Raw genomic sequence first — 72,089 nt, forward strand, 5'->3', positions numbered from 1 at the left:
AAAATCCCATTTTAAAAAAACTAATACTTGGAAAGTCAGGAAGTAAGAGTACATTATTTACTTTTCTGTCTTTTTGAGTGTACTTTACAAATAATCCTACCACTCAGAGCATAAATCCATCCCCTCAAGTAGAGGACCATATTTTTAACAAGAATGGTTGACTGTGACTCCTCTGAAAAGCTGGAAGGGCTGTGTTATCTCCTAACAGGTGGTATGTGGGTACCATCATGAATTAATGATACGGTATGTGGGTACTATGATGAATTAATGTGGGTACATCATGAATCAATAGAGTTTTTGATTCTTGGAAAAGCAAGGAGAAAGGTTAGCAGAACTGCTACCCTGGACTACTGGAGGACAGACTTTGGCCTGTTTATGAGACTGATTGGTGGAGTCCTTTGGGAGTTAGTCCTGAAGGGCAAAGGAGTCCAGGAAGTCTGGATACTCTTCAAGAAAGAAATCCTAAAGGCACAAAAGCAGGCTGTCCCCATGTACCATGCCCACGGCAAAGAAAACTGGCATGGCTAAAGAGAGCTTTGTCTAGAGCTCAGGAAGAAAAAGAAGGTTTATGACCTTTGGAACAAGGGGCAGGTCACTCAGGAAGACTACAGAGTTGTTGTGTGAGGCTGTGCAGGGAGAAACTTTGAAGGGCCAAAGCCCAGCTAGATCTCTAACTGGCTACTGTGGTTAAAGATAATATAAAATGATATTATAAATACACAAATGAGAAGATGATATCTAGGGAGAATCTCCATCCTTTATTGGATGTGAGGGAAAACACAGTGACAAGAGATGAAGAAAAGGCTGAGGTACTTATTGCCTTCTTTGCCTCAGTCTTTAACAGCAAGACCAGTTGTTCTCCAGGTACAACTAGACCCCTAAGCTGGTAGATCAGGGGAGCAGAATTATGCCCTCATAATCAATGAGGAAATAGTTAGTGATCAGCTAAACCACTTAGATGTAAGCAAGTCTATGGGGCCAGATGGGATCCTCATGAGTGTTACTGAGGGATTTGGCAGAAGTCCTCACTAAAAACAACCCCATGCAACACTACACGTTGGGGGAAGAGTGGCTGAAAAGCTGCCTGGCAGAAAGTTACCTGAGAGTATTTGTTGATAGTCAGCTGAATATGAGCCAGCAGTGTACTCAGATGGCCAAGAAGACCAACAGCACCCTGGCTTGTATCAGACCTAGTGTGACCAGCATGACCAGGGAAGTGATTGTCCTTCTGTACTCCTCTCTAGCAAGGCTGCACCTCGAGTACTGTGTTTCAGTGTTATCATGAGGTGGCGATCAGGCTCTTCTCCCAGTGCACCAAGTGATAAGGGGAAATGGCCTTAAGTTGCACCAGGAGAGGTTTAGGTTTGATATTAGGAGAAGATTATTCACTGAAAGAATTGTGAAGCATTGGAACAGGTTGCCCAGGGAAGTGGTTGAGTCTCTCTGGAAATCTTCAAAAAACATGTAGATGTAGTGACATAGTTTAATGGTGAATGTCAGTGTTAGGTTGAAGATTGAACCTGATGATCTTTCCAACCTAAATGATTCTGTGCTATGGTAATTGACTCCCAGGCATTCATTCATTACAGAGGCAACAGCAAAACAACCTTGTAACCATCTTTCTCCACATGCCCCAGCTATTGACACAGCAAAAGAATCCAACTCCACTAGGAAAAAAATAAGCTAATACAAACCTTGTTTTGCAAAGAAGTGAAGATTAAAGTCAGAGATGAAACTATACTTCTATATAAAAACAACAGCAACAAAAAAGTTGAACAAAACCAAAAATGCAAAATGCAGACCTCAACATGTGGATATACTCTTGTGTTTGCAAGTGGCCATCACTCATTTGGAAGAGGAAGGTGAACTATTTGGAGCTTAAAATTCTCATGGTACTTTTACACTGAATTCAATATTATTTTTTACTGGCAAAAATAAAGGGTAATTATTTAGAACAGACTTTTAAAAGAATAAACATCATTATAATAAATGACTACCCACATGCAACACAAAATTGATACCCTTAGTGCTTTCTAAACACTAATGTTCATCAGTGCCTGAGATAGGAAGGTGAGGAGGTAATGCCCCTAGACATCAGTGTCATGGTCCTAACACTAGTCGTGCATTCATTATGTTGATGAACCATTAGTGCGTAATGCTTTACAGGCATCACAAATCAGACTGGAAACCTGAGATGTACAAGGAAGAGAGCACAATGCACCTTAGAAAACCTTTTCCTGAGATCTACAAGGTGCCCAGCACTGATTTCCCCACCACTTTGCCCTCCAAATACCTTATGATCCCATAAGTAATGAAAAGCACATCCATTGGCCAGGGAGATTGTTGAAGAAAAGTCAAACCCATGGAAAATAGTGCTGTTCCTATAGAAAATGTGAACATTTTTAGGTCCACAGCTTGGACCTTAGAAGTAAGAAAGAAAAGACTGAAAGTAACTTTTCACTTTTGGTCTTGCCACAGTAGGGCATATCTGGCTAAACCATTAGGCAGCACATTAGTACAATGTTCAGCAAAGATTACCATCAGGGGTACCTCATTTTTGCATTCAATTGCTAAATAGCTCCTTCCACTCAGCCATATGGACATCCTACCATGTTTATGTAATTTAGGCACAAATACACAGTCTTAGTGTGAGTCACCACAGTCTCTCCAATGTGTTACAAAATTCTTTGACTTTAGTCTCCAGCTATAAAACAAAGCTAATACTTTGCTTTCAATCAGCATCTTTGATTTCCAAGCTCACTAAGATGTGCCCTCTAGCTTTCAGCATGGCCCCTCCAACATGGGGACCTCAGATGTCACTGAGCTGTCTGCCAATCCCAGAAACAGTCTGAAGACATTGCAGTTTCATAGGAAAGTCAAGTAAGCTTCAGTTGTCCCTTAAGAATCCTCTGGTACGAGGTATCTCCTGAAATGTTATGCTCCTCCCCAAGAGAATACAGACCATGATGGGCTGTGTAGGAGGCAGTGGAACAACATCAGCTTATATAGGCCAAGGCCTGATTCTTTGTAACAGGGTTTCCATTGTTTTTCTCTTTCTTCTTTGTAGTTTCCTAGAGCAGTAAGCTCAACACCAGTATAAAATAGTCACTGATCAGAGCCCCTCAGCTCTGATGCTTGTGGCAAGCTGCCAATAACCTCTGAAGAGTTTATTGCATTCAGACAGAAATTCTGCCCTGCAGCTCTGAGTGCCTTTCTGCATCGAACTCCAGGGGGCACAAAAATTGCTGCTGACCTTCCTGAGCTGGACTGGGACTAAGAGCAGTTTAGCTGCTTTGGGGGTAGCACAAAAGCCCAAGCTAATTATATTGGAAAACGTAGCACACACGGCCAGTGACACTGTGATACAGCAAAAATTAGGGACTATGGTGTATCCAGGGTTCTTCAGACAACCATCCTGAGTGTCTCTCCACTGCATCCAGAACCCGTACAGACAGCTTTTTCCCCCAGCTAGGCAGTCTGGCTGTCAGAGTTGACTGCATTCATACTCTGAAGATAAAGATAATCCTTTTGCTAAACTTCATACACTTTTAAATAAATTAGTAGGAGTACTTTCATCTCTGGTAATGATTTGTAGTTGAGATTAATGGCCTGATTTTTAAAAGTACTTGCCAGTAACAATGAGCTCTCTTTATTTACAACAATGTGTGAGCTTCCTGAATAGATGGAGAGTCTGGCTGGAGTACACACACCTCTTAACAGTAACAAGCATCCTCGGCTTCCTCTCCCATAAATATTCTTCACTCTGTATGGCCACATGATCACGCACTGACTTGCAGATCAGTGTTACTGTCTTATTGATACTTTTTTAACATGTCATTACATTTTAGAAAAATGCCATTTTCTTCTTCTCAATTGCTTGGGCACTATATGAGTGTATAATCAATCATTTTTACTGTTACTGTTTAGGTGCTTTCTTCAAGTTTCTTGTTGTAGAAACAAATGTTTCATAGAGAAGTGTGATGTTTTATACCTAAATGCTATCCGTTTTTTTAAAGACTGGGAAGCTCAGTCTCACTCTGCTATTGGATCCAGAAGAGATAAACCTCAGCCAGTAAACTCAGAATAGATTATAAACTTCTCCCTCCAAAAAAGGGTAGTAGCAATACTCAGGAGGGTTATTTCAACATGATTATAAAGATGAAGACTATATTTCATTACTTTTAATACCCTTTTTCAGATCCATTTTCAATTTTCCTGAAAAAACAAAAGCAGTATGGTGCTACAAAATCGACATTTTTATATATCAGCTTGCTACATACCACTACTCCCAGATTGCTGCAGTAATTACCTTTATGACATTACAAGTGCCAATTTAGGATGAAAGCAAAGTGTAGCTAGGAGAAAGAGGATTTGAAAAATAAAGATTTAGGGTCCAACTCTGATACTTTTTCTATTCCTTGACCGAGAATATTTCCTTTATACAAATTTATATATCCCATGCTTATATATATGTGAAATTGTTAAATATCTATTGCAGTCAAGTTCTGGGTCATCATATGGTTAAGAAAGCATTACTGAAGAACCATAAGAAGGACCCATAACCCTGTGAATCAAATCAGTAAAAAAAACAAAAACAAAAAACAAATAAACAAACAAACAAAAAACAAACACCACCACCAACAAAAAAAACAAACAACAAAAACAAACAAACAAACAAAAACACCAAAACACCTGGGGTATTTCTCCTGTAACTTCATTTATAAGTAAATTAATTGTATAACATTACTGCTTTACTTGGACATTTTCAGGGAGTTTGCACTGCACATTTTATTGAAAGTAGGTAATTGAAGCATGCCTCCTGTTAGACAGTGTATAGGGTAGGATGAATATTTTGGCGGCCCTGGAGAAACCAAATGGGAACTTCAGGAGTCACAAATTGTCAAATAAATATGTTGCCAGAAAATTCAAGCAGAAGTGAACAATTAACAAGTTATCAGACCAGTGTTGCAAGTATTTCGTTATGTGGCATCCCACCAATGTAAAGACAGCGGTTGCATTTCCTGAGGACAACTGTTTCAAAGTGATGGCAGCACTGCAGGGTCATGGAAACACCGTGGAGCCCTGAAGGACTAGCAACGTAATTTTAGATGTAATCATTAAATTTAGAAAGCTAGGGACATTAAGTCAATTTTCTGGCAAATTCTCTGCCTTCAAGACAACAAAGACAACAAGTCACACATTAAATTTATCACATTACATTTCCTTGAGGCAGTACCTGCTTGAGGGAAACAAGTGGGCAAGGAAAACCTTACAGCAGAATCTCAGAGTTGATGAAGTAGGCTTCATTCCTGGGGGTGGAAAAAATTAAATAAACATGGACAAGTGTTTTAGACCAACAGTCCAAGAGCCTTGTATTCTGTTTCAGGGCATCCATAAAGCAGCACTACTAGAGGAAGGACTGACATAGAAGTGGATGACTAGACACACAAATAAGCTATACTTTTAGTCTGTCTTTCTTATTCAACCAGGCTAGAAACACAACTCAGTTGTACACAAACCTCTGAGTTTCTTTTTGTGTCAATATTTATCTAATGGGTACAATGTCTGTGCAACCAGGATGATGACTTGTTACTCATTTATTTACCTTAGTGTTCATTGAATCAGCTCCCATTACATAAAACATAGGAAGTTTTTTGATTAAAAATCCCAAATCTTAGGAGACAACACCAATAAAAATAGACTTTTTAGACTCTTCCTATATGATGTTTTCACGTAGAAGGCAAAAACTTCCACAAAATCACTCAGCACAGCTTTCATTCATCTCTTTCACAGCATTTTACAGTTCTGTGGGCTATGTGAAGCATTTTCATGGTATCTGCCATCTCCTGTACAGAAGGTCATTTGGGGATGCTCTGTAAATAGTGTGTTGTAATTGTGAAAGGAAGATGTCATAAAACTGTGAAAGTAGATCCTTTCTTTTAAATCCATGTAAATACAAATCTCAGCTTATTTTTAGTAGACAAAGTGTACTTGTAAAATTCAGGCCTAAAAACATACTGCAACAAGTGAAGGAAACATAAGCTTAAGGTCAAAATTTGGCCCTCCTGTTAGAAAAAGAGTGAAAAGACCAAAAAGACCATAAAACGTAGTCTGAGATGGAAGAGGAGAGACACTCCAAAGACATCTGGCAGCACTGGTGAGTCTGGGGATGTGGGGACAACAGGCAGGGGCCATCAGGACCTGATGCTTTCTTGGTTGATGCATGTCCAGTGCACTGTTGTGAGCATGTGCTCCCAGTAATGAGTGATAAATTGAATAAAGAGAGATACAAGTAATAGCCAAACACAAAGCCTTTAGGCACTCCACCTGGTAGGCAAAGCAGAGACTGATGAGCTTCATTAAATGACCAATTTTAGCATACTCCAAAGGTGAAAAGCACACTATGCCTAGGGGCTGCAGACAGATGGGCAAGCAGGGGTGCGAAGGTGAGGAGCTGAATTAAAACAATCCTGAGATTAAGAGTAACACAAGAAATGCCCTGATGGACATCTAGTTGTTTCCATTACCAGCTGTATTCTTTGCAAGAAGGCAGGACCAGGCAGAATGTCATTTCATTCCTGGTTACTTTCTGCATCAGAACAAAACCCTGACACTCTTCAGTGCTTTCACTAAATATCCATCTTTTTATTGAAAAAGGAAAGTTTTTGTATTATTCTCCTTCTCTCTGTGCGCCTCTGTCTCTCTCCTTTCAAATAAAAATTGCTAGCATAATGCTGGTCTCAGAATTCTTGCCAGAAAAAGAAGTTGAAGTCATTGTGTCTTCATGAAAAGCTTTAGCTAAGTGGTGTGTTCCAGCAAAATACGTTTCTCTGAAAAATGTTGTAATTGACTCAATTTTTCTTCATCTCTCCAAAATACAGTGGATAGCGTTGACTGACTCTGCTCCCAGAAGGCAGCAGCGAGGGAGGAACTACCATGACAAGGAGTCTCAGTCAACTGGAAAGGGCCATAGCAAAGTTCAGGACCTTCTCTGAGACAAGAAGGGGTGAGAAGAGAGGCGAGAGCCTCTGTGGAAATCTCAGTGAAGACCCAGCTCTAGACATGTTAGAGAAAAGTTTATATTTGTCAGCAAAATTTTGCCTTTAAATACTGTGGTAAAAGCTAAAAATAAAGGCAAGGCAAAGACAGTAGAACTCTCTCCATTTCATGCAAACATGTCATGCTGTATTTTTACATACTCATAACTAACTTACCTAAGACACAATTCAGCCGTGTAAAGAATTTTCAGGAAAGTCATAAGAGACTTAGTTTGAATGATAGTTTGCACTCCTTTTTCAATGGCCAAAACAAGAATGCATTTTTAAAAGGTTTTAAAAGGGTCCCAATTCTGTAATCACTTTAGTTATTAAAATCATAGGCTTTGACTCTAATGAACTCAGAAATTATCCTTAAGTGAATGATTAAAATTAAAAGATGTGTTAATAGTGTTTTCAGACTGTATTATTACTTTCAGTGAGAAGAATAAGAATCCACAAGATTGGATGGCTGCAAATCTGGCATTGAAGTGAGTTTTGTCTCTTACAATTTCTTACTATAATGCTCTTTTGAGAAGATATTTTATGAGGGGCATTTCCAGACCTGCTTGTCTTTCTGCTGTTGCTTTGGCTGCAGGACCTGCCACTAATATTTCGTCTTCAAGTTTTCCACATATTCTGCTACTATTTCTGTCTTATGGTAAAGAAGATCCAATGGGAAAGAAAAAAAAAAAAGCAAAACACTCTACTTACAAGAGCTCAGGTACTCTTCCAGCTTCTAATTTTAGAAGCAAACCCTAAAAAAAATAGCTTTGCATTACTGGTGCTAGGGAATCCAGGACAAGCCAATGTTTTTGTGCTCTCAGGAATGGGGTGGAGGCAATGAGATAAAAAAAAACAAAACAAAAAAAAAAAAAGAGAGAGAGAGAAAGAGAGAGATTGGCATTTCAACAGACACATCTTGACATCCACAAAAATTATATTTCTTGCAGGTACAGTCCTTTGTACGTAGGATGCCATGTGTATGGCAACTGCAACAGATCTCCCTCTTGATCTCCCTCTGTGTGATACATGATGTTATAAAAGTCCTCATTTTCAGCCTCATTCGGAGTATCCTGACTGCCTGAACATATACTAGGACAAGTGGAGCTGAAGCTCTTCCCTGGGGATCTAGAGGTGCAGAGCTTCACTGCTATCGTACCCCAGTTGTCCCTGTTACATCTCCATCACTTGCAGCTAGGTCTGGATTGCCATGTAGATGCCTGTTGAAATAAGAATCTTGTAGAGGTGGAGTAGAGTTAAAGATTTTATTACATTATTTTATTTTATTTTATTTTATTTTATTTTATCTTATCTTATTTTATTTTATTTATTTTATTTTATTTTATTTTATTTTATTTTATTTTATTTTATTTTATTTTATTTTATTTTATTTTTATTGCATTATTTAATGAAAAATACTTGCATTTTTAAAATAAATAAAGCAGCCTTTTGTGGTACTGAGCAGTAGGAGTTGTTCTTGCCAGGTACCTGCACAGGAATAGCTACAAATAGTCTGGCAGCACTTAGACACTGAAATACTGTGTTGAGCAAGAGCCTTATCAAATACCCACATAAATAAATAAATGAATGAATGAATGAATGAATGAATGAATGAATCTGGAGAGCTTTTAGAGCTCACAGGAAGACCCAAGACTTGTCTGTTTGTTCTAGGTATTCCAGAAAAGCATCAAACTCTGCATTCTCCTGAGGCTGTAGTTCTTCTAATAGCCAGTAATTCATGCATTGCTCATTATCCTTAGTCTGAATGAAAGTATAAGTCACTTTCTTTTTCTTTTCCTTTTTCTTTTTTTTTTTTTTTTTTTCCTTCTGTATCATGCATAATAGAGCTGAATTTCCTAGGCCTTACCACAAGGGAAAAAACAAACAAACAAACAAACAAAAAGCATGGCCTGTTTAATAATAGATTATTCAAAATTTTAAGAAACAAAATCAAGGTTTCTTATTTTAATGCTTATAATAATGTGAAATTTGATTAGGTCTTAGGGAAAAATCTGAAATGCTATCTGAAATGAAGAAATTCAGTACTAAAATATAATTATATATATAAAGTGATCTTGGGCTGATGTATGGCTAGCCATACAGAGACAATAACTACAAAAAGACTGACATAATTCCGTGGTATGTAAAAAGAAGAAAAAACTAATAGCTGCTCTACAAAAGCTTTTATCCAACCACCCCATTAAACAGCATTCAGTTTGAGGCATCACATTTGAGCAGAAGATAGTGAAAGATACTTGCAGAATTAATTTACCATTTCCAGGCATTCCATATCAATACTTAGTGGACAAGAAAATGAAGTTATAAGAAGTCAATATCTATTATTAGTCACTTAAAAACGGTTGCTAACCCATGCTTAATTTCTTCTTTGATACATAACATTCAAATAGTACATGTAATATGAAATGCTGCTTTCAAATCTAGAATTACAATACATTTAAGCTAAACCAGATAGAAGCACTATCAACATGGAATCATGGAGTACAGTATTACTAATATTTCAAAATACCAGAATAAAGTAAAGCTTCTTGAAGGAGTATCAGGTGCTAAGTAAATGGAGGCAAGTTAAAGCTGTTGTCTGCTGTGCAGAGGTATTACCTTAGTACTGTAATGTAAAAAACATTAATGTGAGAAGTAGAAGAATCTCAGGAAAATAAGCAAAAAAGAGGGAGAGGGGTAAAAAGAGAGAAAATGATAGCAGAATATAAAAGATTTAACAAGAAATATGTGGCATGACAGTACTTTGGTCCATTGTTAATCATCCCCTAATTACTATAATCAGAAAAATTAAAAGTAATATAGTTTTTTCACCTTTCCACACTATGAAAATTTTTCAGTTAATGTGGGAACCACAGAACAGGCAATGCTAAATTGGTCTACTGGCCTTTGATTTTGAACACAAATTTTCTGAATCAAGCCTGATTTTTAGGCACATTTCAAGAGAGCTTGAGAGCTATAATCAATAAAATAATTGGATATAAAAAGCCTGGTTTCATACATTTAATACACTCAGGTCACCTTGTCCTAAAAATTACAAGCTTTAGAGATTTAAACACTCGTGTCTAGTGAGAAGCGGGTAGAATCAATATGGATCTGATTTTACTTTGCCAAGTAACAAATGTTCACAAAAATAAATTTTAAATCATAATTTAATTTACATCACAGTGATCTTAAGCAAGCTGTTGTGCATGGTTACAATCAAAAAGACCACAATTTAGGACACTGAATTTTTTTTTTTAAATTTGTTACAGATTGAGATCAAAAATTAATTCTCTCAGTAATTCACTGTGCTCTAAAGGCAGAAGGTAAATTTTTATTGCTAACACTAATTTTGGGCTTCAATGATAGAAGAAATTACAATGCTGTTTGTAAAGGACTAGGATAGACCTTACCTTACCTTTAAAAGAGACCTTTATGAAGGCGTGATTCAAAATGTTCACGTGGTTTCTTAAGAAATTTCTTCTTTGGTTGTATCTGGGGCACAAAATCTGCCTTTATAAAAACTGAGGTATTTTCTTGACATTAGTGTGCCTTTTTTTTCCATATTAACTAGAAGTTAGGGTACTTCGGAAAAAGCTCCTTTCTCTACTATAAGAGTTCAAATCTCTCTATCAGCTCTCCAGCTGGGAGGAGAGTAATCTGTTCCACTTGGAGATGTCCTTGTTCATGATGAAGTTGGGCCTCAGTGCAGAAAACAAGTCTAGAAGGTGGGCTAAGTCAGGATGGCTTCACAGATATTCATAGTCCACAAAGCAAATATATTTTGTGAGAGAAAAAAAAAATCCTAGTGAGCTCATACTACAGATGGGTCAAATAAAGTCAACATCCACTTCCTACGTGTTCTGTGTAATATTTTAGAAAGGGGTTCATGCTGTTACAGAATGCATGTCTGAGGCAGATGATAAATAGGTCTGTGAGCTGATGAATCAGACTCTCAGGCAACATGATCTAAGGTCCCTGAATGCATGCCAGGTATGGATCTGGGTTTAAGTCCTAATTGCAAGAAAGTCTTATTGCAGTGTGCCTTGAGTCTTTTTCCATATTCTTTTTAGTGGAACAAATAAAAAAAGGGTTGGGTTGCCTGTTTATAAAACACCTAACCCATTAGACCCTCAAGACAGTGAAAGGTTCAGTGTGCTGCTCCTTTGGCAGGAAATCCTGCAGTTATGTTTGCCTGCTGCTTTGTTTGGGTCAACAAGCCCTGTTTGTTATCAAAGGAGAGGCATATGGGGGAGAGAGATGGAAGTTAAATCAATGTAAAGCCTGACATTACACCTGGACAAGAGACAGGAGTATGCTCACTTCTTGTCATTCATAGGTGCTCTTTTAAGTTTCCTTCCATTTCCTGCTTTCCTAAAGAGAGTGTACATTTATTCCCTCTTGTATCGGTATATGTCCTGTACACTTGGCGAGAAGCTCTGATCATCACCCAGATGGGTCAGAGCCAGATATCTGCTCCTCTAGTAGTAGTAAATATAAAGCAAAGGCACTCTTTGTCCAGTAATATAGGTATTTTCAAATTATATAGGAAAGCAAGAACAGGCTATAGCAATTTGCGGAGGCAGGAAAGATGCTAGAAGAGTGAGCTCCACAGCTACATTTCATGGCAGTCCTGTTGTGAGCCTTAGAGATTGTGACTGAGGAGGAAGCTCCTATTTCCCTGCACTGCTGGATACAATCTACAGGAATCTTCTACTAGTAGGTTTGTTTGTTTGTTTGTTTAAGTTTTTTTCAATACAGGTCTTAATTGGTGAAACCCTTATTGTGCCACTCATTTGCCAGAACACTTTTCTACAGAAAAAGAGCATTCACTATCTCCACAGAAGGTCAGCACTCATACCACAAACAATTTATCAAGACAGACAGTACCTTTCCTAGTTCACAACTCTGCTCCAGCTGTTCCCTCAATTTCTTTCCTACGCCATTTCCTCCTGCTCCAGGATCTCTTCTTGCCTCTCTTCTTGATTTCTCCCATACTGCTTTCATTGCCTGAAATACACTTTCAGATACATGGTAAAAGACAGTTGCTTTGTCTCCATTTAATTCCTATCAAACAGACAGGGCTTATACATTTACAGCAGAAATGCTGCACAACCTTCATTTCACAGAAAGGCAAAAGCCATTACTCCATGGCTAAGCTCTCTTCCAGGTAGACAGCTGTGTGTTGTTGTTTGTCTTGTCCATTGCTGACAAACAGTGGAATTGAACCTTCCCTTCCTGCCCATAATGTCAGCACTGAATCACATCTGGAAGCACCATGCTGATTGTATTTTAGTTTATTTTCCTATAGGAGAAAGCAGCATTTGTTACATATTTGTTTTGTAAATTCCATTTCCATTTTAATTAGAAGACAAGTTCCTGCAATTTCCATCATAATTACCATAATCTGTTTAGAGCCAATATGATGAGTACAGACAGGAGAAGCAGCTGTGGTACGTTTGTTTTATGCTGGGTGGAAATCTTTAAACAGATAAGTATTGGAAATAGTTCTACAATCACTCTTTTTGAGGCAATATCCATGTGCAGGAGTTACTTGATGGATGGTGTCTAGTAGAATCTACGTAGCAGGGAAGAAACAGTTTAAAATGTGTCTCTGGATGTATAACAAAGATTATAAGCAGAACTCATTTTTCTGGTTTTGTTGTTTATGGAGGAGATGATATTGAGGATGCTTACGTTTTCTTGGGAAATGACTTATATGGGTAGGCATATATTATGGATTTATTCACTATTGAATTTTATGCCTGTGTAACTCAATTGAGTCCAGAGTTAGAGCAATACAGCAGTAAATCAGACTCTATTATTCTTAGCTACTTATATGGAATCGCAAGCTAAATTTACTGTGATATAACCATGAAGATGTGTGTTGGAGGGTGCTTTAAAGAAGCCCTTCAGAAAGCACCATCAATCTTTCTGATTGTACTCACCTCTGATCAACAGCACACTGCAGCCGAAGGAGAGTTTCAGTGGGTACTTCTGCAAAGCATCGTTGTCTCCTTAGAGCAGAGAAACTGCTGCAGAAAATGTGGGAGCTCTCCCTGCTCTCCCTCACCTATAGTGGCTTCACTCTTCATCAATATCACAGAACTCAGCTGTAAAGCTGATCTGGATAAAAGCAGTATAAAAAAACTAAAGGACAATGTTAGGAAAGTGGGGGATGGTCTTATTTTATGAAATCTCTAGGCAAATCCGTACCCTCCTTTCCCTCATGCTCTCACACCCTTGTACTTACAAGCCCCAAAGTGTGCGTGCCCAGGTGGTCTGTCAGGATCACTTGTGTGCAATAAGGAGGACAAGAGGCTCTGGCTGTTGAGCCTTTACACCTTTTAATTTCCTCTTGACTGGTGATGACAAACCACCTATCAGACAAATCTGTATTCTTTAGGAATTACAGATTTTGCAGAGTGCCCCTTTGCTTCAGAATTGCACGTGCTTCAGACTCCACAAATCTTAGGCAGGGTTGCTGCTGTCTGCTCAACCTTGTTTGAAATACATTTTGTAAACATATACATCTTTATGGCTATTGTCCATTTTCCCATTGGGCTAACACAAAAAGGAATGGCATACGTGATGTGTAGTAACCTTGCTGCCCCCATCCTGTGGTAAGACACCAGCGTCTTCCTCTAACAAAACGTATCTGCTGGGCTCTCAGCAGAGTGCAAGCCTCTGGGGAATGAACAAACTCCATGTTTCTCAATTTGATTGACTGGGAAGAGTCAGTGCCAATAAAGGTCAGTCTTTTAACACTCACTGCAACCTTAACATTTTTTAAAGTCTCTCCAAACACAGCTTCCCCTAAAATACTAATACTAATACTAATACTAATACTAATACTAATACTAATAATAAAAGTTGTGGTAGTAGGGAATTTTTGCAGTATTTCTAAGACTTGAGCCATTGATTTGCACTCAACTTGATTTTTAAGAAAAAATATTTTTTTGTTTCTGCTGTAAATGTGTGCAACCAGAGGCAAAGAGCATTTCAGTTTTATTATTACTATTATTTTAAACAGTTTTTAATAACATTTGAGCACAAATATAAAACAAACTAAATCGAAGGTGTTATTTATGACTTTTTAATATATGTTCAAATAGTCACTTCCCCGGCTTGTATTTCTGACCTTAAATTACTCTATGAATGTGTTTAAGCTTTATTTGTTTCATGTTGGCTGCCATTTGTTAAAGTTAATTTTTAAGAAAGTTGTACTCTGGTAGTATGGTAGTATGGTACAGGGTAGTATGATTTTAGCAGTACCCTATTAAAAAAAAAAAAAAAAAAAAAAAAAAAAGTAAAGAAAACATTCTAAATTGCTCTGGTTACAAGTTACATGATGTTTTCATTGCACACACCATTTAAAGAGTCATGATTTGTTTGGAAACCTCTTTGTGCAGATGTACTGAAGCAGCTAATGTGAAGTTAACCACGTAGAAAATGATTGTTTAATAGAATAAAAGGTGTAAGGTTTCTTATCAGGATTTCTCACTAGAGAAACATGAAGTGTCCAAAACATTGTTTATCACTGGATGGGCTAACTTAAATTAGCCTGTTTTTCTTGCTACATAAACTAAAATCAATTTTCTATGGTTATCGATACAGGCTTTTTTTACTACCAACTCATTTGGAAAGACAAATATGCTCTGCATTAGATGGAGGCAAAGAACTGCAAACTTAGTTATAAACCTTATAAAAAAAAAATCAGACTAAGGATTGCCTTTTGTCCCATAGCTTTCACAAAAGCATAACATTGGCATTAAGTTAGAGCCAAGCTAACAAACTCCACAGTGTATGGGAAATGTCCCCAGCCTTGCAGGAGTCCCAGAATGGCTGAGGTTGGAAGGGACCCCTGAAGATCATCTAGTCCAACCTCCCTGCCAAGCAGGATCACCTAGAGCACATTGTGCAGGATGGACAGGCAGTTTTGAATACTTAGTGTCATAAACCTGGATCCTACCCCTGCATTTAGAAAGTATGTGTGGGTACTGTGTCCCAGATCTACCGATTAATTAATTTGATGATAAAGTCTATCTTGTGCACAACTTTTGACCTTGTTTAGTGATAGTTTATCACTATCACTATAGTGATAGTGATAAACTCTACCCTCAGGATAAATTAAGATATGAAGTATCTTACTGGCTGAACTTCCCTATATATGAAAGAGGAAATAAATATAATATATAATCCTTTAAGTAATGTAGATAAATAAAAAAGACACAGTTTTCAGATACTCTGCAAACATGCCTGTCTGCTGCCATAACACAGTAGAACATCCAAAATAAGCATCACTCTGGTTTTGACTGCATCCTGAGAAGAGGTCAAGCATGTACTTGGGTATGCATCTCAGCTAAGAGACACTCTTGGCTCCTGAGCTTCTACAGCTTAAAGAAAAGAAAAGCCTGACTTCACCCTGAACTATGATTTTCTTGGGAAAACCGTGTTGGTAAATTCCCCAACAAAAGAGTCAGAGGAATACCTGCCAAGTGTTCAGTGTGCCGATCCCTCTGCATGATTTATCAGTCAGTTTGCTACTGTTTAAGCCCTTGACTTGGCTAGAAACTGTAAAACATTAGCCACACCATCTGGGTCTGATGAGAATAAAGCAGAAGGCAGCATTTTCAAAATGACAGAGTCTTACACTTTCAAATGCTCAATCACTCATACCTTTTTCAGTCTCGGTCGTTTAGGTGAAGTTGATTTTCTTTTTTTTTCCCCATAAAAATCTCTCTCACAGATTGATGCTATTCTATTGCTAAGTGTTTTCCCCTCCACACACACTCTGAGGCATCATGTGAGTCTTGAGCAAAACTGATGACAAAAGCAGGTTTGTGGGAGCCTCTGATCGGGCGGAGCTGGTAGAGGATTACCTGAATGCTTCTCAGAGGCATAGAAGAGGTTAATTTGTTGAAAACAAAGTTTCCCATCAAACTCTCATTAAACTACAGGCAGAATTTGGCTGGAAATCTGTCACAGCTTCTGCTGGTGTGTCTCACAGATTCTGGCTGTCTCAGCACTGCCTGGATCCAGGGCAGTCTTACCATGTGTCATGCTCTAGCACTGGAAACCACTAACTTCCACAGTTTTCATGCACATATCCCATCCACCTGGGAGCACTGAGATAAGAAAGGTAATGTAACCAGGTGTCTGGGGTACCCAACAACCGCAGACCAAGCCAGACAGCCCTTCTATCATGGCAAAAGACTGAACACTCCCTGGCTAAGCAGGTTGGTTGCAAAGCTCCAGGCACACTCATTGCTCCTCATGGCTCCAGGACTCCCAGCTCCCCAACACCAATAGGATGCCAGAATTGGCCTTTAAACTCCACACAGCAGACTCAGATTCAATTTCACCTTTTCAATATTTTAATATAATATTTTCATTAAGGTAATAATAATAATAACAATGATAATAATACATTATTAATATTATAATATCACGATAATAATAACAATAACAATAATAAACACTCCCCCTCCAAAAAAAAAAAAAAATTATTCAGAATTTTAGAATTTCCTAAAGAATATAATCTGTTTACTTACTGACTTTGGACCTTTAGACCAAAACAACGAGAGCTCAGCACCATTCAACATCAGCATCACACGGAAGAGGGAGGGGAACATCATCCCACCCAGATACTAGCTAACAGATATCCTGGCCCTTCCACAGTCTCCATTATAAAAATATAAATAAAAGGAAATAGAAGAAGGAAAAGGTGGCTGAACATTATTATTATTATCAATACTTAAATAGAAAGGCCAATGTCTACATTTTGAGTAAAGATCACTGCCTTTCAGTAAGAAAATCCTAACAATGTCCAAAATCAAGCCTTTTTTTTTTTAAACAAGACAATGTTGTGGGTTTCATAGTGCAAAGTGCTGACTTTCAAGTGTGCTTTAGACAAGCTCCTTTAACATTGCCCTGTTGGGATTTTTCACTAGAGGCTGAATCTCTGGCATGTGTTTTGTTTCACTCTTCCTAAGGTCATATTTGCTTGCAGCAAGATGAGAATTCACTTTCAAGGCAGCAGCCCACAAACTTTGTAGAAAGTGATCTTTAAATAGGATTCTGATGAATTCACAGAGGATTGGAATGATACACCACAAAACATTTACCTTGAAGAACTCCAGTTTCTTAAATCAGATTTCCCAGAGTACATTTACAGTAGCTGTCACCAAAGATAGCTCATTGCTGATGAGCCTCAAATGAGCACTTCAAGTCCACGAGACAGAAGGTGCATAAGCAATCACATTAATGTCATCTAACCAAGCTAAATAGCATAAGACAATTTTAATTTGCATGCTGACAAGAGCTAAATTGCAGGGTTCACCTGTAGCAAAAATAAATCCAATGGTGATCATCGCTTTTGCTTTTCTTAAATTAGCATCTGCCAAGTACACAATAAAAATTCAGGTCACCAAAGGAAAAACTTATTCCAAAGCCAAATGTCATCATTATTTAGAATTACTGTGACTTATGATACAGAAAGCAATATTTGGTAGCCGCTAGCTATACAGTGGTCTTTTCACAGTCATCTGCAAGAAACTGTAATAGTGTTGATAAAATATGATACATTTTTGTAATGTCACAGGCTTTCAAATACTTGGAAGAAAATCCCTGATAACTGATGGAATGTTTTTTTGACATTCAAATATGCATTTTTATACATGGGGTAGTCAATGAGAAATGTTAGCTTAATAAATGGTGGTGCTTGTGGGTGCTTGTTGTGATAGTTTCAGTTGGCTTATTTTCTGTGATATATTGTGGCATTATGTTATTAACATCAATTACAAATCACTGGTAGTTTTAGCTCCATATATTGTTGTACATAAGGATCTCTTCTATAACATATTAGGATGTTCAGCTGTAGAATATAGCACCACTGATGTAGAAGTATACATTTACATGTTTTAATGAAGATGGTACAAGGAGCTCTAAAAAAAATCCATCTCACTCAAAGTGTGAAGGTGCTGAACATTGTTTTTTGAAGGATTGGGTTTTGGGTAGGGAGTGAGTTAAGGAAAAAAAAAAATTACCCTAATAGTAAAAACTTTTCACAAGAACAATCCTTTTTGGTTAAAAGTTCACTCCACAAAATATTTCTTCAGATCAGAGTGTAATTTCCCATAGAAATTAAAGAAATACAGCTGTCTGTATGCTAAATTCTCTCTCCCCACAGAATGTGTATCACAGTTGGTTTAGGTAATCTCCTGGAATTTCCTTTTCTTTTTTATTATTTTCCCAGGGAAAATCAAAAATAAACAAAACAGCAAAACAAGTTTTATGGTTTCTCACTGAAATTTCAGCTTTGCATAGATAGCTAAATTTCTAGCCTCATTCAGTTAACAAATCATCAGAGAAAATACTGCAGAAGCTAGTACTGGCTGCTTTTTCCTGTCACATTTTGTGACTTTTTTGTAGTTTAATCACAATACCACCTCTTTTGTATTCCTTGGCTGAGCCTTATGAAAATTCTGAATCTCAGTTCTCATTGATGCTAATGTTGTAGTCACAGCCATTTCAAGAGACAATGGACTCCAGAGTGCCTAGGGAAAATAATCAGATAATACATGAGAACATTAAAAAAGTTTGTTGTTTTTGTTTTAATTTTTTTAAAGGCAAGCATTACTCTGAGATAATTAAAATAATTCCATGAATTTGAAGCAATTGTGTTGTTACATGATTTAATGTTGCATAATCAAATAGCTTTGTACTGAAATCACCCACTTGATTTTTGTGTGATGAGCCCCATGGCAAAACAGAATCTGCAGTGCAACCTCCTACTTCCCTCCCCCTTCCAAAACAAAAGTACAGAGAATTAGAAGTCCCTAAGAAAAAAATGGCCTAAATAACAGAGAGAGACTGTATCACAATTTACAATTCAGTCATTTTTACTGCAGAAAGGTTCAGCTGAAAGGTAATCCATATAAAATGGGTGTTCTTTGTAATGCATTTCAGATTTTGGGTGATGGAAAGCCTACTATGACATAAGAAGAAACCACACAGTAACAAACATTCATGTGGCAAATCTAACACAGATGTAATCATACAGATAAAGCAGAGGCATTCAGTGAAAAGGCAAAAGGCTAACCTGATACTTCATCATTTAATAATATATATATATAGTTGCAAGAGAGTGGAGAATCAAGATGATAAGCATTGCATATTCTAGTTACAACTGTAGCATTTGTCCTAAAACCATTAGTTCACAAGATGTGCTTCTTGGGATCATTTATATATACCCCCAGCTCTTTCAAATGTATATAGAAACTGAAAAATGCTGTGCCTAGGTTCTTCTAGGAATCTAAATCCAAATGGATGATAGCAGAGACAGTAAAGATTCAGTCTGTCCCTGGAAGGATTTTAACCACAACTCAAGTTGCTTCATAAAGAAATATATTTAATTTTTTCTATGCCAGACTCAGAGTATGAGAACAGATACTGGGTTAATGAAGATTCAATGCAGCAAAATCGAATGTAGGCATCAAGAACTTCCTGTAATCAGATATTAGAAGTTATTGTTTCATTTCTTTTCCCCTTTAGCAGCAGTGAGACAGAAAGAACAGGCAATTACCATACCCCTTTCTAACTGCCTCATACAGGCACAGCTGAGCCCTCACATACACAACATTAATCTCCTTTTTAAAATTAATGAAGACTAATTAGGGAAAACAAGACTCCACAAGGAGGAAAAAAAAAAAGCTTTTGTATAAGGATAACTATAGTAACTGCCACAAAACGCCATTCTGTTGAAGAAGGCCATATACAGTGACTAGCTGTAATATGAACTGATAAATGTTATCTCTTTAGAAGAAGGTTAGATATGTGAATCAAATGTCAGTTTTAACTCTTATTTTAAGTGAGATTAATAGTAACAATAATGGTATGAAGCTGATGGATATTCTGATGTGAGTGAAACCATATGGTGCAAGAACAGAGAAAAAAAAAATTAAGTTTTAAAGAAAATGTTACATTTTAAATATATATATATATTTTAAGATATGTGCTGCTATTATAGGGTGTAAATTCTGAAATGTGGAGATACTGCAGGATAAAGAAAAGAGGCGTGTTTTCTATGAGTATATTGAAGACATTTTTAGGAATAACATGCAACTGTTGCATACCAGTTATGGTATAGACCAAGATTCAGAAATATTCAACTGCTAAAACCTGTCCCTACAGAAAAACATATCAACTAACAAAGGGATGCTGGAGGCTGCTTAACTTCTCTCAAGTAATGCTGAGTCATTGTATTTCAGGCTGATATTCAGGGCAAAATCCTCACCTATAAATCCCTTTTAAATATATTTTTAAGCTCATGTCAATCTTTTATCCCAGTATCTACCATGTAGTTTCTGTGATCTCATCTCATATGCAAAGACAAATGCGAGAGAGAAATTGTTCCCTGTTCATCAAGTAATCTTCCTAGAACTAAGTCTCTGCAAGTGTAGGGACAACACTACCACCACAATATCACCCACATCAGCTCTAAGTGTGTTGTGATTACTCACTATCATTTTATGTATGGCAATCTCTTTCTCCCCATAAATCAGAAATCTGAGCATCAAAACTGGGATCTCTAAATGTTATGTGGGTTTACCAGAGATCAGTCACGTCAGATCAATCTGCTGCATTTGAAGAGATAAGTGAGTATCTAGTGTAGTGAGAGATGGAAAACTGCACTTATGTTTGGCATTTGGCCAGGCATAACATAAAATTTTATATAGAGAATTCTTACTTATACTACAGAAAATTAGGAAAATCGTGAGGTCAGTAAGGAAATGGTTCAAAAGAAGACAAAAATAGTGATGAATGGCAACTACTAGACTGAGTGAAATATTGTGATGAATTTTAAAACAAAACCAACTATGCAGCCCAGGATTCTCTGGGCATCACTCTGTGTCACACAGACAGAGTCAAAAACATCATTACCATGATTTCAGAGGTACAGAATATTTTACAGGAAGAACTGTATGACTTCATTGTATTAAATGTATAGCGTTATTTTACTAAACCTTAACTGAACTGAAGTTTCTTCCATTCTGCTGGAATTAACAGAAGATTGAAACCCTACAAGTTGATTGTGGAATAATATTGAACTACATGTCATGAAGCAAGTTCAATTCTAAAATACATCCAGTTTGCTGCAGATGTGCAACTGCCATTGGCATTTTACCAAAATAAAAATAATAAATAAAATAAAATAAAATAAAACAAAACAAAACAAAACAAAATGAAATAAAAACTTTAAAATTGCTTCTAACCATCTGAGAAGTGAGTTAAATGAATGCAACTTTCCAGGTGAAGCACTGGAAACAATCACATCACAATGATTTTATGAGTGATGTTGTCTAATGTGTCCAGCTCTTTGCATAATAAGCAAATAATAAAAGAAAAGGGAGGACTGCACAGGGATACTCTGCAGTAAGAATGAGATTAAAGGTCATCTAGATATGGTCACTTTGATTTGATTAACTGTTTCTATGCCAAACCTGTTGGACAGAGACTTAAACAAACAAACAAACAACAACAACAAAAACAAACACAACAACCAAACAAAAAAACAACAACAACCCAGGTATCTGAAGCTGCATAATGTTACTTCTGCTGTGCTGTTACTTCAGAGTGTGCTTAATGTTAAAGTTGATGGGAAAAAAAAAAAAAAAAAAAAAAAAGGAAAAAAGAAAAAAGAGGAGGATAAATTTGCTGGTATTAATGAACTGGAGCTAGATCAACAGGAATGCCTTCTGCTGACCTGTGTGCTGACCAGCTGTGTTTATGACACATAGGCATTTGGCCTGGCTTGGCAGAACCTTAAAAACTATACTTCTATAGGAAACTTCTATTTAATCTTAATCATAAAACATTGTGAATAAGTAGAAAAGAATGCCATAATCCCACATAAATTAGAGCAAAGCATGAAGCAAACACACACACACACAAATTAATTACTGTCAGTAATCTCTGTGACTCTCACACAGTCACAGATTTCCTCAGTGACAAGGGGCAATCTTCTCCAGAGAGGCTAGACTGCTTTGTCATCTCTCTCTAAGGACTAGCTCTGATTTTTAACCACATTGGAGATCCTCTGTTCATTTCTTATGTACTGAAATTGATTAAAAGATCCTGCAACAGGAAAGATTACTCAGGAGAGATTGCGGTACCAGAGACCAAGTTCTATTTTTGGTTTAAACATCTAAGAATGGGCTAGGCCCACAGGACATCTATTGTGGTTTCCTAAGGTGCAGCTCTCAGATCTCCTTGTAACTTTACTATTCCATATCTCTTTAGATTATTCCATAATCTTTACTATTCTATATCTCTTAGGGAAAGGGGGTCTTCTTTTATTAAGTTAAAGTGGAAGGGGAATACACAATATTTGCCTTGGGCTGTGAGTAAAAGGAAGGCACTCATTTATAAAGTTCCTCACGGAATTTGGACACTAAAACATTCTGTGTGGGATTAGAGGCATGTATGTTAGCACATGCAAATAAACTGGAATAGGGAAGCATTTACTCAAACTGTGCTGATGGCTGATAGCGCTGCGTGGGAAATATTAGTTGGAAAAAAATTAACTAAATATAAACTGTATAGAAGAACTGAAAGATTAGAGGACTTGCACTGTATTGGATAGGAATGGGATCTTCCTGGAAGGAGATTCACTTGAGGAACTAGTTTTAGTACCAAAAGGTTGCCCAGAGACGTTGCAGATGCCCCATCCCTGGAGGTGTTCAAGACCAGGTTAGATGACGCCCTGAGCAACCTGATCTAGTGGGTGGTGTCCCTGCCTATAGCAGGGGGTTGGAACTAGATGATCCTTGATGTTCCTTCCATCCCAGGCCATTCTAGGATTATAGGATTCTATGGTCCACAGGCACATGGGCTCCCTAAATGTTATCTCATCCTGCCACTGCTGGAGGCACAGCTCTGGGCTAGATGGACGACTGGTCTGACTCAGTGAAGTATTTCTTATGTTCTTACAACAGCTTAATTTTTCATTACGGACTGCAACATGAAGTTTGGGAAGTTGCTAATGAAATCTGCCAGTAAAAGAAAGCTGCCTGCCAATGTAGAGTAAGAATGAGCAAGAGAGACCTGGATAACCTCAAGGATGTGAGCAACAGAAGTATCATCAAATTTATTAATGCAATAATGAAAACCCATGAGTATATTCCTAAGGATTTTTGCTTTAAACTATAGTTGATATATTGGTGATATATTGGTAATAGATAGACAAAAGTAATAGATGACAAAGTAAAAGTTAGGATGTGGCCATGAAAATGGAGAAGCACAGCAAAAGTATCTTCAATGAGCACATTATTTTCATTTTATCTGTACTTTTGGGGGATATTTTTTGACACTCTGGACACTAATTTTCAAGAAGATTTACCCAAATTATACCAGTATTAAGAAAGAGCTTGTAGGTTGCTCAGAGGAACAACATGGATCTTATGAGAGTCCAAAGATATTGCTGAACTACAGTCACAGTGCTCCATAGAAATACTAGCTTTAACCTAGAAAGCCTGCATACTGTCAACAGCCCAACTCCAACAATAAACAGTTCAGTATGGGCTAAGTCACTGTCAAGTTTGCTACCCACATTCAAGCTATTTAATTAAAAACTGCTCACATATCTCTGCTCTTCAAATTGGTCACAACAACAAGAAGAAAGGTAGATATCAGGTTTTGCACAAGGGTGTCATTTATAGTGACAATATAAAGCAGCCTAGTTTGTTTGCTTATTACAAAACTCAATAAAATTAAAATAAAAAAATAGAATTAAAATCAAAAAATAAAAATAATAATAATAATAAAAATAAAAATAAAAATAAAAAATAAAATTAAAATTAAAATTAAAATTAAAATTAAAATTAAAATTAAAATTAAAATTAAAATGGGAGGAAATAAGATCTTAAAAAATACAAAGCAAGCATTGAGAGGAGATCTTGCCATTAGGAGATATTTAATTTACTAGATTACCTCAGAAAAACAAATGGAAGTATCCATGAATATATTCAGCCTGGAAATGAGGAAATTTTTCTAATTAACCAAATGGTGAGATGTTAAAACAGACTTTCAGTCAGAACTGCAGGTCTAAAATCTAACTATTTTTAATATAGGGTTTATCAGATTACAAATTGGATTTAACATTGAGATTATTTGCAGTAACAGTAATCAAAAAAGTTTCATGTACTGTTATGACTGAAAGTATTTATAGATTGCATTACTTACTTTGCTTTTCTTTAAATAAGAAACCAGCTCTCTCCCTTTTATATTAAATGTGAGATTAACCCAAAGCCTTATAGCTAGACAGATCCTTTCATCTTCTCAAGTATTAATCCTTATGATCAAGATTTTGGATGTATACAATAATCTGTTTACTCTTTAAAACTTTGCAAATTACATGGTACAGGTGAAGATTTCCAATAATTACAACTTTATTTCTCATTCAAATTCAAAGGATGGAAGAATGCAGATTTGTATTCATTCCTTTCCAGTCTGTGCATAAACACTTCATTTAAAAAGAAAGAAAGAAAGAAAGAAAGAAAGAAAGAAAGAAAGAAAGAAAGAAAGAAAGAAAGAAAGAAAGAAAGAAAGAAAGAAAGAAAGAAAGAAAGAAAGAAAGAAAGAAAGAAAGAAAGAAAGAAAGAAAAGAAAAGAAAAGAAAAGAAAAAAATATATATATTCTGAAGAGAAGAAAACAGAATAATTCCTTCTTATTTAGAACCAATTCTGATATCTCATTAAGATCACATCTCAGTAGCTCTCCAGATACCACTGTGGTCTTATTCCAGTATAAATATCATGAAAGATATCATATGGATCATGAAACAGAAACCTCTTAAATTTCTCTTAACATGGAAAAGCAGATGCAGAGCATAGGTGTACAAAAGACAGAACTTATGAGTAATCTGCACATTTGAGTAATTTATTTATTGTATGAATAAGTGTTTGAAAGAAAACTACATTCACTGACATAGAAAAGATTAACTAGGAGGAGATGCCAAGCAACATTACTTTTAGGTAGAAGGTCCCTGGAGCTCATGAAAAACTGAAGTGTATGAATTTCACAGGAAGCACATTTCATAACTAGAGAGAAAATTCTGAGATAATGGGAAAAAAATGCATCGTCTACACAAAATATTCATATCTTGTCATAATAGAAGAGAAAGACAAATAACAATGTTCATACTTCCAGAGGAAAATAAAATTTCTTGTTCCCTGCTACAACCTAACTGCAAAAGGAAATTCTAGAATTAATAAATAAATAAATAAATAAATATTTTAAAATATATATATAAAGACTCACCATCTGTCATTGAAAAACTCTTCTCGGCTAGTTTACACAAGATAAATTACTTTAGGCTCTTTCAGATCAGCAATTGACTGTTCTGAACAGTGGATTGATGGATAATGTGGAGGGGACAATGCTATGCTTGCAATAAATGATGTGAAAGAGGTCAAAACAGACAATAAGGAAACCTACTAAAACTGAAATAAACATTGAAGTGCCAGCTTTGAGTTAAAGAAAGCATATATTTATATGCATAAGGATAGATACATTTCCCTCTTGCATGTATTAGTGATTTAATCACTGTGTAGCAGAAAGTCAATATCTCCAATCAACCCTCTCCCCAGGAAAAGGAAATTAAAGTGCTTTTCAGGGTAAAGAAATGTGGTGGTGACAGTTTCTGTTTTTAAACTAGTAAAGACATGAGGACTTTTAGAGAGAAAAATAGAATTCATTTGAAAAACCTGCCATCTGTACTATTCTGGATTTCTTTATATGGATTTTCTTTCTGAGATAAAGTCATCTATACCTTAACAGAGGATCATGTTCTCATTTACAACAGAGCTCCATTACACAGCTCAAAGAACCTTTCCCATTCATTTCTAATCCTGCCTGTGAACAACTCTAGCTGAAACTGGGTGAGAATCAGTCCTAAGAGCATGTACCTAAAGAACAGATAAAGAAAGATAAATAAGAAAGAGCAACAGAGCTTTCTGACGTTAACACCATAACTTAAAAATAACTGTGTTTTTGTTTTGCTTTATTTGAAGCAAAATACAAAGAGCTATAATGCTTTTTCTATTCTCCTGTTCTCTATGGAACATGAAAAAAATGCCTGCATTGCTGGGTTTTATAAGCTCTAAAAATAAACTGGAAGAAAAAGTCATTAATTGAGGTAGGAAAGAAGAATAACAGACTGGGAGTCTGGCCTTTGGGATTCATTAGTCTCTGCTTCTGTATCAAACATCTAGGGAGTAAGAAAGTATCTTTAGATAACATTTCACAAACTAATTTTGTCTTTGAGCTGTGCATTTCATCCAGCTGAGTAAATATTATTTGCAGCCAACCAACTAAGTCATTACATTAGCTATAGTGAAATTGCTGATTTTGAGCACTTAGAGTGAAGAAGGTCAATAGCAACAGAATGAATTAATAGGCATGTGGCTTTTACAAAGTTCCACAAAGTTTAGCCTCCCCTCATTTGAAAATAATGCTTGGTTTGAATCTAGAGTCTTCAAAGGCAAGGTAAATCTTGCCTTGGGTTGCTGTGACAACCTTAACACAGTTTCTGTGAGCAGCCTGAAATTGTATCTGAGAATACTGTACAACTGCAAACTCCCTGCCGGACTTAAGGGTAAAGGGAGAATTAAAGGAGAGGATTATTTTATGGCTTTTATAGTCTCTGCAAAGAGAATTTGGCAGGTTTATGAACAGCAAAAAAATAGAATTTAACTTCCGTTGGTTTGGGTTTATTGATTTTTATTTTTATTTTTTTTTTTCTGGTATTACAGGCTCAGGGTCTCCATTACCCTGGAAGGTTATTGAAACATTGAAACACTAGGACATCAAACCGGTAAACTCTACAGTTTGCCCTGGAGGCTCAGCTTAGCTATAGCAATGCCTGGCTCCATTTAATGCAAAATAACTCTATTTTCTTCATAAGGAAATTAAAACTTATGAAGGAAGAGAAGCAGAGCAGAGGGGAAGAAAAGTGGAGTCCAGATTTAACTGAGATATTTACCCTGGTCAAGAAGATAGGAAATATTACTGAGACATCCCTGTTCAAGAAACTTGAGGGTATATCTGTTCATCATTACAATTATTATTTCAATTTCAAGGCCAGGAAAATCAGAAGAAAGGACATATCTAATATCTGTTCTGTGACTCTGTTTTTACTGAAGGATTAATACGCCTAAACATCTGAGTTCTCTGGCATGTCAGACAAAATCCTTAGATAAACTTATTGTTAGTAATACTAACAATTCCAGAAGAAATTATACAAAGAGAAGTAATTAAGTCATATTCTGTGTATCATGAAGATGCAACAGTGGGCTGAGATTTTCTTAAGTATATAAAATAGAATTCTTCATAAATCACTTTTCAAAACAACTTTGGTATTTGGAAAGTCTGTTCTTCAGAGAAGCTAAACACACAGACTTTACTTTGAGTAGATGACTGTGTCATGAATTGATATTTTGAATGTAGTTAGCCTTTTTTTTTTTTTAATCAACATTGTTTATTTCAATTAAATTTGGATTAAAACCAGGAATAATGATAACAACAACAACAACAATAATAATAATTGAATACATTGTCTACAGAAAACACTCATATTTGTCATAATAGAGTAGAAAGACAAAACAAAACAAACAAACAAAACCAAACAAAAACAATGTTTATAGAAGAATTTTAGACGTCCCCAACAAATCTGTTCCAAAGTTTTCATGGGTCTGAGTTTACCCCACTGCCCTCTCACACACAGCACACACTGAAGTGCACTTTTGAATGAAAGAGCTAAATAATAAGATCATCATCAAAAGAGCTGATGTAAAATGAACATTGCTGAATAATCACAGAAAAGAAAAAGTAATATCGTATATTGTATATTGTAACAGAATCGTAAGCTTAAAATTGCAGTCCTCTAACTAGGGAACAGAAAACTTGCCATTCACCTTGTGTCTAATAAAAGTCAGATAATCCTTGACCAGATTTCTTATCCTTTTTCATATTGGTTTATTTTACTTCATATATATTCAATGAATATAAAGATAGAATCATTAAACTGTGCAAGACCAGATATGTTCACACATTTCAGTTCTTCAGAAATGTAGGGCTTGGGATTTACTTCTGGATAAATTAAGTATATTAAAAGGAGTAAATGAATTAGCAAGATTAACTTTGTTTATGAAAGACACTGTCACACATTTCATACATATATAGACAGCGCTAGATTAATGTTGCAGGCTTATGATCTCCAGAAATTTGTACTGAATTTCAGTCTCCTGATGGCAATTTCTTGTAATAATAGGGACTATGGGTCTTCAGAAGAATTGTCAAGATAATAAGCTTTATTTCAATGAATAGCTGTTCTGCTCAGGGGAAAAATAATTAAATAAATAAATCCTGAACTGTTCTACAAACTTAAAAAAGGTACTCTATAGAAAATATTTTCAAATTCCAATGTCACAAACAGCAGAAAGCAAATTTTTGTGGGGGTTATTTAAAGTATATTTAGAATTACTTTTGTACTTTTGTATTAAATGCATTTTAATGAAAGTAAATTATATTTTTTCTTTATAGAAGCTAAATAGCAAAGATCAAAATCTCTGTGGAAGAGAAAAAAGTCTGTCCTGAGAGGACATGATTTCATATGATCCTGAGATGTTCCATCAGACAGCTGTCTCACCGGGGATCACGTGTAACTCCTTTTGTCCATAGTTTTTAGAACACTGGGTATTAAGCACTCTCCTTCTATTTTCCCTCAAAGCTTCTGTGCCGGCTGCAGATATGTGAGGGATGAATCAGAAAGGAGGAAGCTGGGAGAGAAGCTACTTCTGTTTCTGGCTCATTGTGATATAAATAGTGTCCAGAGCCTGGTGCTCTGCCAGCAGTAGGAGCAAAGGAAGTTTTCTCCTCCCCTGTGCAAATAATGCTTTTATCTCAGTAATTCACAGATGGTCTATTAGTATTGAGGGAGTATTACCTTATAGGAGAACCCTGTCTTCAAAGAGCAGATCTATCCAGGTCTTTGTTCAGCAAGGCGCCTAGTCACATTCCTGACTTAAACACATAGGTGACATAATTATTCAATTCTATCAGTAAGTGACAGCAATAAACTCACACAGCAAGGCCAAGGTGAGTCTGATAACCTCTGGATTATGAATGTCAAACTGTGACCATGTGCTCTGCTGTCAGCATGAAAACATTGGGAAACAACAATCCAGCAACTTGATAGCTTCAGGGAAGGAAGCTTAGTCTGAGTGCCTGCTTATTCAGCCTGTATTATGTCTGGCTAATGTGTCATATGTGGTCTTGATCAAAAGCCAGCAACATACCATTTGCTTAGCAGAACTGTTGGCTAACACTCGCTTTTTTCCTGTGGTGAGTGGTGTGGTGTGTGAAAATTGTGAAAGGAGGATTTTACTATTTCTATGATGTCATTGAAGGCAGAGAGGAACTGGCTGAAGCAGAAATGCAAAAGACATCCTACCAAGAAGGTGACTCTGAGGAAGAACTGAATACTCCAGGATAAGTCATGAATATCAGAAGAAACAAAAAACTGTCTCTGCACCCCATTTTCAATTAAAGCAAGATAAAAGCTGAGACAATCTGAAGTCAGCATTCAGAAAATAGGGGATGTTGTTTGGGTTGAAATTACACCTCTAATGGTAAGACAAGCACTGAGGATCTTAGCCAAGCTAGTAGGAGTATTAGAAAGAAGACAATGAACTTCCAAGGGTTCAGAAAAGTTGTTGAGGTTTCCCTTGGGATAAGATTGTTACTGAGTAAGAGAGGAAATCATATAATTTTAAGTTATAGGATTTATTTGCACTTAAGATTTTCTGCATATTTTTCTTTATTTCATTCATGAAGTTTCATTGCTATAGTCTTAACATACTTTATGTGTAAATGGAAATAATTAAATAGATAATAAGGAAATAATTCAACTAGCTAAAAATTACTACTCCTATTTTAAGAATTGGCAGAGCAGATTCCAAAGGTTGTTCTGAAACAGAAATCTTTTAACCATATCACCCATGAAGACAGCCTTACTGCTTCACATGAAGTGCCATTTCCTAGTTCCCCTATCAAATGGTTACCAAGGCTTTTTTAATTGTATCTGCTGTTTGAAACCAGGGAGTATACCACTTGAATGGAAGTGGAAGAAAAGCAGAATAAAAAATAAAGTTACCTATGATCTTTAAACTGCTGCTTATAATTAATTTATATTTAGCAAAAGAGTACCCATCTATAAAATGCACACATATAGTGTTTAGATTAAGATATTATCTTCTTTTTGTTTATTGCAAGCACTTCAAACAGTCTTGCCCTGCTAAGGGCTGCTCTGATGCAAACAGGCCCAAGTATATGACAGGCTTGCACAGTTGGAAGCTGAGCTGCATTAGAGACGTGAAAGGCTGTATAGGCTTGATTAAGAATTTCTCAATAAAACATTAAGTCAGAAAATGCTGTTGCATGAAACAATCAAATATGATTTTATTATTATTATTATTTATTTATTTATTTATTTATTTTGGTAATACATGAGATTTCTCCATCTGAAGCAAAGGAAAACTTCACAGTGGAAGAGTATAAGTGAAGAAAAATTCACACCTGAACAATCAGAGCTCTTATCTGGGCTGTGAGTGTTTGATGTTTACAGCTCTTTTATGCATGATTTAAACTAAGAGGCTTTAGTTGAATCCCCAGCTAAAAACTAATTTCTCAGCTGAACTTGCTAGAGATTTCATATACTTCCAAACTTACCTACACTTATTCTTGCACACAATCTCTATACCACAAATACCACAATGAATTCTGAACTATAAGTGATTACTAGTGGTTATTTATATCAGTGTTTCTAGGACAATGTATTATAAACTGGAATCATTTTCCTTAGACAGAAAAGCCAATGGCACTGTACAAGTCATAGCTTAATCGTTTGATATGCTTTACCCATCTTATTCTTGCAGCAAATCCCAGTTGGATTATATGGTCAGCTGTTTGCCCTTCTTTCCTCTCTTGCTTGAAATGTATTCCTAGATGCTATAATTTCCTGAGAACTGCACTTCTGAGAAATGTTAAACAATATCATCTGAGAAAACAATAAACACCATCTACTCCAAAGCCTTTTCTGTTAGCACAGTTTCCTCTGTCCTCCTTCCCAAGGAATGCTCATGGCAGGACACAGCTCCCCATCAAATTTTCTTCAGCAATAAAGTTAATTAAAAAGCTAGCTATATCTCCTAGAGTTTGTCAGCTTTTTCCTGAGCTAACCCTATTTGTAAGACTATGCCATAGAACAGATCTGTGAAGCAATTCTCTTAAAACAAATAAAGGATTTTCCATTCTGAGAATACGAAGCCATCATACCACACAAACATAATGATTTTGAATTTAAATCATAGAATCATTGAATGATTTGGGTTAGAAGGGACATTAAAAGATTGTCTAATAACAGCTGTTTGCTGGAAAAACCTGGATGAAGTCATGTAAGTACACCATCATTCTGGTTCAGGGATTATTTCACCATTTTATATATGCTTATTGAACTATTTATAGATAAGTATAGACCTTTAAAATTATCTATATACACAGAGTACAGATGTGTAGGTTTTTGTATATATTACCCCACTACAGAACCATTAATTATCTTTTTTATTGTTATTATTGTTTTTTGTTTTAACAGGGTATCTACTTAGTGCTACAGATGTCAGTGAGGAATCAGAGCAATACTGATACAGATAAATTAAACACTGCATCACTGCTGTCTCATCTATTCTATGAAATGGGAAGCCTAGTGTTACCTGTAAGCATACTCACTCATTTCTGTAATATACAGTAAACCTCCTAATGTCTCGCTTCCTCTTTAGCATTTGTCTCACTTCCTCTTTAGCATTCTCCTCTGTTATGGATAGAATTAAAGGAGCTTGCCACCTCATTAATAGTTTCTAATTCACAGTGACTTATACTTGGATTAATTTTTAGGCTTTTACTATTTTTTTCATACTTGTCTATTTTTAAAATTGAGCAAGCATGGTAGTTGGTCCACTTCACATGAAAGCAACAGTTTTTTTTAGCTCAAGTGATACTTTGTTTCCTTTTTGCCTACTGTGTGATAGTAAAAGATTACAATGGCAATTTTCTAGAATATTCAATGCAAAAAAAGGAAAATTAATGTAGTTAATTTTAGGTGGCAATCTTGATGATACAAGTAGAAGACTTCAGCAAGTTTCAAGTTTTCAGCCATGGCACCATAAATTAGAGCTATAATTGCTAGAGCTATAACCCTTTCAAAGAAAGCAGATAAATATGGCCTGTTTAGAATCAGATTATGATTTTCTCATTGTATTAGTCCACTGTTAATCTTTTCTGAGAGCAATAGTCACGATTATGATTTACAAATTGCTTTGAATGTTTAGTAGAATATGCTGAACAAGATAAATTGTTTAGAGTTGTTTTCAACAAAAAGCTTATTCCTTTCTTTCATAACTAATTTAAAACAAAATAAGTTATAGAATTTAGTAATATTTGGAGATAAATGCCTTATTTAGCATAATAGGAAAAATGGTATATTTAAGCAGGTTTCCATTCTTAGGAAGTAAATACATACAGCCTATCGATTTGTTAAGTTCTATTGAATACTTTCTTAAATATCACTCTTTCAGATTTATGAGCTTTTTATTTATTTATTTGCTGTGAAAGAGATATTAAATGACCATTATGCTTTGCCCAATGTTAGCAAGACAAGACTAGATAAGTGGCAAGTTCAGGGCACCACACTTTTAATAAAAACGTGAATAAAAGGAGAAAGTCTAGAAATGTGCAACAACAGAAATCAAATTCTGGAAAGTAGGAAAGAATGAGAGATTGGGGATTATTTTTCACAGCAACAAAAATCTGACTGGCTTCAAATGTATGAATACTTTTTAAAAAAAATAAAATACATAAAAGGCTGTTCCAAAGATTATAGTAATTTGTTCTCTGTGTTCGTCTTGCACAGAAGAAGAAGTAATGGTCTGAAATTGTAAAAGAGGAAATTTAAACCTCAGAGGAAAACCAGGGAGAGTTGGGAGCTGGGAGCAGGGAGTTGGGAGTAGGTTTACTAAGGTGGTCATTGCACTTCCTAAAGTTGTCTTCAGGACCTGGCAAACACCTGTCAAGAAAGGTGTTGGAGTCATTGAGCCTCTTGCAAGAAAAAGAACAATGGACTATATGATATTTCAGGGTCACATGAAATTAATCTTATACTTGGCTCATGTTAACTGCACAGCACAATCTAACCAACTTCTTAGCAATAGTAAAGTCACAGTGATACAGACTTTACCAAATCTTTACTTAGCAAGGCTTGTGACTTTATAGCACTTGCTGTACCCAAGTCCTTTTTCCATTTGCCAGCACATGCTGCTGCCTCTTCCTATTTTTATTTGTGGTTGCTAATTTCAGATGGTACAGGTTACAATTGTCTCTGAGTTTCTGAGAAGGCCAACTCAAACAGTACTGATCTCATCAATAGCTATTGTATCTAATCTTACACTTATAGAGATTGATAGCTACAATTTGCAATTTCTGAATCTAAGTATACCTGCTACTACATGTACCCTTAGAAAATTATCCTGCCATAATTCTTAAGGCACCACCACTCATAGACAATAACTGTTCTAAAGCAAATATTTCTGTCCCATACACCCTATCCCTCTCCCCACAGTTCCTAAAGAAAACAAACAAAAAGCTGAATTACATCACCAAAAATGTTTTGATCTCTAGAGGCTCAGCTTTGCTTGCTTAAGCAAATTTCCCCTCTTCTTGTTGCCATTAAGAATTGCCTTTCAGCTCATTCTGTCCTCTTACATGGCTCCCAAGTTCCTCAATAAGCAGGATGTGATGGTGCCTAACAATCACGGAATCATAGAATGGCCTGGGTTGGAAGGGATCTCAAAGACCATCCAGTTCCAACCCCCCTGCCATGGGAAGGGACACCTTCCACCAGACCAGGTTGCCCAGGGCCTCTTCCAACCTGGCCTCGAACACCTCCAGGGATGGGGCATCCACAGCTTCTCTGTTAAGAAGAAGGTTGCTTCCACTGCAACCTGTTACAGTGCCTCACCATTCTCTGAGTGAAGAATTTCCTCCTAAAATCAAACCTAAATCTCCCCTCTTTTAGTTTAAAACCATCCCACCTTGTCCTGTCATTGTTTATCCGAGGAAAAAGTTATTCTCCATTTTTTTATAAGCCCCCTTTAAGTGTTGAAAAGCTGCAATAAAGTCAACCTGGAGACTTCTCTTCTCCAGGCTGAACATCCCCAACTCTCTCAGCCTCATAGGAGAGGTGCTCCAGCTCTCTGATCATCTTTGTGCCTTCCTCTAGACCCATAACCCTCCTCTGAACAATTGGCTATCCTGAAGGCTGCTTAAACTGTGGTTGGCATGTAGTTAACACACTTTTTGGCCTAGGTTAAAACAATATCTTTAGAAAATGTCTCCATCTCTCAGGTCTAGTATTTGCCTTTCAGTCTTTCTGTTGAAACTGTGGACTGGCAGAGCCATATACATTTCATGATGTCAGGGGAGAACTAAACAAAGAGAACCAATTTGTTCCTCCTGCTCAGATTAAACCAAACAAAATTTCTCTTCAAGTACCTGAATGATACTACAAGAAACTAAGATGATATTCAAACAGAAATATAATCATTTTTTTTTCTTATGCTAATCTACATATTTTGCAGTGAATAAACTAAAAAGCAATACCAGAAACCAAGACTAAACCCCAACATTTACCTCTTCCAGCTAGTTGTTTTAACCACTGCCATGTCTCTTTTGCTCTTCAGGAAACACAAGTTGTTTCCGCACAGGAGCACAAATTCAGCATTAAGTAGGTGGTGAAGGAGAGAGGAGGAGAATTGTCTCCCAGTCAAACCAGCCTAAGTCTAATCATAACTTAATTTTCCTGTAGGTATAGACTAAGATCAATGAATTAATGCCTTCAGTTTCCTGAGTGAGAACTACAACCAGAATATAGGAAACTTAAGAGGTAGAAAATGCATTCTCTGTAGAATTTCTTCAGAATAAAAATTACATGAAATCCAGTTCTTCCAGTTATAATACCTCCCTGAAAGAGAAAGGTCCAGGATGGAAAACGTAATTGAAAAGGGCTAATTTTAATTCCTAATGCTAAAGAAGAGGCATAATTTATGATATTTTATTATTTTTCTTTATTATGAAATAGTTTTCCCCCTTAAGAAAAGCCTTGAACAAAGGCATTCTATTGCCTGAGGCTATCGCTTTCCAGATTCAAGGGAGTCACAAGGAACATTTGCCTTTTCCATGATAGATTTTTTTATATATCCTGCAAATATTGCAATATTTCCATGAATGAAAGTAATGATACACAAGCAATGAAACTACTTTGTCCACAGGTCATGAAGGAAAATAAAGGGAATAAAATGGAACCACAGTGGAAGAAGGAGAGGTATGGTGTTTAAGTAACAGGAAAATCTTCACGTCATGCTTTTATTCTTGGATCAAGTTTCTGGAAGCATCAAATGAAAGAATAGATTATGCAGTATATGGAGGAAGCTTCTAGAAAGCTCAGATTTGTGGGACTGGAGCAACAGAGAAGGGAAATGGAAAGACAGGAGCAGATAAGATCCATGTCCTGATTGCTTATATTGCTATCTTTCAGTTAATAAACTGTGTGGGATTATGGGGACAATTTATGTCACTGGATTCTTAAACAATACTAAAATCTAGCCCTTAGCAGGGCAAGACTGTTTCTAATCATTGTTTTGGAAAACACAAGAATCACAAGAATAAAACTTTCCTTATGAAACCCTAAATTTTCCTGCAGTCATGGCTGCAGGATCGCACACACACAAGATAATAGCAGCTGCCAGGGTTTAAACCAGCCCATCAAAGAGACAGCCTTTGCTCTGAGAAGAACAGGATAAGACAGAACTACAATTAGCCAACAGCCTTTCCACACACTGGGCTTGAAACTGTGGAGGCAACAGCAGGAGTTTTCATGGAGATTATCCAGAGCAAACACAGCTTTCTGTTGCCATAGTAGATATAGTGCTTCTATCTTCTTAGCTGCAGACAAGGGTGGAGAGAACAAATCATGGCCTATTATAATATTTATATTCTGAGGCAAACACAAAAAATAACCTAATACACATATAGCTAGACTGGTTTATTGTGGAGTTAGCCATTTTTTTCTTTTTCTTTTCTATATATCCTTTGGGGAGGGGGAGAGGGGTTGTTTGTTTTTCCACTGCCTTGCACTGCTTATGACAAAAAAATAAATAAATTATTAAGTATACAGGAGCAAGTTCTCTTTTATATTAATAGGCAGTTTTCATTTAGCAATAAACTGATGACTTACACAAGCAAACATTTCAGTATTTAAAAAAGATATAAGAGACTTGGAAAAGTCACATCCTAAGGAAAATAAATGTTCCTTGCTTATGCTTTTGTATATGGATATTGAGTAATATTGGCTGAGGTAGTAACTTCCTCATAAGGAAGAAGGACCCCAATAATGCAGACTTTTACTGAGGCATTTGAGGCACTACTGCCTCTAATAGAAATGGTTTTTTTAGGTCTGGGAGAGTGTCCAGGCTAAGAAGGGTTAATTAATATTCTGAAATCACTAGTTTAGCTGATGATTTTGCTATATTGTGAGCTTTTTCTGTCTCATCACACACACAGCTCAGATCTACTCACAACTAAAGCTATGAAGCTAAAAGAAAGAGGGAAGATTGCCATCCTTTCCACTTGCCAGGATTTTGACCCTAATATTTAACTTTGGTGTAGAAAATATGATAATTTTACCATTATTTCAGACTTGATGACTACTGTCTCCAAACCATTCATTTTAGTGTCCTCCCACTCTCACTGCTCCTTGCTCTATCTGTATGATGCAGAAACAAAAGAACAGAATATATGAGAGATGATATGCACAGTAGCTTACTAGAACAAAAACATTACTCATCTCCTCTGGAGAGCTTGGGGACTCGTAGAAAGAAGACTAGCTTTCATCCCTGTTCAGAACTTAGTTGAATCTTCATCCGTGATCTGAGATGGAAGTGATGAGGTAGGTTTTGCAAAGACCATCACCACCATCAGAAGGAAAAACAAGATTTACTCCTCCTCTGGACCTTTTACATAGCGTGCAGTTCTCTGCTCAGTGTGCCTTTCGCTAATATAGGAAAATAATTTTAGTCTTTATAAAATTTCCTATGATAGGACACTTTGTCTAGTAACTAGGTGAAATGCTGCTTGTTGCCCTGAAGCAATCCCACAACTGATGGCAGCAAGGAGCAAAGGCACAAGACTAAAACTGAGTGATTTCTTTATTTTTAGCATATACACTAAAAAGCTGTTCTGATGATGCTGAAGACACTCACAAAAGTGGGCTGTATTCCTCATGTCCCTTTAGCTCAAAAACTTTTCCAGACAGATACAAAGACTGTGCCAAAAGCTAAGGAGTTAGGCCTCTCAATAAGAGTATAGACTGAGTCTCTCTGTGGCTGAGGACCTGGAAACCACATCTTTATTATATGAAGATAATTCTGGGTGTTCTCAGTGTCTTCTAGACCATGTCTTATTCTCTATTATATTTGTATAGCGTCATATTCACCAACACAGCCATGTTCCCTTTCTGGCCCAGTGGAGAGTGCAGGTAGGCCACAGCACTTAACCTTGAATATAAGGATCTTTTGCATCATAACACCTAGCTGAACAATGCAAAATAAATAAACAAATAAATAAATGAACTGAAAGACTTCAACCTGATGAAGGGCAGTAAAGGGGTGAGTGCCCTTCAGGCCGTGAGAGCCACTAAGACTTGAGTTGCATCTGAGAAGGGTGCAGTCCCTGTCCTCAAGCCCACTTTCCCCAGTCTGAGCATGTTGGCTGTGGGAAACCAGGAGAAGCAGGAACTGCTGGTGCTTTCCTCTAGCCCTCTGTAGACAGAGCTCGTTGTTAAACACTAAACTTTTTTTTTCTTTTTTTTTTTTTTCTTTCTTTCTTTCTTTCTTTTCCAGTCCCTCCTTCTGGACAGAAATCCTGAAGAGTTCAAACGTGGCTTAAGCCAAGTCCGTCTTCTTTCCCTCCCCCTGCCTTTGTATAGTTTGGCTGACAAAGCAAGGAAAGTATAAATGTTTACTCAGTTTTCATTTTACGCTATGCCAACCACATCTGCCTGAGCACTATTCACATAGCAGTATCCAATGCCATCATCACCAATCTTTGTCATTTAGTCACCATGGCTGAAAACTTTTCTGTTTGCCCAGATAAGAATGAGTCCTAAAGTAAGCCTAAAGCAGCAGCAGAAACCCTTTCGTATTTGTCCCTCATTTAATTTATCCTCAAAGGGTTTATAAACACCTTGTTTTGTGCCTGAAGTTGAGATGTTTGTCTGTCCATAAATTTGTGATATATATCACTGGAAGAAAGCAGAGTCTGACAGCACAACAATGAAAAAGACAGACTTTAGTAAAAGGATCTACAGTTTTGCAGCTTGTTCTCTTACTAAAACCTCAGACAGTTGAGGACAATAACTAAATAAAAATTAAGATCTGATATTCCCAAGAAAATCCAATTTCAGATTTTCAGGAATTTAAAGAGTAAAAGAAAATAGTATTGTGGATGTCAAGAGGAAAAAAAAAAAAAAAAAAAAAAAAAGCAATCAAAGTTTTAAGATGCTTGCATGCTTAAGTACATACAAATTTTCAGAATAAGTTAAGATCCACTAACAAAGAAACAGACAACAACACAGTCAAAAAGATCAAAAAAGTCAGGATCACACAGAGTAAATGGACCATATTGTTCACTGACTTGAAACTCAAATGCCAATTCATTAAAATAATATTTTACATAAATTCATTTTCCCTGAGAACAGAGTGGTTATTTCAATACATTCAAATACATTTTAAATCTTAGATTTTATCAAAATATATAACATCATATATCTTTTTTCATCATCTTAATTTTTACAAATATACTTTAAAAGTTTTCTCAAAAATTCTTAAGATTTAATTCTTCCATTTTCTGTAGGATTGAAGGACAGCATATAGATGCCAATGAAGCTGATATACCATGGTGGATCAGCTGAGATGCAGAGGAAAAGGGTTGTCTATCCCAGAAGATTTTAAGAGATTTCACATCTTTCTCCTTTCCCAAACTGGAATAAAAAGATGAAATACACTAAAAGATTATGGCTGCAAAACCAAAAGTTTATGGTTAAAGCCCTCACCCCCCAAAAAATATGCTTTAGGTCCAGAAATTTGCTTTCATTGATTTTTTTATATTTTTTTAAGATTATCTTCCTTAGATTTTATATTGAAAAGTTCTTTGTGACACCAAAAAACTTGGAATTTGTAAAAACTCAAAGGAGAATATTTGTCAATTTTGCATTTTTCTCAAATTAATTTTCAGAACATGGAATTTTGTCAAACATCTTTATTATTAACTTTTTGTTCAGATGAGGTTTTGGAAAATACTGAGGAACTTTTCAACTCATGACATTTATGGTGTTTTGCACAGTGGGTGAAGGCCTTTCTTTTTGATCTCTTCCAGATTACTTTTTGGCACAGAGAATATTTTTTGGTGTCATCATTTCATGCTTTTGTACAAGCGCACTAAAAAATCTGAATAATTTCATCATGCCAGAAATACAGGAAAAGCACAACAAAACAAGACAAAGTTCTCATGGGCTATTTTATGAATTTGTTTAAGCAACATAATGAAAAATTAAACATTTAATTTTTTTTAAAGGTATTAAAATAAATATACAGAGAATATAAGCCCTACACATAACACTGTGAGGGAGCTGGGTCAACAAAGCACTAATTAACAGCATGAGGCTCTCAGCAGGAAAAATAACGTGACTCAAAAGGATTTACCAGTCTGGAGAAAACATTATTACTTTATGAAAATTCTTATAAACACGGTGAGCTAGTGAATGTATTTTCTCAAGAGCAGCATATTCATGCAACGTGTCATCAAGCTTGTTGCCTGGATTCAAATGTTTCCGTACAGAACAAATCAGTAAATCTTATGAAGAGTAAAGCATAAGGGTGTAATGTGTAACTAGGTACACAGAGGAGCACACGTCTATCCTATAAACCCTGTTCTGATATTTCAGGACTTAAAACCCCTTCAAAACAAAGTTTATATGATACAACCACAATAGATGAAGCAAGCATTCCTAGACTGTAACAGCAGTAAACACTTAGAATTGTTGGTTTTAAGGAAGTCTTGATATTATTTCATTCCAGTTCTGAACAAATACTGACATTCCTAAAAACACACAGAAGATTAGATAAGGTTCAGCTACAAAAAAAAAAAAAAAAAAAAAAAAAAAAAAAAAAAAAAAAGAGAGAGAAAGAGAGAGAGAGATGCTGTACTGGCTATGTGGGTTAAATAACTCAGAACTGCCCATGGTTGAAAACCACTGTTCTCAGTGGGGAAAGGATAGGAATATTCCTCAGAAGACGTGTTTTGGCTAAACCTAATCCAAAATCTAAGGCAGTGGGATAACATATTACCTCCTTGGCAGGTCATAACCATTTTCTGGGAGTAGAAGCTCTTGTTACACCAGTCTCCATTCACTGATGTCTGGGGTGGAAGCATTCAGTTTGCCCACCTGTGCATTGACGGCAAGAGTATGGGCTGCACTTGTACCAGCTCTCTTTCTAAATGCTTCAGACAAAAGCTAGGCTTTAATGTTTGCAAAGCACTTTGAAGATGAAAATTGCCAGAGATAACACTGCAAAAGGTTTGAATGTTCCCCTGGGATGTTTTAATGTACACTCTCCAGCTAATATTCATGAGCAGAGGTTGACTGACTTTCAAAACAGAATCAAATCTGCATCATGAAATTGCTCAAGCTAAAGGTAAACATTTTCACCCAGACCCCTTCTGTGTCAGTGATCTCCCTTAGCACCTCTCCAAAACAACTCAGAAGGTCCCAAAATCAAAGATCAGCTTTCACAGCACCTGACTGTATTTGTGGTGTGTGCAACAGGAAAAAGGGGCTTGGTACTCAGCCAGAATCTGGGGGACCCTAATTTCATTTTGTTCCTGAGGATAGTTCAAGCCAAGCGCTTGCAGGAGAATTTCCAAATATACAAGTTATTCTAGGAGTGGAAAACATACATCTCTACTTTGCCCTTAGAGGTCTTTTCTCCTTGTCTGAATTATAGACTAACATAAGGCCCATAACCTAGGTACCTGAGGGAAAGTTCTTAGACAGGAGCTGCCTTGCTAGCTACCTAATGCTATATTCCTTAAGCTTTCCTGACCAAACATTTCATTCAAAGAATCTAGATTTTACTCCCCAGCCCACCTGCCATCCTCTGACTGCAGCACCTTCCTGGGAAGATGGTTTTGAACCCTCTCAAACCAGAGTGTCAAAGCTGTGTCTCCTTCTTGCAAGTGTGATCAGATCATTTATCAAGTTTGCTCATAAGATGGAAACCAAGTAGCTCATCATTACTTAACATTGTTAAGTTTAATAATGTCATAATTTAAATTTCAAAATACACTGAAGAAGAGTCTGGGGAACAGCAATATCAAGATGCTAAGCTCCCCCACAGTGCAAACACTTCTTGCATTGCATAACACAGATGGAGGTCTAATGGATGACAAGTAAACCATCTTTTCTGGACCAGGCCTGTTATTGTTTTCCCATGTTCTTCAGTACAGTCTACTTAATTTATACTTCCTGTGATCAGGAAGTTATTTTTTGATTGATTTTTTGATTGAATTTGGAGTTGCATGCAGTAGAGAAATTGGGCGTAGAACTGACCAGACAGAAATACACCAAGAGGGAAGTGTTTGAAGGTTTGAGGAAACAACTGACTTACTTCCAGAGGTAAATAGTCAATTTACAAGCAGTTCAGCAGAGTGGTTTTACACATGGACAGAAGGAGAAGGGCTGCAGCCTCCTGTTAGTTTTGCTTGATGGTGCTCAAAACAACGTGATGAGAGAGGTACTATATGAGGGAGGTACAGTTTCACCACAGAGAAATTGCTAGCCCTGCCTACAAGCAGTTTCATTTTTCAAAGCTGTTCCACTTACTATGCTTCAGAAGCATTCCTGATACTGAAAAAAAATTAAATCATGCTGTGGAGTAAGCGAGTGTTTTCTTCCACAGAGCCAAGAATGACAAAGTCACAGAGAGGATATTTTCGACATATAAGGATATGTTTTAGACATCCTTTCATACTCATAAGTATTAGTATAAGTAGCTGAAAGATTTGCTTAGATGTCCATGCTTTTAATAGCAACTAAAGGAAAGACTACTCAGTTGCTAACTTCTGGATACGTCATTTAAAACAGGATATCAAAAGACTTCGTGAATCACTGAGTGCAATACTCTTTAATAGTGCCAGCATATAATCCTAATCTCAACAGTTTAATGAGTCTGTAATATTTTATTTCACTGATAATAAATAAGTAATTAAGTTTCAGAATGATTTCCCTTATTGATCCTCAGCTGTATAAAGTAATCGTATCATTGAACTATCTATTCCTTGGAAAGTTTTATGAAGCAAAAAGTTAAAATTGTCTAAAAGTTCACTAGTATTTATAGACTGTTCAATTACAAAGAAGAAATATTGGTAATTAGTTAAACAAGCTTCTTGCATCTTCACCATCGAATTTATAGCAGATAAGTAAGAGCTTCATTTCTGGCTAACTTCATCTCTCTAATCGTAAATACTTTGAAACTTCTATTATCTTACTTAACTTGAAGAAATAAAGAAGCAAATGGAAGTGTACTTAGGACAGGCTAATTACAACTTTGCCCATCAATTTGAGAAAAACTCAGTCATTTAGATTGTATCTCACTGTAACTCTAAGCTTTTAATTCTCCAATAAACAAATAGACATGAGAAAATGTAATGATATTTCCCATGAAACATTAAAGCAAAAAAATAAAAATTAAAATTAAAATTAAAATCAGAAAAATGATATAAATTTACAATATAACTGCAAAGAATACTGTAGGGAAATTATTCTTAAAAAGATAAGGTGACTTTAAACCATATGTAGCATTTATAACCACTGTGCTCAAGCTGAGTCTTATGTCCCGTGTTTAAGAGCATTTTTTATTAATTTGCTCAGTGGTGGTTCAGACTGAGCAACAACTTAATTAGTTCAAGCATAGTGTCAGTAAGAGAACAGGGGTGAATACCATTATACCAAAGAAACAGGGATGTGTGCTCCTCAAGCTAAAAAAAGCCCCTGCTTAAATCAAACTTTTGCTTAAATCAAGCCCTAGGGTCCCTTATGTTATGCTCTTCTGTTAAAAATGAACAGAAATGGGTGGTTTCCCATCACTTATTTCAGAATAAAACAAACTGGAAACTCCTAAGCTGAGAGCTGTCAAGTCCTAAATAGTCCACATTATCTGAAAATTGCCAACAGGCAATTGCTCATCTTAAAATGTTTGTCCAGTGTTTGCAGTACTTCTGGGTACTTCAGCAACCATTAGTTTCTTCAGTTTTTCCATGGAATGGCATGCGGATGTCCACGGTGTGAAGCAAGTTTTCCCTGAAACACTTGAACCCATACACTGAAGTTGCATTGCAGATAAAAGTGCCTACATTTCTAATAATTAAGATGCCAAAATAAGTTTAAAGAAAAATTGCATTACTATCAAACCATGAAATGATATCAAATGAGACCAACAATCAAATTGAGTTTGCTTTGGAAATAAAGACATTACAGAGGAAGCAGAAGAACACAAAATCTTGAAAAACATAAGGGGAAGAGAAACTGTACACAACAACCAAAAGAAAAGCATTCCCATCAAAATGAGCTCTGCACAGTCTGTCAGTATCAGTGTGACCAGAAAATCCATTCTGAACAAAATAGTCACAAATAGACATGAATTGACCCCTTGGGATTTTCTTCAGGACTTTAGAAGCAACCCATGGAATGAGTAATTTTCTTGCATTTGTGTTGTTTTCTGGGACTTGAAATTTATCTATGTATTCTTTCTATGTATTCTGAAACTTCTCCTTCCTAGGAATAACATCAAAAGAAAAGTAGATGTACATGGCCTTCATCAGCCTGTCCTGGACCTGACAGCATGACCCAGAGGATGTGCTTACCAACACAAAGGTAAGCAAAGGAAACAACCCGACCTCTCTCTCTTCTTCCCTTCCTTCCTTTAATACTCCACTTGTAGTTATATCATTTGAGAACAGCAAAAGAGGCAGGAGAGGAAAGGCTGGACTAGTGTTTAAAAAACACAGAATGGCATTGGGAGAGAAGAGTTTTAGGACAGGAAGGAGCCCCTTTTTCTGGAATGGCACACTGGCAGGAAATGAGCAGGGACTCATAGCAGGAGAGACTGGGAGCTGAGGGATCCTGTGTAGATGACACTACAGAAGGGAGCTGTGGAGCAGGAAAGGCAGGCAGCCTTGGGCAGGTGGCCTCTGAGAGGACATGAAAGGCACAGCTCTTCTCAGATGTTTCTGCGTGGAACCATAATTTGAGGCCAGACACCTCTCCCTTTCTGCCCCTATATCTGCACCAAGCACAGCAGAGCCACCACGGCTGCTGCTTTTCTGTGTTTTCTCTTCAATTCTGCTTATAAATGTTATTTATGGCTGAACCAGGGCAAATTGCACTTCCAAAATAATGACTTCAGACAGATCAACAGAATCCATTTGCATTTCACTGTTTTTTGGCTTCAGTCCTTGTTTATGCCCTGAGGAAATTGTTGGTAAATTTGGGGAATTTTCTGCTATTGAGTAGACTTTGGCAAAAATTAATGTCATACTAAAAGAGAGTTGTCTGCTCAAAGGAAGGATTGCTTTATTATTAATTTTATTTCTCTATAACATTAATTCTCTAATTCATTTATTTTCAGAAGTAATAATGCCATGTTGGTCATTTGCTATAGTAGTAGAGGGTAATGTCATGAAAGTTACAGATTTTTGATGCTTTCCAGTAGGAAGCTGGCTTGTTAGGGATGTTCACAACAAATGATTAAGAAAAATTCTAATGGAAAGAAATCCTCCAATAGAATGGGATTTGGAAAACACAGATTTTTTATTTTTTTTTTTTTCTGGAAAAGTTTTTAGGTGTAACAAACAAGTAGGAAGAGTGGAAAGAGGATGAATATTATCACAGAGAAATGCACAGACAGTACTGTCAGTGGGATGCTTTTGCACAGAGCACAAATAGCTATTAAATATTTCCAGTAAATTTCCCCTTTAAATGATTACTCATTTTCCGAGACATTCAGCTCTAAAATGTGTGATTTGAAGACAGATATAAAATAAAGAATTACACATGGCAAAAGGCATAAGATCTTAAAAAGTTAGGCCAAGTACAGACCCTTTATTATTTTGTACTTTGTTGTACGTTGCTTTTGCAACAGAACAAGCAATATTGAAAATATTTTATAGAATACAGCAGAAAAAAAGATCATGGAATTGGAAATGGAATAAAAACATGAATGCATAACTTTATATAATGTAAATATTTTATAGAAAAAAATATTGGTAGCTACCTTGGATTTATAGATACATGTAAAAACACATTGTTTATTCACAGTTCACACTCACTTAGATACCATATACAAATGGCCCGCAATATCTTTTTATAATCAGGATTATCTTGTGGGCCAAATAACAAAAATATTTTGATTTTGATAGATAAATTATTAAGACTTGGTCATCACAAACCCTAAACCATCTTCATCAGCCATACCATGTCCATGTAAGAATTTGACAACAGACATTGCACACACTTTCGTACTGAAAGTCAGAATCCTCACTGAAGTTAGCATTATAAAGATTATTTGCATGAAGAATTTTATTAACTACAACATCTTTTTTTTCTCATCTCTTCGTACTGTTAAATCTGTTGGTAGGCTGCTGTAGAACCATAGCTACAGCAGTCTACAAACCTTGTCTCAAAATGTTGTTAATGTTGGACTTAGAGGGATTTTTCCGAGATTCCTAGGAAATGTTGAACTATTCCAGTCCTGCTCTGATCACCTTCTAGGTGTTGTTGTTTTGTTTCTTCTCAAGAATAACATAACGATCAGCAAAGTGATTAAAATGTCAAGCACAAAATATTGTTTTATATATATAAATGCCTTAAGTTTTAAAGTGGCAAAAAGACTGATGAAAGAAGACATGAGCCACCAGCTATGTGCCAAAGCAAGCATTTCTATTTAAAGAGTACCACTACAACTCTGTCTCTGCTGACAGTATACACCATAAGCACAGTGCCTGATAAGAAAATATTAAGCACCAGAGGATTTCAGACTGGATTAACACACATTATGGTCCAACGTAATCATGATGATAATCTCAACCTATCCCTGGAACTACAGGTCATGTAATAAAAACCAAGCAAAAAGAAAAAAAAAAAAAAAAAAAAAAAAAAAAAAAAAAAAAAAGCCTGTTCTACTCCAAGGTTTTGAGGACAAGGAATTAAGACAAAAAGCTTTAAACTGCCCTCCCCTGGGCATTCTGGTATGGGGATGCTGAATTTAAACATTGTCTCTACCAGCATAGTAGGACGGAAATAGCTCATTAGTTCCTGATTATGTGGCTTTAAAGTAAGATTTTCCAAAGCCTTTCAAATGTAGACACTTAGATCACTTTCAATATGAAGGAGATATGTAGGCTTTAGGATTTTTAAAGCCGTTCTCTGAGAAAAATAAGGGATTTTGGAATTTCTCTGGGTCTTTTAAAATCTTTATTTTTTAATTTAATACAGGTTTTGGATATTGCTTCAATATTCAAGTCAAGATACTATTTAAATTAGCCTTATCTTAAACATATATAATTAAAAGTGCTTGAATATTAAATGCCTCATGTGCATCTATGTGCAACATCTTATGATTTTCAAGCATGGCTATAAATGTCTTTTCCTGAGAGAAACACATTATCTAACCTAATATCTTTTTTCCATTACCTTCCTGTAACATCTGAACTGTTTGGGGAATGAGGTGAGACTTCATGCAAAGCTGAATGTTACAGAAGGGAAAAGTCAGTATTATCAGATGATATTATTGATGATATTCTCCATAAACCTTATGATTAAAAAAAATCAAAATTATAAATTTTATCAGAATACATTTTATCTTCTACTCCAAACAGAGCACAGACCCAATAGATTGGCTTACATGTACCTCTTGATGCAGGATTGATTTTATTTGGCTTTTTTTTGTTTGTTTCTTTGCTGCCTCCTGGGTCCATTAGCCTGGCTATTTCCACACTGGTACATATGGGATGGCCACAAAACAACCTCTAGTGTCTAACTTTTCCATCAAAAGATTTGTGTTGCAATGCCAATGAAACTTGACTGCTTTCTCTGGAAAATCTAATGACATGAAAGCCTAGGGTAGATCTATAACTACAGTACATTAGACCTTCCCACGGTGGATCACCACATCTTAAACAAAAGAGAAGTTTCTCCTACAGAAGTTCCTACTGGTTTTATATTTCAATATACCCGTCTGAACAAGCAGTTAATAACCTCTGTTTTTGCAAAGACAATTTAGAATTACCAACAGCCTTTATTTCTTCCAGTTGTTTTGCACTCACTGTAATTGCTAAATATTAGTTTGAATACTGCCATAAGTAAGTCAAAAAGCATTTTTGTTGCATGGAGCAACAAAAAATGGAGTTGTGGGACTTTGATAAAAAGGACGAGGGGTTCATCTGGGAAGGCTCAGGGAAGAGTGAAATGGCTGCGACAATAGTAACATTGAAGGACTGGGGAAAGGCATTGGAGTAAACGTAAGGATTCTGGGCATACTGTTGAGGACAGATACATCCAGGCTGAGGGGAAGCCTGCCACTGAAGAGGCTGAGCAGGAAGGACAGAGGAAGAAGGACATGTCCTCTCCCGGCTGTCACCTTTGCAACAAGGATACATGTCTGGAGGAGATGAAGCATGCATAGGACTTCAGCCACAGTCCCTCCACTCACCTGCGCTACTTGTGCCAGGACCATGTCAGCTGTGAGCAATGGGTGTGTTCATTGTATTAATTTGGCAGGATGAACAGAGTGCAATCCAGAACCAGATGCTGCTTCCAAAAATGGAAGCTGTAATGAGAACTGTTTGTTGGAAACACCATGGATTCTTCCTCTGAGCCCTGCACTGGAAAAGAGATGTAATTTATTCTCCCCTTTCCAACATAAATGCATCTGGACTATCAACTCCAGATTTGCTTTATTTCCATTTTCTTTGTTTCTGTTTAATTAAGCTTCCTGGTACCTAAGAGGATAGTTAAAAAAAAAAAAAAAAAAAAAAAAAAAAAAAAAAGCAACAACAACAACAACAAAACAAACAAAAAATAACTATGAAACAAAACAAACCCAAATAGCTTCTCAAGCAAAGAATTCAATGTCAGCACGTTTACCCAGAAATTAAAGTCAAAGACAAACATCTTTTCCTTAAAATTTTCAGTGTTGAAGTTTTCATCTAAACTGTCATTGCATAAGTAGATTCAGATCACACACACAATAATAAAAATAATAAAAAAAAATCAACATTTTCTATATGGTCTTGTATGATGCTTGTTTGTTTCTGAAACAGGTTAACAAACTGCCTTCTCAAATCTACAAAATATGTAAATGAGAAGAAAGTGTAGAACTTAGATTGCTGCCCTTGAACACAATCCAGCCTGAAGTTCATAATTCAGCCCAACACAGATCTTAGCTTTCTTGCTATGAGATATTTCAGTAAGAACTCTATTGTTATTATGCTGATGATGGCTCCTAAACTCCTGAAATGTCAAACCATGTTTAGCAGTATGAGACTACTTCATAGAATCATAGAATCATAGAATATCCTGAGTTGGAAGGGACCCTTAAGGATCATCAAGTCCAACTCTTGACACCGCACAGGTCTACCCAAAAGTTCAGACCATGTGCCTAAGTTCACAGTCCAATCTCTTCTTAAATTCAGACAGGCTCGGTGCAGTGACCACTTCCCTGGGGAGCCTGTTCCAGTGTGCAACCACCCTCTCTGTGAAGAACCCCCTCCTGACGTCCAGCCTAAATTTCCCCTGCCTCAGCTTAACCCCGTTCCCACGGGTCCTGTCACTAGTGTTAATGGAGAAAAGGTCTCCTGCCTCTTGACAACCCCTTACGAGGAAGTTGTAGTACTTTTCCTACTAATAAAAGAAAACCAATGATGCCCATATCCTGTGGCTAAAGCATGTTCCTCACAGGGTCCTTTCTCCCTGGATCTGCCACAGAAGGGATGCTCCCCTGAAAACAAAGGCACCACTGCTTCTCTATGATGGCAGCCATGCTCCTGCAAGAGCTTTCAGCTCTTGGATAAAACTGTTCTCCTGTGCCAGTTCTTCCTCAACAGCTGTTCTACTGTCTCGTTCTTCTCTACCTTTCTGATTACTTTGTTCAGCTTTTCCTCCAGTAGTTTACTACTTAATGAACAACCTTTTTTCCTCTAAATAAAAACCTCTGTAGATAAAATCCTTAGTGTGAAAATGAAGCAAGTAAAAAGATTTTAAGACCATTTGGACTAAAACAAAAAGTGTTCTGCTAGTAGAAGAAGGAACACTAAATTCAGCTTCATCCTTTCAGACCTGTGACATGAATTGTACATATGTCAGTACTGGAAAAATTCACAATGAGATGAAACAGAAATGAATGTGCAGTAAAGTATACGGAATCAACAAATGGTAAACAATATATATATATATATATATATATCGCATTTTCAAGACGCAGTATAGACTACAATATGTAATTAAGAACTAAGAAATAGCAAAAAATAGCATTGAGAGTATTCCAAGAGAATACTAATATATATGGTACCTACCCACAGACTGAGCCATTTATAGCATCAATGAGTAATAAATGGACTGTATAATGAAATAATTATCCCATTAAAAATTGTCTACTTAGAAAAGGTAGAGACTTCCAAATTACAGACTTATTCTGTGGAGGAAACACATCAACTGCTTATTCTGTAAAAAATAAGGTTTCAGAGCCAGACAGCCAAGAAAAAAAAAAAAAAAAAAAAAAAAAAAGCCACCATCTTACATGAGGGCTCATGAGTCGAGCAGTGGGAGCTAACTAAGATGGCAAAAAAAAACAAGTCAATATACTGAAACAATCCAAATAACAAAAATCACTGCATTTTGCTTGAGTACTAGATAGAGTCCTTTAGACCCAGTGAGAAGGTGCTACAATACTACTCTTCATGAGAGTTTACTTACAGCAGAAGCAGAGGTGTCTACAATAGACCAGAAGCAATGCTCCTCACCTGCTTTGACCTCCTGGAAGTGCTTTATAACCACTTCTTTGTGTTATATGGTCTCCTGTGTCAAGGAGGAAGAGGAGACATCTCCTGAGGGTGTTAAATACCATCCCTAAAGGCTTCGGGGGCAGTTCTTTCTTTCAATTCACTGCAAAAGTAAACTAGACAATTGCCATCAAGATGGATAAATTTAGGCAAGGATTCACAGCAAGAGAAAATCCAGTTAGATAGTAGATAGCTTTCACAAGAAAGGTGGCCACACATTGGAACCAATGTCCAGAAATGCTGTGCAATCTCTACTCTTAAATATATAGAATTGTTGAAAAAAGCCCTGAGCAACTTGGTGTAGCTTTGAAGTTTGTACTGCTTTGCGTAAAGTGGTTCCAGAGGTCTCTTCCAGGCAAAATTATTCTATGATTGCATTAATCTTTTCTGCAGAATGCTTATATTATTGATGCCCCCAAAGCTCCTCATGCCTTCATGACTTTTTCTCTTTGGGTCATGCTGTGTTTTCCCTGCACACATCCAACTGAGAGAGCTCAGAGTGGTTCAGACATTGAAGGAAGCATGACACAAGTCTAGCTTGCCTCCACACCATACACATTTTTCAATCAAATATTTTCATACCACATGATATCTGTATAGGATTAAAATAAGGGAATTTTATTGAATATTTTCAGCTACAGATAATGTCATATCTATCTAAACAATTGCTAGTGGGTATACAATTTTAGAGGGTTTTTAGCAAGTGAAAATATATTAGCTAAATGTTTACTGTACAAAACAGATGTAGCATTCAGAAATGAATAATCCAGTGATGCATTTATGAATGCATTAATTTCAAAAAAAAACAGTTATTTCTGAACATATTTGAATGCTCACTTTGACTTAGAAATAGAAAATCCATAGATGCATTTCCATCTGAGCTTTTTTGGACCATATATGGTATTTAGAAACCGTTAACAAAACCTCACTTTTATCTGTATAGGCAGTTCTGCACCATTTATATATTATAAATAAATACAAATAAATACAATGAAAGTTGAAGAATGAGGCACTGCTGAGAGAATATACTTTTTATATTCTTAATCTTTCATGTTAGTCAGGTTTAATTAGCTCCAATTAAATTTCTATTATGCAAACAGCTTCAATACATTTATTAAAGGATCTTGTGTTTAAAATACTGATAAACAGAGCCCAACAAATATCAGATTAAGAAAAATACAGTTCCGGATTCAGTCTAACTTGAACTTGCTGTAAGCTATATGAGAGCAAACTGTGAATTGAGGTGATGTGTCATGAACACAAAGAGGTTCTGTGCCACAGAGGATTTGTTCTCTACAAGACTACTCAAAGAGCCTGTACTAGTATTAGTCTGAGTTGATTCAGTACAGGTGGCTATTAAAGGCAATGTGAACCCCCAATCCAGCTGCTAGAAATTGTTGCATGACAGTCATCCTCAGCTGTTGTTCTCTCTCCCTCGAGCCATGCCCCAAGTTGTATTGGGTTTGTGTGGTAAAGTTGTGGTAACAGGGGGCTGCAGGGGTGTCCTTTGCAAGAGGAATCCATAAGCTGCCCCATGTTAGATGAGGGCCAGCGGCAGATGGCTTCAAAGGGACCTGCTGCTGCCCAGAACCATGCCAATAAGTGATGCTGTTTACAGCTCTGTGAGAACAAATTCAGGAAAGGGAAAACTGCTGTGCAGCAGCAGCTGGGAGAGTGAGGAGTGAGAACCAGCCCTACAGACACCAAGACCAGTGCAGCGGGAGGGCAGGAGGTGCTCCAGGCATGCAGCAGCAGTTCCCTTGCAGCCTGTGGAGAGGCCCCTGGTGGAGCAGGTGGATGTGGCCTGGAGAAGGCTGCGGCGCATGGAGAGCCCCTGCAGGGGCAGGCCCCAGGCTGGAGCTGCAGCCCATGGAGAGGAGCCCACGCAGGAGCAGGAGGTCTGGGGGGAGCTGCCGCCTATGGGGGACCCGTGCTGGAGCAGTTTGATCCTGGGGGATGGACCCCGTGGTACAAAGCCATGTGGGAGCAGTTCTTGAAGAGCTGCTGCCTGTAGGCAGCCCCCACAGGCTCAGTTCGGGAAGGACAGCATCCCATGGGAGGGACCCCACGGGGAGCAGGGGCAGAGAGTGACCAAGAAGGAGCAGTAGAGGTGAAGTATTGACCGCAGTCCCCATTCCCTGTTCCCCTGTGCCACTCAGGGAGGAGGGTGTAGAATAAGGTGGATGGGTGAAGGTGTTTTCAGTTTGTTTTCTTTGTTTCTCACTTCTCTAGCTCGTTAGTAATAGGTAATAAATTACATTAATTTCCCTGCGCTGAGCCTGTTTTGCCCATGACAATAATTGTTGAGTGATCTCCCTGTTTCCCTTTGAGGAGGGGGAGTGAGAGAGTGGTTGTGGTGGAGCCCAGCTGCCCAACTGAGTAAATTCTCCACAGAAGCCTCACCAAGGAGCATCCCTGTCTTTCTCCCCATGCACCCATAACTGGGGTTTCTCTGTGGTCTTGCTCCATTAGCACCAAGGTGCAAATAGATTCTTTTGGCAACTCCATCAGATGAGCCAGTATGTTTAAGGGACATTTTTTTTACAACATTTCCAAACATAACATCTAAAACTCAAAGTTTTAAATTAAAAAAAAAAAAAAAAAATTAAAAATTGGCTAACCATTGGACTATTACAGTTCAGGTATAGTAGCAAAGAAATATTTTACCATGTTTGTGGTTAACTAACAAATTCTAATAACTGATATTGAGCTTGCAAGATGATTTCATCATGTTTCCAATCTATGTAGAATTAAACTCCGTGTTACATATCAAATAGGTTAGGTCAAATTCCTAGAAACAGAAAAAATAGTATTGTAATTACACTTGGATTTCATCAGCTGAAATGTATTATCTCAAATATAAACTGTTTTCTATCTAGGCAGTACGCTTAGGATGCTCAGATATTAAATCTGACACAGAAGTTTGCATCAAATCTGATGTAGATAATATAATAGATAAGAAATAGCCTGATGAATTGAAATGATTTCACATCACAAGTGTCCAAATTAATTCTAGAAGAATGAACTGAGATTAAGCCTACAGATCCCTTTCTACTATGCTTTTTTTTTTTTTCCCAGCACTCTTTCCTGTCACAAGGAATGGAGTATCCACCAAATAACAATAATGCAAGCATCCCTCTTACATGACATGTCTGAAATGTATGTCTGGGCTCTCCCTATTTTCTAACACAAAGCTGGATAGATGTCCATCAAGTAATGACCAATGTTTTGGTGACGACAGCCATACTTCTGAGTACAGAAGGCTAGACTGGCTTTGAGTGTCACTGTAAATAACCGCATGGTCTGACCTCAGAAAAATGTGAAGGATAGCCACTTTACATAATAGGATTGTACCAATAATTTGTTGAATCCACACTATCTTTGTTATTCATTACTTCTAAAGGTAAACATTAAATCTGAATAGAATATAGTCCCACTTAATAATGGGGCATTTCAACCCGAGGCAGGGATCATGATACACAAGGAACTAATTTAGAGTTGTCCAGTAATCTGTATTTGCTAAATACTCCCCAGGACACAGCTGTGCTACTGTCTGCTAAAAAAAAATAGAACAGTCTCCAAGTTAATGTGCAGCTGTGGTTTGGGAAAGAAAAAAGAAAAAAAAAAACAACAACAACAACAAAAAACCGACAGGGAAACATGCAAATCCTGTACTTACTTGATCTTTTCGGAAGATATATCTATTCAAAGTCCTGTAGAAAATCTGAATATCCAGAAAATCTACAGAATATAAGCACAATGAAAATAAAGCAATTAGGAATAGTATCTAAAGTTGCAACCCCCCCCGGGTTAAAAGTTTTTTACCATTAGCCAACATTTCCACTAAGAAAATCAGTAAAGAATAGGCATGTGTACTGGAGTATGGCATACTGTCACACCAGAAGGTCTGACATGTAAAGTAACTCTAGGCCCAAAAGCCCAATACCTTTTATTTCTCTTCAGGCAAGCAGAAAGAATCCTAGCCAAAGTTATCAGACACCATGACAATCAAAAAGAACAGTCAATCAAGTCAGGCTCTCTAACATGAAATCTTCATATGGAAGGATGTCATGTTCATGTTCATATGGAAGGATGTCATGATGACAGATCCTTTGTTCATCAGAAATTAAGACTTTAATTAATTATAGTATGTGCAAGTTTGGGTTGAATTATTGAATAGTTCTGAAAAGAGAGAAAGAGAATGAGAGAGAAAGACTACCAAAAAAAAAAAAAAAAAAAAGTCACTTTTTTAAACCTTCAGATTTTTATTTTTTTTAATAAAGAATGAAATAAAAAAGGCACTACACTTTGGAATATATATATTTCCAAAGTAAAATGGTTTATTTTAGGTCAAGTAAAAATCAAACAAAAAAATACTTGTTCTTCCAGCAAAACTAAATGTATATTAGCTATTCACTTTGCTCTAAACTATAGACTAGTACTTTCAAACAGAAACAAATTGGAAAGCACTGAAATGAAGGAAAACAGGTGCCTTTTCAAGAGAGAAACCAGCCCAAGGCAAATCAGCAAGGAGATCATGAACATGATGGGGATGAAATGCACAACATCTAAATATCTTCATGACAGCCTCTGCCGGCAAGGTTCCCACAGAGGCCAGGCTGTTATTGAAAATGTTTTTCTTGGCAGAACCATAAAATGACACCTGATCTCTCTAGGGATGGGGTTGATCCCAGCTGGATCCCCAAAATGCCACTTGCAGGAGCCTGCATCAGCAGTGACAAATAAGATGCCACACTAAAAAAAAAAATTTTTTTTTTTAATGAAAAGCTACTCATAGACTTTTAGACCCACAGCTTTAAGTTTTGTTTTTAAAGCCCACTTCCTCAGTTATTTACCACTTAGCTTATTTACATTCACTTTTCAGAGCTGGAGTGACCATGTGCTGAGATGCTGGGAGGAAAGACCCTGTAGCACAGGGAGGTAGGAGGTGAAGCTGTGTTAGTCCTTCCCCTCCCCCCCCCCCCCCCAATTATTCACATCTCTATAAACAGAACAGTGTAGCTGGTCTTACTTTTCTTCAGTCATTTTCTCTTTTGTTTTCTCATGGACTGCATCAGCATACTTTTCATTCAAAAACAATGACAAAGTTTCAGGTGACTTTTCCATCTTTAGGGTCAGAATCCAGATCAATTAATCCATCCAAATGAACTTCAGACTGGCAGTGATTTCACTACAATTAGATCATTTTTTTCTGATAAAATCAGGAAGGGCTCTTGCATCATGAAGACCAGCCCTCCTTCAGCCAGGCTGCAGTATTTCACTGCTGTAACAGCCCAAAACAGTTGTATTGAAGACACATCTTCTGAAAAGCAGCTTCATTTTAACATTTATCATTGTTACTCTAAAAGGCAAAAAACAAACAAACAAAAAAATCCTGTTTTTCTACAGGGCATAAATACAAAGTCTCAGAGGTGTTTTTGTGGGTTGAAGTTTGTGAATGCAAAGCTGGTTTCTGTGGACCCAACATTTTGCCCCAAACTGTCATTTTGCTGGTGGAAAGAAGAGAGAAGGGGAAAAAATGCATCTGAAAACATTTTTCAGATTTTGAAAAGAAGTATGTTTAATTCTGCTTCTGTATTTTATTTTCTATTGTATTTTATTAAAAATGGTGATTTTTTTACACAGAATTTTACAACATCATTAACAGTCAATGAACAGCTTTCAAAGCACATCTTTGAAGGCTGATAATGTATTCTGCTGGTCAGCATTGACCATGTGTTAATATATTTTTTTTGGAAGCAAGTACAAGCAAGCCATAATTATATATTCCTTTACACCAGATACTGTATCCCCCTGAAGCTGATGTTGGTTAGCACAGAAACAAGAGGGTTTGACTCAAAGACTTTATGATCACTGTGAAGAATCTGCATTCCTGAGCTTGGTTGTGGGCAGCACCCCTGGCCACCCCATGCAGAGCAATCACTTCTTCCTAGTTCCATGGAGAAAACAACAGGGCAAGGCTGGGAACACCAACACCAGCACCAAGACAGGTGAAAGATAGTGGTGTGCTCTCACCTTTCTCTTCCCACTCCTCTGCCCCAAAAGTCCCATCCAAAGATGTGCATTGAAGAGAAGAAAAGTAACTGCACTGCTAAAGATCACATTATGATGTGTACAAATGCTATTGGGGATGCTACAGTAAAAATGATAATTGTAGCCTAAGGCAAGCTCCTGCCTATCTTTCAACCCACACAATGGAAGTTTGGAAAGCAGTAGAAAGTAGGGAGTTCTTCACAGTGGGCAGCTGATAGCTCCAGTTTCTGAGACCAGGACCAACACACACATAAAATTATTGGCTTCTGCTTCCTTAAGTATCTCTTAATTAAAAGAATTGAAAAGAGCTGGTTCTTGTGTTATAAGAAAGTGTAATTAAGAATACTTGAGGGTTTCTTGTATGTTTTAAATTGAATAAAAAAAAAATCATTACAACTGAAAACCTAAGACTGAGGTAGCTAGGTCAGCTCTCACAATCCAGTTGTGTTTTCCAAATGGTCATCCGTGGTCAAGCCTCAACACTGCACTCCAGTAGGCAGTTCAGGGTAGATTAACCCAATAATTAACACTTTAATTATCCTGCTTTTCTGTAGCAGTATACTGATTTGCAGTAGCTTCAGTAGTGGAAGAACCCTGGAAGTATTTAACACTTCTCTTTTATTAGTGAAGTCTACCTTTTATTTTATAGTTGTATATAAAAGTATTATATAGGTAGTGTATATACAAGTATATATAATTATATATATATATGTATACACACACTGTTCCCCAGTAATTGTATCTTTATAGTTTAATTTCTTGTCTAAGTCCTCACTGTATATAAGAATTAGAGAGGTCAGTTTTAAAGAGTTGAAAGACAGGTGACAGGTATCCCCATCTTCTCTGCTGAAGTCTGAAGGTATCAGAGGAAGATTGTTTTCATCTCTCTCCTTTTCTTTCTTTTTTTTTTCCTCTCTCTTCTCTCCCCCTCACCGCAAAAATCAGACCATTACCCAATTCAGTCAAATGACCTATGGGGCTCATTCTGTGTGTATTCAAGTCATGAACCTCCCACTGCTTTTGAAAAGAAATCTGCAGAAGCTGGCATTACTAACCTGTGTGTGTATGATGGGCTTGGGTCCTCACTCCACAGCTGTGCTATATGCACCCAAAGAAAACACAAACCCAGTGCAGGACTCAAAGCCATGTGTCCATCATGAAGCCGTTCAGAGCACCCAGTCTCAGCCTCATCTAATTTTATATCAGTGAGACTGCGTCACTGCTCCATAGAGGACAACATGTTCCTTGCATTTTGCTAGAACTGGGCTGATCATAAATTATTTTGGGGCATATTTTCCCTTGGGTAAATGCAGTCTCCAGTAATGTGCAATATACTTGAGAATATGCTTCTGCAGCTTAGCAAAATGAGCAGAAACACCAACTCACTCACCCATTATTGTATGTAAAACAGCTTTGTATTTGCAATTACCAGGAGAAGTGACAGGACAGTACCCAACTGGGAAAAGTGGAAGCTGCTGAGATTAATTAAATGTTCCCATGGCAAGAACTATTCTGGAGTACATGCCAGGTTTCAAAAGAAAAATCTTTTGTGTTGCTTTTTTGTTTGTTACTATACAATATGTGATTCGTCCCCACCCCCAATCCCCCCACCTTCTTTCTGTTTTTTGACAAGCAGACACTTTGAAAAATGAAAGCTTAAAAGGTCGACTTCTACTAACAAAGTACATTCGGTGTTTGTAATGTCAGGTTTAATTCTAAAGTGAACAGTAGTAGAACTGATGAAAAATACTTCTAATATGTGGCTGAATAGAGGAAAAAATCCAACATAATAATTTTTGAACTGTATTTTAGAAAAGGAAAAGCAGGAATCCTTTAGGCATTCATAGCTTGAGAAAAAGTCTAGAAAGTTTTCAAAAGACCAGTGTTGATCAAATGATTACTGCCATGATCACACAGACACAGTTTACATTTTACACTGCTGCTTCTGTAAAATTATACATACTAATTACACAGAGTTGAAAAAGATGCATTGCTCAAGACTAGCTGAAACTCTGAACTGGGGTCCAAAAGATGCCATTTTGAACAGTGCTTATACACCAAAAAGGGGGTTACTTCAAATCCATAAATTCATATGGAAACAGCTGTAAAAATAGAGTTCCAGCTAGCTAAATCTTCAAATAGTTGAAACCTTGCCAAAGGTTGATTCTACTCACAATTTGTTTTGATTGGAATCATGCCTACCAGTTGAAACAGGCTCAAAATCCAAACATGGTAGATACCATGCACAAGATTTTGAATTCCCGATATTTAAAATGCTTCCTGGTGTTTTTTTTTCTTTTAAAATACTGAACACTAAATAAACACCAGGCTAAAATGTTGAGAGTGTGAGTGCCCAGGGAATCAGCCTGGTTTTCTACTACCATGTACAAAAGATCTGGGCTGGGTTTAGACCCATATCAGCAGAACTTCAGTACCAAATGCCTCTTTCCCCACAGTGTAGTCCTGTAGATCCAGACTAAGCAGGAACATTGAATGAGGGAAAAGGGAAGGGGATGGTGGTACAGGGCATAATGCAGGTGTACCCCAACAAGAATGTGAATACAAACAGAAGTGTCATGTCAAAGCTTTTCAAAACTTGATCATCCCAGTAGGGTACCACAAGAAAAAAATCAGAGATTGTGGCATGGCAGTCCGTACAGCACTAATTTCTTATATCCTTTTCAGGATATAAGAAAGTTCACCCCAATGCTGTACTCCATACCATCATAAAAGCTTCTTTGCAGTCTTCCCATTTCCCCCAGCTTATGAAAGAAAAAACTCCTCTGTATTTTTCCCTCTTGAAAATGCACATTTGATTCTTTCTAAAAAGAGAGTGATTGGATGTCTTGTCAGCAGTTTTCTTGGAGTTAATTTTTGGAATAAGATGGAATCGCCTAATAGACTTCAAAGGGTTTTTTTCAGAAATAGAAGTTCAACTTTTTCAAGGAAGAATATAAGGGGATTTAAGGATTTTTGGTAAGGGATGTTCTCTCACAGCTCTATTCCAGCCATTTGAAGCTGGAATAATCAGCCATATTTTATTCCCAATTCATTATATACAATTTGGTTTCCTTATTTGTAAATCCTCTCTGCATTTTAGTGCAGAATGAAGCACTCTAAAATTTTGATTAAAGTCTTTATTAAGTGACCATCTCATTATATTTATTAAAAGTCTGTGTTCAAAAGTTCACGTGACTGAAGATTTACTGCATATTTTCCTGCAGGCTGCAGACTGTGCTAATTTTAAGAGTAATTAGCAGATTACTGGAAGCTGAGCATGTGTACAAGAGGCGACTGGAGTTCCAATTTATTAGCCAGAATCTTTAGAAGTGACTTATTCATTCTTGATTCAGAGCCAAACAGCATAAAAAGCATTTTTGCGTAGATGTTTATAATTTGCAGCATGGCAGTGCCCAGAAATTGCAGTCCAAGTCCAGAGGACCAACCTTTATATGTATATATCACTGGAAGACAGAGCCTGCCCTAAGGATCTAGACGTTTCATTTAAACAGCAGAGTAATGAAATGATGCCCATGCACTTTCTAACAATTTAAAGAAATAAATCAATTCATTAAATAGTGAAAGATTAGCCATACTTCTTCTTTTACTGGAAAGCACAACGTCTTCTACATGTCAGAAATCATTCATTGCATTTTACAACCTAAATAAGGTCTTGTCTTTCTCCCATTACATTCTATAGATGTTTTTCCAAACAGGAAAAGAAGTACATTTTTGATTTTTAATTAGCTTAAATTGTCTGATTGACATCTAAGAAAGATATTAAATCCTTTAGGTAACTACAGTGTCATTTAATAACATTTCTGTTTAACAGATAGGATTAAAAGACTAGACATTTTCTACTTCCACTCATTACATTTCTTTCAGTTCAGTGTTTAGTACAGTATTAAATTGTACATGGTGAAGTCTTGTGTTTTCTTGAATACCACCAGTTTTTTTTCTACCCATCTTTAGAATAATTTGGAAGGTGCATTCTCAAGCTTGTGCAACATATCTATGTGAAGGTAGAGACCTTGTCCACTTGCATCTATTTTTCATTATATACAAATTTGAAGAAATTCTACAGGTGATCTGTTTAGAGACAGTAGTATCAGAAATGCATTTCTTTAAGTGCATGTTTACTCAGACATCACCCAGGTGTGTGGGAAATAGTAGAATAGCCCAAATTATAAATTATCAAAAAGCAAAACAAAACAAAACAACAACAACAACAACAACAACAAACTCTGACAAAGTGTGGCTCTTTGGATCAGCTCAACCATGTGCTGCAGTATAAATGAAGTTTCCTGATTCTACAGTCTCTAATTTCTGGTATGTGACAGTTAACTAACAATAAATAAATAAAACTAAAAATTTCCTAATATTCACTCTTTTTAGGTACCTCAAAAAGGACTGATTGGAGATAGGATTTCATCTATTTCTATTCTTTCTATTTCTTCTACAACAACATCTTTAACTTTCTGGATTTAGTATGAAAAAACAGTCTATATAATGAACAGCCATTATCACGAAATACTTCACACAACTGTGAAAAATAACTAGAGAAATCTAGGATGGATCTGGCGAGTCTTTCACAGGCCAGTCTGAGGAAAAAATCTGATGTAGGGTGGACTTGAATGCATAGGAAAGGCTCAATTTAAAAAAAAATAAAATTAAAAAAAAATAAAAAAAAGATAAAGATGTTGAGAGATCAATGTTGATCTCTATATTGAGAGAGGTAAAATGGAGATGTCAACTGTGGTAATAAGGTAGGAAAGTAAAGTGGGACTGTGCACCTATTATATGCAACAGCAGAAAAGAAAGGTTAAAGGAGAGATGAGAGAATGAGTGTCCAATTGCCCTGAAAACAGTGTTTCTTATCAGTATAAAAGAGGCCTCTTTCCAGCCAAACACTTAACCACGTTTGGCTTGAAGGTCATGAAGAGGTTCGTGAAGCCAAATGAGCTAATGTCTTCAGTAGGCAGTTCTCCGGTATTCAGCTATACAGAGCCACCTCTACACCAGAAGCAGTATAGACAGGTATCTAGACAGATAGTTGTATTTACATTTCAGCTTTATCTTGGTTCCTTTTAACACAGTGTATAGGATAAAAAAGGAAGTCAGTCATTAAGGCTATACCAAGAAACCAGCCAGGGCTCAGCAGTGCTCCTGCATGTAGAACTGGACACACAGCTTGAGGGTTTTACATGAGATGGGGACTACGCCTCACAGGCAGAAAGGGCAAGGCAAAAACAATTTATCATATGGACATCAGTTATGCCATGGACATTTGTCCACATGACCAGAGAGCACGCCTTGTCCTCTGTTATTTACTAACACAAATGTCACCAAACCAACCCAGTGCAGAGATATCCAAATTAACTCTAATTTGCCACCTCAGCTACTGGCCTGCATCTGTACTACATTCTGTAGCTTATCAAGGAAGTAAGTTCTGGCACTGCACTGTAAAGAAAGCTTCATAAGGATATACACACTCCATGGGCTGTGTTTACACTATAAGCTTTCACCATTTTGGGAAAGCAAGTTTTCTTTTCCTGCATAAAGAACAGCCATGATATGTTTGAACCAGCCCTTTGCTCCCCTAGAGTATAGAGGCAGGCCTACAGCTGCACAAGTTTTAGTCCTTGCTTGCTTTTGCTTTCCTACCACTCTAATATTTATTGTGCCTCTTACATTTCTTCCACTTAGAAACCAGTTGCAACAGTGCTAAAATAGAAAGCTCAGAGTCGGCACTAGTGTTGCTCCTACAGGATTTATAAAGCCTGCTTCACTGTTATCACCATCCTCTCCGGACCCACTGAAATAACAACCCCAATGCAAGCACACACAGCCCTAACAGTTTTTTTTTTTCTTTGTTTGTTTGTTTTTTTTTGATGTTTCAGTCCAATTATTGTGCACAAAAATACAATTAGCATTTGCAATGATATGAACAGCTATGCAGAAGAAAGGCTATTATCCTTGTTTTAGCTAAGAGTCTTGGATAATGTCATTTGCTTGCACGGAGTTTTGCTGAGTTGCTAAAAAGACGGAAAACTAAATTTAACTTAGTTGTTCAATGGAATAACTTCAATGGGCTTCAGACCTACTCAAAGACTGCGTTTGGCCTAATTTACACTGAAGTGCTTTTATATGCACTTTGCAAAAGGTATGTTTCACTATAGATGCACCCATATAATATAGAGCAAGCAGGTTTGATCATATTCCAAGCAGATCAAAAGCAGCTGTGTGGTCATAGCCATAAAGTAGCAAACCCACATTAGCACACATTGCCTCTTCAGATGGGTTGCTTTGGAATGAATAGCAATTTAACAGAATCACAGGGCCTTTCAGCAGGAACTAACTTGCAGAAACACCTTATCAGGCTTGCAGACATACCTTACATCACTGGAGATTAATGTTGCTTCTTCACAAGGATTACAGGATTGCTCCGTTGATATCATGGACTGCTATTCCTTACAAAACTCTGAAAGTACATGAGAAGAATAAATTATTTTCAGAAGGTGCTGATTTTAACTGACTTATGCTTCTTAAATTCACCTTTGCAGTGGTTGGGAATTGCTTTGCTACTAAACCCAAAACAATTTGTTTTGATTTAACTGTTACGTTTAGAGAATCTCTCTTTACTTGCTTTCTATTTGATAGACTGCAGTATTGTAGTTAAAAGGAAGAGATTAACTAGGACTGAAAAAGAGGAATAGATACTAGAGGTTTCAGATACTATAATAGGTACTATAAGATCAGCAAGTTAATCATAATATTAGGTACCATCACTTTTTCCATTCTCATTGCTGTCAATGATGTGTTAACCCTTGCTGGTTTTCAGCCTTATAATTGTGTTCCTCAGATTCCAAAATCATGGTGTTAAGCTTCCCCTTCCAGTGCTCTGACCATGTCCATGTGGCACCAAGTCCACAAAACCACGTCCTGACTTTCATCAAACTTTATGTCAACCTGAGCTCAGTGTTGCTCTTACAAAGTAAGATGGCTTTTTACTCAATGAGGCCATAAATATCCTGATGAGCGTTAAATCTTAAATTCTCAAGGGCAGTAGTCATTCTTATGATGTATGAGTTTGGTGGCTGTCATACTTATGATAATTAGAAAGAGTGATACCTTTCAGGTCTTTGCTTATACAGTGGTTGTTTCATCTTGTCTACAGATGCTTCCCCTGCGAAAAATCCACTCAACCTGTACTGGCTTCTTGATACAGCCTCAGCTCTCTCTGATTTTCATATTAACCCCTCTTCTTCTAGTACATGACTCTTCAAAGAAATTGCCTAAGGAAAGGAAAAGAGACAGCAAAATATGGTGATCAGCAAGTTAATCACAATATTAGGAACCATCACCTTTTCCATTCTCATTGCTGCCAATGATGTGTTAACCATTGCCATATTGATCTGCGAGTTGTTGAGATCTAATTGTGCCTATTTAGAAAGCCTAGGCTAAAGAGTATGTTATCATTAGGTAACATAAATATTTTATTTCTACCTTTTATACTTTCAGGTTGCATAATAGCACACATGCCCAGTCTCTGCTCCTTATGGTCTATGAATTTGTCATGCTGCTACCAAGTAAGAACATTCATATGCAAGTCATACTGCAGTCACACAAAAAAGCAAAGCAGCTTTCAAAATTACATAATTTCTGTCAGTTTATCATATAAAATTTTCCAGTTGGATTTCAATTCATCATTCCTTGTGAACTCTTCAAAGTCTGTGACCTCTTCAAAGTCTGGAATAGCATTTCAGTTTTCTTTTGCTTGCTTTTCTTCATATCTTTTCACTTCACTGCCACCAGGTACTATATCAACTGAGACACACTGATGTTGTCACATTTCCAGTTATTCCTTCTCAATCTAGTTTTCTTATGATTATTTTTCAAACAGCATGGAGTGATTTAGGAACCTATTTGATAAGCTGGTAGATAACTGACTGGCTTTAAAAGCCAGAGGACTTAAGCTGGCTCTGCTATTTTAGGCTAAATTTACAGGCAAACCCTAGAAACTGGCTGCTGAACAAACTGCCCTTCACTTTTCTCTAGTGTGTACTTTTTAAGAAGTGAAACAGTCATTGAAGCCACCTCCACTGTGGTGTGATAGTGCAATCACAGTATTATCATAGCATGTTTACGGTGCTTTTGGAGTGCATGTAGTCAATTACCAGGGATTAGCTCATGTACAGCTCCCCTCTCAGCCAAGGTTACACAGACACCTGTGACTGTGTTGAAGTTAGCAACAAATTCTGCTGAAAATCTTGTAAATCAATATCTTCTTAGAAAGACACAGCAGAAGGTAACACACAATGAGATTTGAAGTACTTGGCCTAATCACTACAGAACACTTTTTTTTTTAGCTTAGAAGAAATATTCCATTGTCACAGTGAAAGACATGTTTACAATGTATGACCCCCAACAAATAAAAAGGCCTTTACATGGCAGTGTTGACACAATACTACTGTTCTTCCACATATATCATTAAAAGACCGGTCTCTCAGCAGAAGAAGCAGCTCCAGAAATCCTTACCCTAGGTTTATGTTTGGAGAGACAGAGAGACAGAGAAAGATACAGAGAGAGAGCTCATGAGACAAGATTGCTAACAACTTCTTTCTTTTGTTTTGGGCTGCTTTAGTTTCTGACATTCCCAGAGACTAACCAGCTGACAGCATAGTTCTAACTTTAGAGCAAAATCAGTTATTTCTTCCTTCCAAGTGTATTGTATGTCTAAATCATATTGAGAATTATATTGTTTAACTATCTTCACAACTGTTATAAACTCACATAAATATTTATTTTAAACAAGCATCTTCAAAGTGTCTCCTTACAGTCAGTAACAGACCCTTCCCAGACAAATACAGCTGGATGTTTTGAAATCCAGCATGATGAACTGTGGAAAAAAAATAAATAAACAACAATTGTGAACTGTGCACTCTTATGAAACTGCATTTTTAAGGCAGTATCTTAGTCCTCTGAAACATGAGTTGTTTATACTGCAATGACTCTAGTAAAATGTGCAGTCCTTGGTGGATGGCTGACTGTTGAATGATGATCATTACACAAAGAGATTTTAATTCTCAGCCTGCTGGAACTGAGGTGAGGGTGAAGGATGGCAGGTAAGACTAATCTTACTTTATTTTAGCTGTCTAAAATTTATGTCTTCATAAGAGCTAGTTCTCTTCCATTGTGTTAATGAAGAGATCAGCCAGCAGAACCTGACAAATTATTCCTCCTGCCCATAAACAGGTGCCTACATTTCATCAGAGGGATCAAATCTTTCTCATCTTGAACCCTAGTTGGCTAAATGTGATCAGTGATATATATAAACCTGAGACACGAGTCTGCTCTTTAAATCAGTGGCATTTTTAGAGATTTAAAGAGAAGCAGGATCAATGATTTTCAAGACATAGAAAAAGTAATTATACTATAAAATCTTATTTAATTTCTTCTTAGAAAGCAGCATGTCTAAAGGGACATTAGGTAACTAAAATCTAAGTTGCAAGACTATCCTAGATTTCACTGGTAAACATTGTTACATTTACACATTTTAAATGGGGATTATATATATATATATATAATTTTTTCCTATGTTCATGGAGAAAAAAAATACTGGAAAACAATAGCTAGGTATTATCTTATTACCTCAGAAAAGTTTGCAAAATTTCTATGGCAACTGCAGAGTACAACGATGTATAAAATAACACATGATGAAGCAGAATGACTTAGGACAACTTACGTTACAGATGTTTTAGCTAAAGTAGCATATGTATTATATATTTGACAAGTTTCTGTCTCTATAAATAAGTACTTGTTTTCAAAGCCATAAAGAAATAGTGTGTTAGTATGAAAACTGATGTACAAGGAAAAAAAAATCTTCAGAAAAAAAAAAAAAAAGTTTATTAAATAATTTCAGCTGTCGGAGAATGACTAAACTTTAAGTATATAACAGATGTAAAATATTGCTTTATTTGGATGCTATTAGTATTATCAATGATTAAATAACCAGGGCACATTTCAAGTCATTATGCTGAAATTTGTATTTGCAAACAAATAACCACTGTCCCATTTCTGTTACAGAAGTGCTCCAGCATGCAGGTAACCTCTCTCTGAGCAGCACCTGAGGCAACACTGGAACAGTTCTATCAACCACCAATGAGTTTTAGAAAGTTACATGATCATACCTGCACTGTTTAAAGTTCTCTTGCATGATCTGGAACAAGAAAACATCACAAATATCAGTACAGTATAACAAATAGCAAAATAAATGTGAAAACTAAAAATCGTGAATGTTGTATGTCTATGCCAGTGGCAGCTAACTAGATCAGTTTATTTCTGTGGGGTATATATATTCTTTACAGCCACAGATGATCACCTTTAGATTTATCACATGGCACTTCATGAGATCTAAAACAGCATTTGCTGCAATCTTTCTTGATATGTATTCCTATCTGCAAGCAATAAGGGTAGTGCAAATTTATTATTTTCATGCAGAAACAAGCAGAACAGGAACTGTAGTACTAAAGAGTGGTCAGAAGTGATACTCAAACTGCACATATTGCACTCATGACCCATCATGGTAAGTCATAAAGGCCTTTTTTTGTCCAATACTGTTACCTTTGTCTGGTTTTACAGAAGGAATGATAATGCAGGTATCTGGATAGAGCCAGTCGCTGATTTACTACAAATACCTGGCAGCTATGGTTTTAACTGTAAACACCAAACCATTGCTCAACTAGTTGTTATGTTAGCAAAAATTCTCCAAACCAAAAGAGCAGCAGATGTGGAACCAGAGAGGTCTTTAAACAGTTTCAGTCAGCATTTGCATTACCATTAATTCTCCTTACCCTCTGCATAGCCAGACCAGTGACATCACTGCTAATTGTCTGCTATGTGCTAATATTTAAATCTAAACAAAACAGAAATTTGCATAGGACTTGCCTTATTATGCTGATCATGGGCATCAAGGGTCTAAGAGAGGCACTATAGATCTAAAATTTAGGATATAAACAATGTCTAAAGAGAACAGGCTACAGTTGGACCAACAGCTTCTAACAAGAGCTCAGCACACAATTAGAATGGACTCAGGAAGGACAGTACTTTTGCCATTTCTACACATATAACTTTTATTGAACTAGTTCTTTCTCCTGAGAAAACACTACTCTGGTCCTACCAAAAGGTAGAGCTACTGTTGACTGGCATAGACTTGTTTCAGTTTGCCGTGACCCCACAAGGATGCTCCCACTGATTCACCCTTACAGGAGCACCTCGTGTGCTGGACAGCAGAAGGAGATCTGCTGCTTCCTCACCTTGTAATTTCCAGAAGCATCGGTCCCGAACAGCAGGGCCATATGCATCTTCACATTACATGTATATCTCCATGTTAAGCCAGTTCTCCAGCTCTTTTGTGCCCAAAGAAAGAGGGATGGCCAGTGATACCATAGCTAAATAAAAGCTCAGGGTAAATAACTGCTTTTATTTTCTTTGTCTGTCAAGATGCTACTAGGCTCCCTACCAGAGAATTCAGTGGGTCATGGCTAGAGTACTGAACAAACCATGAAATCTGAAACTAGCAAATAGAAACTGTAAATATCTACAGGTATACATGAAGGAGTAACTCAACTAGAATACGCCAGATACTAGGACAATGTCATTCCTTTTTAATTAACAGATAATTTGATAATAAATGTTGATATTAAGAAAGACATTAAAAATAATGAATTTATATAAAGTTGCTAAAGCTTAAAGATGTTTTTAAAGTGATTGAATCAAATGAAAGCAGATGCCTGTCTGCATACGTCCAATATTAATACTGATAATTTAATACCTATATCTAGTTTATTCAAAAAATATACCTTGTTTCAAATAAATTCAAGCTCTTTTATGTCTGGCTTTAGCTTTCCTGAATTGCAATCACAACAAGATCTGAGTGTGTATCTGTTTTTTCAGGCTTGTTTTGGTTTTAATGTTATTATTTAGTAATTCGGCTGAGATGGTCTGAAATTAAATTTAGCTAAAATTACATTAAAGTGGAGCAACAATCACTAGACAGTCAAAAAAAAAAAAAAAAAAGAGTGATGCTCGTTGGTTTTGCCTGAATAAACCAATTACAGCAGCCTATTGAGATTAAGAGCAACTAAACAGAACTCTGGAATAAATGTTGTCTGGCTGACTTTAAATGGGGGCCATGAATTTTCCCTGCTAGTACATACTATATGATGTTGCAATGAGAAGTAGAACAGAGAGTCATAAGCTTTACAACACAGGTGACATTAGAAAACATTGACTGTGGGACCTCTTCTCTACAGATCATGGCAACTGCATTCATCATTCATCAGTTCTTTTAACAGAAAATAAGTTCCATCCCTTCACAGCTACAGACTATGTTTACAAAGAAAGTAAGCATTGACTAACTTCATTAAAAGTAAGTCATGACTTCCCCCTAATTTCTAAATTTCAACAGAAAAAAAGATATGTTCTCCTTGGTCATCAGGCCTACTGGAGTGTGTGCTTACAGAAGGCTGATCTACATATAAGCTCTATTTTCTTTGTCTTTATCACAGCATGCAGGATTTAGCCTTTGAATGTGCATTTTGTTTTTCCCTTTTTAATTTCCTCATTATTTTCTTCTTAAAGCATCATTTAAATATTAAACAGCATGAAGTAATTGCCATAAAAGCATGACCGATTACTGGGTATTAGAAATTGGATGTTTCTTCACAATTTCAGTGCAGCAAATTGCAAAACAACCCTGTTAGGATGAACAATTCTCCAGGACTCCCTTGGGTTTGTTATAGTGAAACTAGACTGCACTGGGAAAGTACTGACAGGTTTTTAACTTCTTTTCATGCAATTAAAGGAATGGAAACAAAGTGAATGAACACTACATGATCCCATGAGCTCTCCAGAGAGAGCCACAGAACATTCTGAAGAAGACTGGTGGCCCACAGAGCACAGTCAAGGAGCTGCTGAAGGAGAGGTGTCATTGCAATAAGCCTGATTTGCTTGCAAGTGAGTTAAGTGTGCATTTTAAAGCACATTTTACTACCACGTATTTTACATTCTGTACAAAACTCATGTAGACATTTCCTTAATTTAATTTTATTGCATCTGAGAGGTAATAACCAGGCCATCTAAAGAAGAAGCGCACCAAAGTTTCTCACAATGGGATACTCTAAACAGAAAAAGTACAATAGCCCTTTTTAGCATTAACATTGACCTGAATATTATGAGACACAAGTCTTCAAATTGTCTTCCATTTCTTATTTTTAAGTTCCTATCATATTTATAAACTATTTTTAGACTGTACTTCATAATCTAATTTAGTTTTTTATAAGAATTCAAAATAAAAGTAGTCACATTGCTATTTAACATTGATACATTTTTCCACACAATCAATCAAGGGTAGACTATGTTATGCACTTTCTTATTATAGATATAAATGGGCTGGAAATTACATGGTATGCTACACAGAACAGAAAAGGGGGAGTAAAGCAGAAAATATAGACAGGAACTTTCAACGTCCTTGATGCAGAAATACACACCCTTCTCTGAATAGGCTTCACACTGTATTTTATCACAGTGTTTTTTTAAACACTGCTATTTAGAGAACAATTTTGCCAAAGAAACTACCCCTAAATTCGGGGGGGGGGAGGGGGGGGGAAGGGGGGAGAGGGGAAATATTCTTCCTTTCAGTTCTTTCTTTTTTCTTTTTAAAGGAAATAAAAAAAAAAAAAAAAAAAAAAAAAAAAAGGAAAACCTATTTGTCCAAGAATTATTCTAACTACTGCAATGATCCATAATCAAGTAACCAAGCATCTGCTGATCTAAAGATGAGCAACACAGAGAAATCTGAAGCTTTATGAGACTTTGCTTTGCTTTCACATATACAACATTTAGTAAGCATATCCCGCTTAATATACTGTTCCTTCAATATGAGACTTTAATTTATCTGCACTCTCAGTTAATGCCCAGAAATAATAGGCAGAAGAATGACTGGGAAGATGAGGTAACATTCACTATAAGTAACCCATGTACACACAGCTCATGGGAGGATTTTTAAAGGCAAAAAGATAATCCAACAAATGTATACAAGCAAATGTATTAGTTGGCTATTTGGGAAGGATATGTCTGTGAAAATTTTTTCTTTCTTACATCTTTTTCTTGCTCTATCAAAACAACAGAAAGATTCAATTGCTTTTATTCTTACTTGGTACAATTTAACCACTGTGTTTTGCTTACATTTTATTTTATTGCTTGAACTATTAGTCCTTCATCAGTGTTTATGATTGCAAGCATTTTTAGCCATGTATATAAAGCCCCAGTGCAGGAGTAAGTTGTGAAAATTTAAAACATTTCACAATAGTTCATAAACCAAATCTCACTAAAGGAAATGCACAGTAGACATTGAATCAGATACGCAGTGCACAATGGTGCACACCTGGTGCACAATAACACTGAACTCCCTTAAAGAATTAAAAATACTATACACAGCATTATATATACATACATATGGCTGGTGGCCAGTCACTAGCAGGGATCAGTTCTAGGGTCAGTTCTGTTTAACATTTTTAACAATGATCTGGATGCAGGAGTTGAATGCAAGTTCACTGATGACACTGAACTGGGAGGTGTTGTTGACTTCCTGGAGAGTCAAGAGGCCTGAAGAGTTGTCAAGATAGATTGGAGCATTGAACAATCAGAAACAGCATGAAATTCAACAAAAGAAAATGCCTGGTTCTTCACCTGGGATGGAGAGAGTCTAGACACAGGTATAGGCTGGGAGACGAGTGGCTGGAGAGCAGCACTGAAGAAAAGGACCTGGGGGCACTGGTTGGTAGCAGGCTCAGCAAGAGCCAGCAGTGTGCCCTGGCAGCCAAGAGGGCAAAACACATTTTGGGGTGCATTAAACACAGTGTATCCAGATGGTCAAAAGAGGTGATTCTCCTGCTTTGCTCTGGCCTCACTTTGAATATTGTGTAAAGGTCTCTGCTCCACAATAATAAAGGACATTAAGGTACTTGAAAGCATCCAGAGGAGGGCAACAAAACTGGTAAAAGAGCTGGAAGGCATGTCCTATGAGGAGAGGCTGAGGACACTTGAATCATTTGGCTTGGAGAAAAGGAGGCTAAGAGGCAACTTCATTGCTCCCTACAGCTTCCTGAAGAGGGAGGTGCCAGTCTTCTCCCAAGGAACTGGTGGCAAGATGCACAAGAACAGCACAAAGCTGAACCCAGGGAGGTTCATACTGGGTAAGAGGAAAGATTTATTTACTGTGAGGGTGGTCAAACACTAGAACGTGTTTGCTAGAGGGGTAGTTGATGCCCCAAGCTTGCCAGTGTTCAAGAGGCATTTGGACAATGCCCTCAGTAATATGTTTTAACTTTTGGTTAGCCTTGAAGTGATCAGGCAGTCCGGCTCAACAGTCTTCATAGGTCCCTTAGAACTGACATATTCCATTCCATTCCATTCCATTCTATTCCATTCCATTCCATTCCATTCCATTCCATTCTCTCTATATATGTGTGACTTTAAGACTGCCAAAACATAGCATAGTTGTTATAACTTTATTGTAATTATTTTTAGCAACATAAGTTGCTAAATATGGCATGAAATTAAATTAGTCAGGCTATTCAGGCAAATGTAATGAAACCATC

General features: G+C 36.8%; 1 long non-coding RNA gene across 4 annotated transcripts; it reads right to left on the minus strand.

Annotated features, from left to right (window-relative positions):
* Positions 1-18,047: 18,047 nt before the first annotated feature.
* LOC309876317 lies at positions 18,048-57,580 on the minus strand. Of its 4 annotated transcripts, none has more exons than XR_014317153.1 (5): positions 57,483-57,580; positions 54,053-54,114; positions 53,041-53,164; positions 48,027-48,193; positions 18,048-18,592 (listed from the first exon to the last, which is right to left on the minus strand). It is a non-coding gene; the product is annotated as an uncharacterized lncRNA (long non-coding RNA). The 4 variants fall into 4 exon arrangements; XR_014317154.1 differs by lacking the exons at positions 53,041-53,164; positions 57,483-57,580 and adding exons at positions 50,335-50,489; positions 55,406-55,640; XR_014317155.1 differs by lacking the exon at positions 57,483-57,580 and adding an exon at positions 55,406-55,640.
* Between the last annotated feature and the right edge of the window lie 14,509 nt (positions 57,581-72,089).

This window comes from Aythya marila, assembly GCF_965140915.1.
Source record: "Aythya marila genome assembly, chromosome: 1".
Taxonomy (NCBI): Eukaryota; Metazoa; Chordata; class Aves; order Anseriformes; family Anatidae; genus Aythya; species Aythya marila.